General features: G+C 43.4%; 5 protein-coding genes across 10 annotated transcripts in view; 4 read left to right on the top strand and 1 right to left on the bottom strand.

Annotated features, from left to right (window-relative positions):
* The first annotated feature begins 221 nt into the window (after positions 1 to 221).
* Positions 222 to 1,755, top strand: LOC109883441 (L-selectin-like). Its single transcript, XM_020475486.2, has 3 exons — positions 222 to 239; positions 689 to 1,163; positions 1,256 to 1,755. The coding sequence occupies exons 1-3, from the start codon at positions 222 to 224 to the stop codon at positions 1,336 to 1,338; spliced, it is 576 nt and encodes a 191-aa protein (XP_020331075.2). The 3' UTR covers positions 1,339 to 1,755.
* Positions 1,756 to 5,384: 3,629 nt separating this feature from the next.
* Positions 5,385 to 31,442, top strand: LOC109879568 (P-selectin-like). Its single transcript, XM_031838023.1, has 24 exons — positions 5,385 to 5,506; positions 5,631 to 5,700; positions 5,803 to 6,294; positions 6,413 to 6,601; positions 6,851 to 7,042; positions 8,469 to 8,648; positions 8,907 to 9,020; positions 12,596 to 12,632; positions 12,868 to 12,907; positions 13,032 to 13,101; positions 13,204 to 13,695; positions 13,814 to 14,005; positions 14,255 to 14,446; positions 14,643 to 14,819; positions 16,311 to 16,490; positions 16,749 to 16,862; positions 17,032 to 17,111; positions 21,154 to 21,223; positions 21,326 to 21,817; positions 28,246 to 28,512; positions 28,927 to 29,103; positions 30,465 to 30,644; positions 30,918 to 31,031; positions 31,201 to 31,442. The coding sequence occupies exons 1-24, from the start codon at positions 5,504 to 5,506 to the stop codon at positions 31,317 to 31,319; spliced, it is 4,233 nt and encodes a 1,410-aa protein (XP_031693883.1). The 5' UTR covers positions 5,385 to 5,503; the 3' UTR covers positions 31,320 to 31,442.
* Positions 7,930 to 9,784, top strand: LOC109883443 (E-selectin-like). The gene is made up of 4 exons (XM_031785448.1): positions 7,930 to 8,300; positions 8,469 to 8,648; positions 8,907 to 9,020; positions 9,190 to 9,784. Exons 1-4 carry the CDS (start codon positions 8,018 to 8,020, stop codon positions 9,270 to 9,272), a joined length of 660 nt encoding a protein of 219 aa, XP_031641308.1. The 5' UTR covers positions 7,930 to 8,017; the 3' UTR covers positions 9,273 to 9,784.
* A 7,870-nt stretch (positions 31,443 to 39,312) lies between the features above and the next one.
* LOC109879563 (volume-regulated anion channel subunit LRRC8B) lies at positions 39,313 to 45,948 on the bottom strand. The gene is made up of 5 exons (XM_020471730.2): positions 45,693 to 45,948; positions 43,184 to 43,330; positions 41,095 to 43,041; positions 40,501 to 40,590; positions 39,313 to 40,025 (listed from the first exon to the last, which is right to left on the bottom strand). The coding sequence occupies exons 2-5, from the start codon at positions 43,319 to 43,321 to the stop codon at positions 39,735 to 39,737; spliced, it is 2,466 nt and encodes an 821-aa protein (XP_020327319.1). The 5' UTR covers positions 43,322 to 43,330; positions 45,693 to 45,948; the 3' UTR covers positions 39,313 to 39,734.
* A 4,268-nt stretch (positions 45,949 to 50,216) lies between these two features.
* The window catches only part of kyat3.2 (kynurenine aminotransferase 3, tandem duplicate 2), a 16,750-nt gene continuing 6,018 nt past the window's right edge, over positions 50,217 to 60,948 (top strand). For 2 of the 6 annotated variants that reach the window (XM_031785445.1, XM_031785443.1), the window contains exons 1-12: positions 50,217 to 50,332; positions 53,877 to 53,959; positions 54,059 to 54,123; positions 54,431 to 54,575; positions 54,950 to 55,099; positions 55,583 to 55,669; positions 55,793 to 55,921; positions 56,776 to 56,896; positions 57,061 to 57,137; positions 58,448 to 58,537; positions 58,768 to 58,954; positions 60,001 to 60,074. In XM_031785445.1, the coding sequence (XP_031641305.1) occupies positions 50,239 to 50,332; positions 53,877 to 53,959; positions 54,059 to 54,123; positions 54,431 to 54,575; positions 54,950 to 55,099; positions 55,583 to 55,669; positions 55,793 to 55,921; positions 56,776 to 56,896; positions 57,061 to 57,137; positions 58,448 to 58,537; positions 58,768 to 58,954; positions 60,001 to 60,074 (1,302 nt within the window). In that variant the 5' untranslated portion in view covers positions 50,217 to 50,238. The other 4 variants (XM_031785442.1, XM_031785441.1, XM_031785446.1 and 1 more) reach the window with 3 other exon arrangements.

The raw sequence follows: 60,948 nt of genomic DNA, 5'->3' as shown, positions 1-60,948 counted from the left end.
CCCGTTCTTCTCAATTTACATCAACAACATAGCTCAGGCAGTAGGAAGCTCTCTCATCCATTTATATGCAGATGATACAGTCTTATACTCAGCTGGCCCCTCCTGGGATTTTGTGTTAAATGCTCTACAACAAAGCTTTCTTTGTGTCCAATAAGCTTTCTCTGCCCTTAACCTTGTTCTGAACACCTCCAAAACAAAGGTCATGTGGTTTGGTAAGTAGAATGCCCCTCACCCCACAGGTGTGATTACTACCTATGAGGGTTTAGAGATTGAGGTAGTCAACTCATACAAGTACGTGGAAGTATGGCTAGAAGGTAAGTACCCTGTCCTTCTCTCAGCACATATCAAAGCTGCAGGCTAAAGTTAAATATAGACTTGGTTTCCACTATTGTAATCGCTCCTTTCACCCAAGCTGCCAAACTAACCCTGATTCAGATGACCATCCTACCCATGCTAGATTACGGGGACATAATTTATAGATTGGAAGGTAAGGGTGCTCTCGAGCGGCTAGATGTTCTTTACCATTTGGCCATCAGATTTCAAATCAATTCAAACTGTATTTGTCACATGCGTCGAATACAACAACTGTAGACATTACCGTGAAAGGCTTTATTGCCACCAATGCTCCTTATAGGACACATCACTGCACTCTTCTGTACACTGGACATCACTGTATACCTGTCGCAAGACCCACTCGTTGTTGATAATTTATAAAAACCCTCTTAGGCCTCACTCCCCCCGATCTGAGATATCTACTGCAGCCCTCATCCTCCACATACAACACCCGATCTGCCAGTCACCTTCTGTTAACAACATCCTGCCCAGGCAGACCAGCTATTACTGGATAGGGATCCGTAAGGTGGACGACGTGTGGACCTGGGTGGGGACCAATAAGACCCTGACTAAAGAGGCAGAGAACTGGGCAGACGGGGAACCCAACAACGGGGGGAACAACGAGGACTGTGTGGAGATGTACATCAAGAGAGAGGCGGACACAAGGAAGTGGAACGACGAGTCGTGTATGAAGAATAAGAAGAAGACGGCTCTGTGCTTCACAGTCTCGTGTCAGAGCGACTCATGTTACCATGGAGAGTGTGTGGAGACCATCAACAGCCACAGCTGTAAATGCTCTGAGGGCTTCTACGGAGAGCAGTGTGAACACGGTAAGCAAGCCCAGGATGATATAGTCCAATTGTCTAATACAGGCAGTATGAAACAAACTGAAATCAATATGCTCTTCATTGCCTCCTTCCAGCTAACAAGTTTGATCTGACCAGCACCTCAGACCTTAAGCAACATTTACAGACCTACAGGAACAGCAACAACACTCTCATATAGAGACCAACAACAATAAAAGCAGGAACAACTGCAGGAACAACTGCAGGAACAACTGCAGGAACAACTGCAGGAACAACTGCAGGAACAACTGCAGGAACAACTGCAGGAACAACTGCAGGAACAGGCTGGCTTTCTTTTCAAAGAAGATCTGCTGGTCACACCTGGATCACAGTTCCTCAGTATTGTAATGTAGTAGGTTAGATAGCCTTGAATCGTCTGACTGGGAGAGAGGTGCTACGTTGAGTATACAGAATCATCTGTTCTCATGATGGTCCTACAGAAAATGTATTTTTTCTCCCTAAGGGAGTTTTGTATTGAACAAATTGTTCACCACTGGCTGGTATATGACCACAAGTGGACACATTTCTTATGATACTGATTTTGACAGCTATTTTATACAAACTACAGAAAGTTATATATTGTCTTCCCCTGTATAATTATTTGTATTATCATAAATATATTTTTTATGATTTTACAAAACTGTGAAAACAATGCCTTTCAGTATTTAAGTTATATTTATTTTGAAACCACAGTCTGTGTGTTACAGAATGTCTTTTTAAATATAATAAATGTTTCAAACATTGTCAATAATGTTCTTATTTTTTCCATTATTTTCTGTCCAATGCTTTTTATAATAGCTGTAAATAAATAGTCCGTGGCTATCTGAGTTCAAATGTACCAACAGAGAGCAACATTACTTCAAATACACCAGTAGAATAAGAATAGGTAGAGTGGTACGAAAGGGTTCAAGAGGGCTTCGCTAAGCCCCACCCCCCTTGGTTACTTTAGCAACGTCTGACATTTTCACAGGAAGCCCAAATCCCCTTTCAACCACTGGCAAAATCCCCTCAGAATGATCCCAATATGTGTTTCTAATGAACAATAAACACAGACTACCCCTTAAAAATCAGGAAACTCTTGGGTATGTTGTGTCAGACTTCGCTAAGCGCCACGCCCCACTGGGTTACTATAGCAACCTCTGACATTTTCCCACTTGTTTTGTAATGTTTATGTCCAATGGCCGATGAGCACCGATACACATTTAATCTATAATTTCTCTTTCTCTTGACAAGGATTAAAAAGGATTTGTCAGTAGATTGTCGGGTTGATTCATGATGATAACTGCTAACTTGCTAGCTAAGATTTTGAAAGTATAATGTTGACATGATCAGTCCAATCAAAGCGACTGTAGATATAACGTGATTTGACGTCATTTTATCTGTGGCTAATGACCTTGAGCCTTCTTGGATGGGCACTTCTAATGTAAGTCTATGGCAGCACCCAAAAGTGCTAGACATTTCAAGGTTTTGTCTTAGACTTTGGGGTGACATAGTGTCCACATGAGTGACAGAACACTGAGCCAATCACGGCACAATGCTCCATATTTTCTGCTGGCTTGCCCCACCACCACAGAGAGCACTGAGCTAGGCTGAAACACCTGCATTTTTCTGCCTTACTCAAAAAAACAAAAAAGAGCCCATGTTTGTATGCAGCTTTTTAAAAACTCAAATAAATATAAATATACTTTTTTATATTGTTGGCAAACTGATATGTGACACGTATTAATGCCAAAATAACATGCAAAACAGGCAAGCCACACCCTCCCACCAAAACATTTTCATAACATCTTTTTCCCAAAAATGTGGGGCTCAAAACATGAATGACGGGTCACTACTGGTCACACCAGACACTGACTGGTTGTCTGATCCATGGCCCGGCATTCTTTTTAAGGTATCTGTGACCACCAGATGCATATCTGTAGTCCAAAGATTAAGGCCTCAATTGACTGATTTCCTTGTATGAACTGTATAATCTTTGAAATTGTTGCATGTCGTGTTCATATTTTCTTCAGTGTAGATGATACAGTATCTGTCACCTCATCAGTCACACCTGGACTTCATTACTACCTTGATTACTTACCATTTCAATCTAAGCTTGCAGGGTAGCCTAGTGGTTAGAGCGTTGGCTTAGTAATTGAAAGGTTGAAAGTTCAAATCCACATGCTGGCAAGTAAAAATCTGTTCTTCTTCCCCTGAACAGGCATCTAACCCACTGTTATTGAAAATAAGACTTTGTTCTTACCTGACCTGCCTAGTTAAATAAAAAAATTCTAGCCTGAAAGCTAACCCTCATTCTGGCTTTCACCAGCCGTCTTTCATCCTAGCCTGAGAGCAAACCCTCATACAGGCCGTCTTTCATCCTAGCCTGAGAGCAAACCCTCATACAGGCCGTCTTTCATCCTAGCCTGAGAGCAAACCCTCATACAGGCCGTCTTTCATCCTAGCCTGAGAGCAAACCCTCATACAGTCTTTCATCCTAGCCTGAAAGCTAACCCTCATACAGGCTTTAACCAGCCGTCTTTCACCCTAGCCTGAGAGCTAACCCTCATACAGGCTTTCTTCTTTCATAATAACAACCATATTTGAAGCCTAAACTAGATTTTTTTGGTATGGTTAAGTCCATGCTTCCACATCTCCCTTTTCTGGTTAAACATCTACAGGGCTTCTAAATTAAATAGCTTTGAAGATATCAACATCCTGCCCTTTTCCTCTGCATTTACAGTGTACGCCAACCTTTACAACAACCGTCATGACTACTAAAAATGTCACTGAAGTTACCAAGCAACACTGTTTATGATTACATTATTGAGTGGTTATACTCAAACATATGATAAACTGTTGGAAAGTGATTATTTATCCTCCTGTTATTGCTCATAACTGAGTCATACTAATTAGAATCCATTAGGGATATCAAACCTTTATCAGATGCCATGTTGAGATCTCTGTTTCCTCACCGGCAGCATTGACGTCTTGGCCTAAGGAATGGGGGAACTTCTAGGAGTTAAATAACCAGTTCTGCTGACGTAGATGTTCAGAGTGTAAGTGAGTCCATTCAGGAAGGATGTGAGCCATAGTAGTCAGTGCAGGCAGCCAACAGGAGTCTATAGTGTTGTTTCCCATCACACAGTCAAGGTTGTCTGTCTCCCTGTATCCTCATGACAACTTGTCTGTCTCCCTGTATCCTCAAGACAACCTGTCTGTCTCCCTGTATCCTCAAGACAACCTGTCTGTCTCCCTGTATCCTCATGACAAGTTGTCTTTCTCCCTGTATCCTCAAGACAACTTGTCTGTCTCCCTGTATCCTCATGATAACCTGTCTGTCTCCCTGTATCCTCATGACAACCTGTCTGTCTTCCTGTATCCTCATGACAAGTTGTCTTTCTCCCTGTATCCTCATGACAACCTGTCTGTCTCCCTGTATCCTCATGACAACCTGTCTGTCTCCCTGTGTCCTCATGACAACCTGTCTGTCTCCCTGTATCCTCATGACAACCTGTCTGTCTCACTGTATTCTCAAGACAACCTGTCTGTCTCACTGTATCCTCATGACAACCTGTCTGTCTCCCTGTATCCTCATGACAACCTGTCTGTCTCCCTGTATCCTCATGACAACCTGTCTGTCTGCCTGTATCATCATGACAACCTGTCTGTCTCCCTGTATCCTCTCAAGCTGTGCATATCCTTTAATAAAAATGCAGAAACACAGTAGTGGGTTAGTCAAATTCTACACACTGTTATAACAAAACCTAACTCAATGAAATGCACTTGAAATAGAGGTTGACTTGACATAGTACATTTGTCTACTGTTAGCTTACAATATTCAACAGATTATACACCCCACTCTTCATGACAACAAATGCTTGATGTGGTGTTAGCCAGACATTTCAAAGGAGTGAAAGAAACATTTCAACACCAGCTCAGTATCTGTGAGTCTCTGCCCAGGCCAGAGGCTGTTGTTGATGACTGCTTCCTGCTACCTCATGTTTTGTTTCCTGTTGCAGACTGGGCTCTGGGCTCTGGCACCTGCTCAGAGAAAACGTTATCTGTCTGACCGACACAATAGGATAGAGTCCAGATATCTAAAAGAGGGAGGGAGAAAGAGGGAGAAAGTTTGCAAGTTGGAAAATCCAGAGTAGCTGATTCACGCCCAGGCAGTGTCATAACGATGAATTCCGGTCTTTGGCCGTTGTTGAAGTGTGGGTTGGTGTATATATATATGTATGCACAGAGTACCAGAGAGCAGTATCATTTCATCCACTGGATCAGACTAGAAACATATCCTTTGGAGATTTACCTGCAAAAGAGCATCACATTTTAAACTTACAATGGTAAGTACTGTTGAGAGAATTGGTTTATGCCTTAAAATTAAGATGCACCAGTTAGTTTATATACATTTCAGACAGCCAATGCATTTCTCAGTCTGTAAAGTATGGCTTGATGTTGTCTCCACAGGACTTCTGCTCTGCATCACAGCAAACCAGAAGCCCCAGCTCATGGATCACCCTCTTCCTCCTGTACTCAAGTAAGAAACACATTTCAATAGATCTATGCATTTCTAAAATCCCACTCATGTAACGTCATTCATCTACTGTATTTCAATATTGACCTTTTTGTCATTCCTCAGTTGTCACCATGTGCACTAGAGTAGAGGGCTGGTCCTACCATCACTCCAACAAAACTATGAACTGGGACACTGCTAGAAAGTGGTGCACGGAGCACTACACTGACATGGTGGCCATCCAGAACCGTGGAGAGATCTCCCACCTTAACAGCATCCTGCCCAGGCAGACCAACTATTACTGGATGGGGATCCGTAAGGTGGACGACGTGTGGACCTGGGTGGGGACCAATAAGACCCTGACTAAAGAGGCAGAGAACTGGGCAGACGGGGAACCCAACAACAGAGGGAACAACGAGGACTGTGTGGAGATGTACATCAAGAGACAGGCGGACACAGGGAAGTGGAACGACGAGTCTTGTATGAAGAAGAAGACGGCTCTGTGCTTCACAGCCTCGTGTCAGAGCGACTCATGTTACCATGGAGAGTGTGTAGAGACCATCAACAGCCACCGCTGTAAATGCTCTGAGGGCTTCTACGGAGAGCAGTGTGAACACGGTAAGCAAGCCCAGGATGATATAGTCCAAATATCTAATACAGGCAGTATGAAGCCAACTGTTATCACACTCAATGTTCTCTTCATTGTAACTCTTTGCCTGTTTTCCTTTGTTGCCAGTTGTTGAATGTAAGATGGAGGTCACGGTCCCTGCTAAAGCCAGTGTCAGTTGCTCTCACCCCAATGGGAATTTCTCCTTTGACTCGACGTGTCAGTATTCCTGTGAAGAGGGGTACCGGCTGAGCAGCTCCGGGCCTGTGAGATGCACAGCCTCAGAATCATGGTCAGAACAGCCTCCCACCTGTGAATGTAAGTATATCCTCTTATAAACCTTATAAATAAGGTGTTCTGGACAGACTAACAACAGAATAAAATAAGCTACAATTTGTCATAAACTTTTGATTTGTACTGTCTTTGAATTACTTCAGTGTCTTGCTATCGGTCTTTATACCAGTATGACAGCTTAGACCTCCTGTATTTCAGTTGTTGTGTATCTTGAGGAATGTCTTCATCGTGGCACATTTAGTCAGTTATTACGATCTGCCCTCTCCTCCCCAGTGGTCTTATGCAGTGAGCTGTATGAACCTGGGAAGGGTTCCATGGCCTGCTCCCATCCCCTGGGCTCCTTCAGCTACCTGTCCACCTGTACCTTTACCTGTGAGGAGGGCTATGAGAGGCTGGCCTCCAGCTCTGCTACCCTGCAGTGTGGTGCCTCGGGACAGTGGAACGACTCACAGCCGCAGTGTATTGGTGTGTACAGGTTCTGGATATCTGTAAACGTAGCCCACATAACATGTTACATCAACTGTAGTTGCTATAAGTTTTTATAAGTTTTTAAACTCTTAATTAACAAGACCACTCTAACAATGGAAAAACATGTCCAATATTAAGTCATTTTTCTCAAAGTTGCTGAAATGCCACGTGCGTCCACTCATATCAGTGCATTCGTAAAACAACATGTATTTATTTAGGAACAATTTCTTTTTTACAATGACGGCCTACCCCAGACAACGATGGGCCAATTGTGTGCCGCCCAATGGGATTCCCAATTACAGCCGGATGAGATGCAGCCTGGATACAAACCAGGGACTGCAGTGATGCCTCTTCCAATGAGATGCAGTGCATTAGACCGCTGCCCCACTCGGGAGCCCCAAACTACCAGGGCCATGAACATAACCATTACGAAACTTCTATTCAATCAAATAAGCCTCACGTAGCAAGTTAGCAATGACATTTTGTTGTTGACCAAATCCATCTCATTGACCTTCATACTAAAATTCCTCACTTCATGGGCTTATTTTCATGGACAGATTTTGGGCTGAGTAAAACCTCTCACTTCGCCTCTTCCTCTCTGTTTAAACTCAGTCAATTTACACATTTACACACGATACTAAAACAGTATAGACTGAGTTTAAATGGAGAGAAAGAGGTGAAGTGAGAGGTTTTACTCAGCCCGAGTGTACAAAATCTTTAGAGCACCTGCTCTTTCCATGACAAAGACTGACCAGGTGAATCCAGGTGAAAGCTATGATCACTTATTGATGTCACTTGTTAAATCAACTTCAATCAGTGTAGACGAAGGGGAGGAGACAGGTTAAATAAGGATTTTTAAGCCTTAAGACAATTGGATTGTATCTGTGTGCTATTCAGAGGGTTAATGCAGGACAAAATATTTAAGTGCCTATGAATGGGGTATGGTAGTATGTGCCAGGCGCACCGGTTTGAATGTGTCAAGAACTGCAACGCTGCTGGGTATTTCACGCTCAACAGTTTCCCGTGTATCAAGAATGGTCCACCACCCAAAGGACATCTAGACAACTTGAAACAACTGTGGGAAGCATTGGAGTCAACATGAGCCAGCATCCCTGTGGAATGCTTTCGACACCTTGTAGAATCACTGTCCGACGAATTGAGGCTGTTCTGAGTGCACCTCCGTGGGAGGGGGGGGGGGGGTGTATCTCAATATTATATGTATATATACACCTTTTAACAGATGCTTTAATACAAAGTGAGTTGCAGTCATGCGGGCATCCATTTGACCTATTGGTCTTATCTCCTTATGGATGTCTGCCACACACATGAGCTCTCCAACGACAATCATTTTCATTATTTCATCCACAATTGTTTGTTACCTTTGTGGTTTTTTAATATACTAACCAATGTGTCCTTCTCTCAGCTGTCCAGTGCCCCTCTCCTGTGGTTCCTCTGGGGGGTCAGGTCAGCTGTGAGGCCCCCTCACATCCCTGGGGCTCTGTCTGCAACTTCAGCTGTGATGAGGGTTACGATCACCAGGGGGCCCCAAACATGCAGTGTTCACGGTCAGGGGAGTGGAGCGCTGAAACACCTACCTGCACAGGTATGTTATAACCTCTGTTACTCTCTCTGTGAGACACATTCAAACTGAATATTCTGTGAGACACAACCAAATTGAAATTCTGAGACGACCAACTTGGATTTTTGGTGATCATCAGGACAATGTATGTTTGTAGAGGTTATAAAGGCTTTATGAATGCATCATGAATGCATATCCTACATAAATGGGCTCAGTGATGTAAACAATCAGTTGATTCAGATTGTTTGACTGTTTTCCTCTGTTGTTTCTTGTTTCCTCCAGCCACACCTGAGCCTCCATTGAACCCCACTATCCTAGGCCTGGCAGCAGGGGGCGCTGTGTCATTATCTGGCCTGTCTCTGGCTGCATGGCTCCTCAAACGAATCAGACAGAAAGGTAAACACAGAAGAAGTCCCTTATCTTCTACACTCACAGTCATTGGCTAGGAATAAGAAAGTTATAAGGAATTCAAAGATATCTCTGTTTCTTAACACAGATTTGATTCAGAATGGCTTTTTCTTACTTGACAATACTCATCAATATGCTCATCATTGCTTCCTTCCAGCTAACAAGATTGATCTGAACAGCACCTCAGACATTGAGGAACCTTTACAGACCTACAGGAACAGCATCGACAGCCTGATATAGAGACCAACAACAATAACAGCAGGAACAACAGCAGGAACAGGCTGGCTCTGTTTTCAAAGAAGATCTGCTGGTCACACCTGGATCACAGTTCCTTCAGTATTGTAATGTAGTAGGTTAGATAGCCTTGAATCGTCTGACTGGGAGAGAGGTGCTACGTTGAGTATACAGAATCATCTGTTCTCATGATGGTCCTACAGAAAATGTATTTCTTCTCCCAAAGGGAGTTTTGTATTGAACAAATTGTTCACCACTGGCTGGTATATGACCACAAGTGGACACATTTCTTATGAAACTGATTTTGACAGCTATTTTATACAAACTACAGAAAGTTATATATTGTCTTCCCCTGTATAATTATTTGTATTATCATAAATATATTTTTATGATTTTACAAAACTGTGAAAACAATGCCTTTCAGTATTTAAGATATATTTATTTTGAAACCACAGTCTGTGTGTTACAGAATGTCTTTTTAAATATAATAAATGTTTCAAACATTGTCAATAATGTTCTTATTTTTTCCATTATTTTCTGTCCAATGCTTTTTATAATAGCTGTAAATAAATAGTCCGTGGCTATCTGAGTTCAAATGTACCAACAGAGAGCAACATTACTTCAAATACACCAGTAGAATAAGAATAGGTAGAGTGGTACGAAAGGGTTCAAGAGGGCTTCGCTAAGCCCCACCCCCCTTGGTTACTTTAGCAACGTCTGACATTTTCCCAGGAAGCCCAAATCCCCTTTCAACCACTGGCAAAATCCCCTCAGAATGATCCCAATATGTGTTTCTAATGAACAATAAACACAGACTACCCCTTAAAAATCAGGAAACTCTTGGGTATGTTGTGTCAGACTTCGCTAAGCGCCACGCCCCACTGGGTTACTATAGCAACCTCTGACATTTTCCCACTTGTTTTGTAATGTTTATGTCCAATGGCCGATGAGCACCGATACACATTTAATCTATAATTTCTCTTTCTCTTGACAAGGATTAAAAAGGATTTGTCAGTAGATTGTCGGGTTGATTCATGATGATAACTGCTAACTTGCTAGCTAAGATTTTGAAAGTATAATGTTGACATGATCAGTCCAATCAAAGCGACTGTAGATATAACGTGATTTGACGTCATTTTATCTGTGGCTAATGACCTTGAGCCTTCTTGGATGGGCACTTCTAATGTAAGTCTATGGCAGCACCCAAAAGTGCTAGACATTTCAAGGTTTTGTCTTAGACTTTGGGGTGACATAGTGTCCACATGAATGACGGGTCACTGCTGGTCACACCAGACACTGACTGGTTGTCTGATCCATGGCCCGGCATTCTTTTTAAGGTATCTGTGACCACCAGACGCATATCTGTAGTCCAAAGATTAAGGCCTCAATTGACTGATTTCCTTGTATGAACTGTATAATCTTTGAAATTGTTGCATGTCGTGTTCATATTTTCTTCAGTGTAGATGATACAGTATCTGTCACCTCATCAGTCACACCTGGACTTCATTACTACCTTGATTACTTACCCTAACCCTTTCAATCTAGGCCTGCAGGGTAGCCTAGTGGTTAGAGCATTGGACTAGTAACTGAAAGGTTGAAAGTTGAAATCCACATGCTGGCAAGGTAAAAATCTGTTGTTCTTCCCCTGAACAGGCAGTTAACCCACTGTTATTGAAAATAAGACTTTGTTCTTACCTGACCTGATAAAATAATTCTAGCCTGAAAGCTAACCCTCATTCTGGCTTTCACCAGCCGTCTTTCATCCTAGCCTGAGAGCAAACCCTCATACAGGCCGTTTTTCATCCTAGCCTGAAAGCTAACCCTCATACAGGCTTTAACCAGCCGTCTTTCACCCTAGCCTGAGAGCTAACCCTCATACAGGCTTTCTTCTTTCATAATAACAACCATATTTGAAGCCTAAACTAGATTTTTTTGGGATGGTTAAGTCCATGCTTCCACATCTCCCTTTTCTGTTAAACATCTACAGGGCTTCTAAATTAAATAGCTTTGAAGATATCAACATCCTGCCCTTTTCCTCTGCATTTACAGTGTACACCAACCTTTACAATAACCGTTATGACTACTAAAAATGTCACTGAAGTTACCAAGCAACACTGTGTATGATTACATTATTAAGTGGATTTATACTCAAACAAATGATAAACTGTTGGAAAGTGATTATTTATCCTCCTGTTATTGCTCATAACTGAGTCATACTAATTAGAATCCATTAGGGATATCAAACCTTTATCAGACGCCATCTTGAAATATCTGTTTCCTCACCGGCAGCATTGACGTCTTGGCCTAAGGAATGGGGGAACTTCTAGGAGTTAAATAACCAGTTCTGCTGACGTAGATGTTCAGAGTGTAAGTGAGTCCATTCAGGAAGGATGTGAGCCATAGTAGTCAGTGCAGGCAGCCAACAGGAGTCTATAGTGTTGTTCCCATCACACAGTCAAGGTTGTCTGTCTCCCTGTATCCTCATGACAACTTGTCTGTCTCCCTGTATCCTCAAGACAACCTGTCTGTCTCCCTGTATCCTCAAGACAACCTGTCTGTCTCCCTGTATCCTCATGACAAGTTGTCTTTCTCCCTGTATCCTCAAGACAACTTGTCTGTCTCCCTGTATCCTCATGATAACCTGTCTGTCTCCCTGTATCCTCATGACAACCTGTCTGTCTTCCTGTATCCTCATGACAAGTTGTCTTTCTCCCTGTATCCTCATGACAACCTGTCTGTCTCCCTGTATCCTCATGACAACCTGTCTGTCTCCCTGTGTCCTCATGACAACCTGTCTGTCTCCCTGTATCCTCATGACAACCTGTCTGTCTCACTGTATTCTCAAGACAACCTGTCTGTCTCACTGTATCCTCATGACAACCTGTCTGTCTCCCTGTATCCTCATGACAACCTGTCTGTCTCCCTGTATCCTCATGACAACCTGTCTGTCTGCCTGTATCATCATGACAACCTGTCTGTCTCCCTGTATCCTCTCAAGCTGTGCATATCCTTTAATAAAAATGCAGAAACACAGTAGTGGGTTAGTCAAATTCTACACACTGTTATAACAAAACCTAACTCAATGAAATGCACTTGAAATAGAGGTTGACTTGACATAGTACATTTGTCTACTGTTAGCTTACAATATTCAACAGATTATACACCCCACTCTTCATGACAACAAATGCTTGATGTGGTGTTAGCCAGACATTTCAAAGGAGTGAAAGAAACATTTCAACACCAGCTCAGTATCTGTGAGTCTCTGCCCAGGCCAGAGGCTGTTGTTGATGACTGCTTCCTGCTACCTCATGTTTTGTTTCCTGTTGCAGACTGGGCTCTGGGCTCTGGCACCTGCTCAGAGAAAACGTTATCTGTCTGACCGACACAATAGGATAGAGTCCAGATATCTAAAAGAGGGAGGGAGAAAGAGGGAGAAAGTTTCAGAGTAGCTGATTCACGCCCAGGCAGTGTCATAACGATGAATTCCGGTCTTTGGCCGTTGTTGAAGTGTGGGTTGGTGTATATATATATGTATGCACAGAGTACCAGAGAGCAGTATCATTTCATCCACTGGATCAGACTAGAAACATATCCTTTGGAGATTTACCTGCAAAAGAGCATCACATTTTAAACTTACAATGGTAAGTACTGTTGAGAGAATTGGTTTATGCCTTAAAATTAAGATGCACCAGTTAGTTTATATACATTTCAGACAGCCAATGCATTTCTCAGTCTGTAAGGTATGGCTTGATGTTGTCTCCACAGGACTTCTGCTCTGCATCACAGCAAACCAGAAGCCTCAGCTCATGGATCACCCTCTTCCTCCTGTACTCAAGTAAGAAACACATTTCAATAGATCTATGCATTTCTAAAATCCCACTCATGTAAAGTCATTCATGTACTGTATTTCAATATTGACCTTTTTGTCATTCCTCAGTTGTCACCATGTGCACTAGAGTAGAGGGCTGGTCCTACCATCACTCCAACAAAACTATGAACTGGGACACTGCTAGAAAGTGGTGCACGGAGCACTACACTGACATGGTGGCCATCCAGAACCGTGGAGAGATCTCCCACCTTAACAGCATCCTGCCCAGGCAGACCAACTATTACTGGATAGGGATCCGTAAGGTGGACGACGTGTGGATCTGGGTGGGGACCAATAAGACCCTGACTAAAGAGGCAGAGAACTGGGCAGACGGGGAACCCAACAACAGAGGGAACAACGAGGACTGTGTGGAGATGTACATCAAGAGACAGGCGGACACAGGGAAGTGGAACGACGAGTCTTGTATGAAGAAGAAGACGGCTCTGTGCTTCACAGCCTCGTGTCAGAGCGACTCATGTTACCATGGAGAGTGTGTAGAGACCATCAACAGCCACCGCTGTAAATGCTCTGAGGGCTTCTACGGAGAGCAGTGTGAACACGGTAAGCAAGCCCAGGATGATATAGTCCAAATATCTAATACAGGCAGTATGAAGCCAACTGTTATCACACTCAATGTTCTCTTCATTGTACCTCTTTGCCTGTTTTCCTTTGTTGCCAGTTGTTGAATGTAAGATGGAGGGGGTCACGGTCCCTGCTAAAGCCAGTGTCAGTTGCTCTCACCCCAATGGGAATTTCTCCTTTGACTCGACGTGTCAGTATTCCTGTGAAGAGGGGTACCGGCTGAGCAGCTCCGGGCCTGTGAGATGCACAGCCTCAGAATCATGGTCAGAACAGCCTCCCACCTGTGAATGTAAGTATATCCTCTTATAAACCTTATAAATAAGGTGTTCTGGAAAGACTAACAACAGAATAAAATAAGCTACAATTTGTCATAAACTTTTGATTTGTACTGTCTTTGAATTACTTCAGTGTCTTGCTATCGGTCTTTATACCAGTATGACAGCTTAGACCTCCTGTATTTCAGTTGTTGTGTATCTTGAGGAATGTCTTCATCGTGGCACATTTAGTCAGTTATTACGATCTGCCCTCTCCTCCCCAGTGGTCTTATGCAGTGAGCTGTATGAACCTGGGAAGGGTTCCATGGCCTGCTCCCATCCCCTGGGCTCCTTCAGCTACCTGTCCACCTGTACCTTTACCTGTGAGGAGGGCTATGAGAGGCTGGCCTCCAGCTCTGCTACCCTGCAGTGTGGAGCCTCGGGACAGTGGAACGACTCACAGTCGCAGTGTATTGGTGTGTACAGGTTCTGGATATCTGTAAACGTAGCCCACATAACATGTTACATCAACTGTAGTTGCTATAAATATATGAATGACACAGGACATTTTCCATTCAGAAATATCTAGGAGGGCAAATAGAGTTTTGTAATTGTGTGACAGTAGAATTGTCTCTGGACCCAGACTGACCACTGCACCACTCTGTCTTGCAGCTGTAAGCTGCCCTACCCTCCAGCAGCCACAGGATGGCGCTATCAGCTGTGGAGAAGACTTCACCTATGGAAGCAGCTGTAACTTTAGCTGCTCTGAGGGTTATCTCCTCAAGGGGGCGATCACGCTGACCTGCACATCAGCTGCTGAGTGGAGTGAGGAGATACCACACTGTGAAGGTAAGGACAAACTTTTTTGCATTTTTAAATAGATCTGATTTTAACCATTTTCTATATGGACAAGAGTTTTTAAATCAATTTCCACCATTGTATATATTGAGAAGAGTTTTTAAATCAATTTAAACCATTGTCTATATTGACAAGAGTTTTTAAACTCTTAATTAACAAGACCACTCTAACAATGGAAAAACATGTCCAATATTAAGTCATTTTTCTCAAAGTTGCTGAAATGCCACGTGCGTCCACTCATATCAGTGCATTCGTAAAACAACATGTATTTATTTAGGAACAATTTCTTTTTTACAATGACGGCCTACCCCAGACAACGATGGGCCAATTGTGTGCCGCCCAATGGGATTCCCAATTACAGCCGGATGAGATGCAGCCTGGATACAAACCAGGGACTGCAGTGATGCCTCTTCCAATGAGATGCAGTGCATTAGACCGCTGCCCCACTCGGGAGCCCCAAACTACCAGGGCCATGAACATAACCATTACGAAACTTCTATTCAATCAAATAAGCCTCACGTAGCAAGTTAGCAATGACATTTTGTTGTTGACCAAATCCATCTCATTGACCTTCATACTAAAATTCCTCACTTCATGGGCTTATTTTCATGGACAGATTTTGGGCTGAGTAAAACCTCTCACTTCGCCTCTTCCTCTCTGTTTAAACTCAGTCAATTTACACATTTACACACGATACTAAAACAGTATAGACTGAGTTTAAATGGAGAGAAAGAGGTGAAGTGAGAGGTTTTACTCAGCCCGAGTGTACAAAATCTTTAGAGCACCTGCTCTTTCCATGACAAAGACTGACCAGGTGAATCCAGGTGAAAGCTATGATCACTTATTGATGTCACTTGTTAAATCAACTTCAATCAGTGTAGACGAAGGGGAGGAGACAGGTTAAATAAGGATTTTTAAGCCTTAAGACAATTGGATTGTATCTGTGTGTTATTCAGAGGGTTAATGCAGGACAAAATATTTAAGTGCCTATGAATGGGGTATGGTAGTATGTGCCAGGCGCACCGGTTTGAATGTGTCAAGAACTGCAACGCTGCTGGGTATTTCACGCTCAACAGTTTCCCGTGTATCAAGAATGGTCCACCACCCAAAGGACATCTAGACAACTTGAAACAACTGTGGGAAGCATTGGAGTCAACATGAGCCAGCATCCCTGTGGAATGCTTTCGACACCTTGTAGAATCACTGTCCGACGAATTGAGGCTGTTCTGAGTGCACCTCCGTGGGAGGGGGGGGGGGGGTGTATCTCAATATTATATGTATATATACACCTTTTAACAGATGCTTTAATACAAAGTGAGTTGCAGTCATGCGGGCATCCATTTGACCTATTGGTCTTATCTCCTTATGGATGTCTGCCACACACATGAGCTCTCCAACGACAATCATTTTCATTATTTCATCCACAATTGTTTGTTACCTTTGTGGTTTTTTAATATACTAACCAATGTGTCCTTCTCTCAGCTGTCCAGTGCCCCTCTCCTGTGGTTCCTCTGGGGGGTCAGGTCAGCTGTGAGGCCCCCTCACATCCCTGGGGCTCTGTCTGCAACTTCAGCTGTGATGAGGGTTACGATCACCAGGGGGCCCCAAACATGCAGTGTTCACGGTCAGGGGAGTGGAGCGCTGAAACACCTACCTGCACAGGTATGTTATAACCTCTGTTACTCTCTCTGTGAGACACATTCAAACTGAATATTCTGTGAGACACAACCAAATTGAAATTCTGAGACGACCAACTTGGATTTTTGGTGATCATCAGGACAATGTATGTTTGTAGAGGTTATAAAGGCTTTATGAATGCATCATGAATGCATATCCTACATAAATGGGCTCAGTGATGTAAACAATCAGTTGATTCAGATTGTTTGACTGTTTTCCTCTGTTGTTTCTTGTTTCCTCCAGCCACACCTGAGCCTCCATTGAACCCCACTATCCTAGGCCTGGCAGCAGGGGGCGCTGTGTCATTATCTGGCCTGTCTCTGGCTGCATGGCTCCTCAAACGAATCAGACAGAAAGGTAAACACAGAAGAAGTCCCTTATCTTCTACACTCACAGTCATTGGCTAGGAATAAGAAAGTTATAAGGAATTCAAAGATATCTCTGTTTCTTAACACAGATTTGATTCAGAATGGCTTTTTCTTACTTGACAATACTCATCAATATGCTCATCATTGCTTCCTTCCAGCTAACAAGATTGATCTGAACAGCACCTCAGACATTGAGGAACCTTTACAGACCTACAGGAACAGCATCGACAGCCTGATATAGAGACCAACAACAATAACAGCAGGAACAACAGCAGGAACAGGCTGGCTCTGTTTTCAAAGAAGATCTGCTGGTCACACCTGGATCACAGTTCCTTCAGTATTGTAATGTAGTAGGTTAGATAGCCTTGAATCGTCTGACTGGGAGAGAGGTGCTACGTTGAGTATACAGAATCATCTGTTCTCATGATGGTCCTACAGAAAATGTATTTCTTCTCCCAAAGGGAGTTTTGTATTGAACAAATTGTTCACCACTGGCTGGTATATGACCACAAGTGGACACATTTCTTATGAAACTGATTTTGACAGCTATTTTATACAAACTACAGAAAGTTATATATTGTCTTCCCCTGTATAATTATTTGTATTATCATAAATATATTTTTATGATTTTACAAAACTGTGAAAACAATGCCTTTCAGTATTTAAGATATATTTATTTTGAAACCACAGTCTGTGTGTTACAGAATGTCTTTTTAAATATAATAAATGTTTCAAACATTGTCAATAATGTTCTTATTTTTTCCATTATTTTCTGTCCAATGCTTTTTATAATAGCTGTAAATAAATAGTCCGTGGCTATCTGAGTTCAAATGTACCAACAGAGAGCAACATTACTTCAAATACACCAGTAGAATAAGAATAGGTAGAGTGGTACAAGGACCCCAAGAGGGCTTCGCTAAGCCCCACCCCCCTTGGTTACTTTAGCAACGTCTGACATTTTCCCAGGAAGCCCAAATCCCCTTTCAACCACTGGCAAAATCCCCTCAGAATGATCCCAATCTGTGTTTCTAATGAACAATAAACACAGACTACCCCTTAAAAATCAGGAAACTCTTGGGTATGTTGTGTCAGACTTCGCTAAGCGCCACGCCCCACTGGGTTACTATAGCAACCTCTGACATTTTCCCACTTGTTTTGTAATGTTTATGTCCAATGGCCGATGAGCACCGATACACATTTAATCTATAATTTCTCTTTCTCTTGACAAGGATTAAAAAGGATTTGTCAGTAGATTGTCGGGTTGATTCATGATGATAACTGCTAACTTGCTAGCTAAGATTTTGAAAGTATAATGTTGACAAGATCAGTCCAATCAAAGCGACTGTAGATATAACGTGATTTGACGTCATTTTATCTGTGGCTAATGACCTTGAGCCTTCTTGGATGGGCACTTCTAATGTAAGTCTATGGCAGCACCCAAAAGTGCTAGACATTTCAAGGTTTTGTCTTAGACTTTGGGGTGACATAGTGTCCACATGAGTGACAGAACACTGAGCCAATCACGGCACAATGCTCCATATTTTCTGCTGGCTTGCCCCACCACCACAGAGAGCACTGAGCTAGGCTGAAACACCTGCATTTTTCTGCCTTACTCAAGAAAACAAAAAAGAGCCCATGTTTGTATGCAGCTTTTTAAAAACTCAAATAAATATAAATATACTTTTTTATATTGTTGGCAAACTGATATGTGACACGTATTAATGCCCAAATAACATGCAAAACAGGCAAGCCACACCCTCCCACCAAAACATTTTCATAACATCTTTTTCCCAAAAATGTGGGGCTCAAAACATGAATGACGGGTCACTACTGGTCACACCAGACACTGACTGGTTGTCTGATCCATGGCCCGGCATTCTTTTTAAGGTATCTGTGACCAACAGACGCATATCTGTAGTCCAAAGATTAAGGCCTCAATTGACTGATTTCCTTGTATGAACTGTATAATCTTTGAAATTGTTGCATGTCGTGTTCATATTTTCTTCAGTGTAGATGATACAGTATCTGTCACCTCATCAGTCACACCTGGACTTCATTACTACCTTGATTACTTACCATTTCAATCTAAGCTTGCAGGGTAGCCTAGTGGTTAGAGCGTTGGCTTAGTAATTGAAAGGTTGAAAGTTCAAATCCACATGCTGGCAAGTAAAAATCTGTTCTTCTTCCCCTGAACAGGCATCTAACCCACTGTTATTGAAAATAAGACTTTGTTCTTACCTGACCTGCCTAGTTAAATAAAAAAATTCTAGCCTGAAAGCTAACCCTCATTCTGGCTTTCACCAGCCGTCTTTCATCCTAGCCTGAGAGCAAACCCTCATACAGGCCGTCTTTCATCCTAGCCTGAGAGCAAACCCTCATACAGTCTTTCATCCTAGCCTGAAAGCTAACCCTCATACAGGCTTTAACCAGCCGTCTTTCACCCTAGCCTGAGAGCTAACCCTCATACAGGCTTTCTTCTTTCATAATAACAACCATATTTGAAGCCTAAACTAGATTTTTTTGGGATGGTTAAGTCCATGCTTCCACATCTCCCTTTTCTGTTAAACATCTACAGGGCTTCTAAATTAAATAGCTTTGAAGATATCAACATCCTGCCCTTTTCCTCTGCATTTACAGTGTACACCAACCTTTACAACAACCGTTATGACTACTAAAAATGTCACTGAAGTTACCAAGCAACACTGTGTATGATTACATTATTAAGTGGATTTATACTCAAACATATGATAAACTGTTGGAAAGTGATTATTTATCCTCCTGTTATTGCTCATAACTGAGTCATCCTAATTAGAATCCATTAGGGATATCAAACCTTTATCAGACGCCATCTTGAAATCTCTGTTTCCTCACCGGCAGTATTTATGTTTGGACCTCAGGAATGGGGGAATTTCTAGGGGTCAACAAAAGAGTTCTGCTGTGGATGATGTTCAGAGTGTAAGTGAGTCCAGTCAGGAAGGATGTGAGCCATAGTAGTCAGTGCAGGCAGCCAACAGGAGTCTATAGTCTTGTTTCCCATCACACAGTCAAGGTTGTCTGTCTCCCTGTATCCTCATGACAACTTGTCTGTCTCCCTGTATCCTCAAGACAACCTGTCTGTCTCCCTGTATCCTCAAGACAACCTGTCTGTCTCCCTGTATCCTCATGACAAGTTGTCTTTCTCCCTGTATCCTCAAGACAACTTGTCTGTCTCCCTGTATCCTCATGATAACCTGTCTGTCTCCCTGTATCCTCATGACAACCTGTCTGTCTTCCTGTATTCTCATGACAAGTTGTCTTTCTCCCTGTATCCTCATGACAACCTGTCTGTCTCCCTGTGTCCTCATGACAACCTGTCTGTCTCCCTGTATCCTCATGACAACCTGTCTGTCTCACTGTATCCTCATGACAACCTGTCTGTCTCCCTGTATCCTCATGACAACCTGTCTGTCTCCCTGTATCCTCACGACAACCTGTCTGTCTCCCTGTATCCTCTCAAGCTGTGCATATCCTTTAATAAAAATGCAGAAACACAGTAGTGGGTTAGTCAAATTCTACACACTGTTATAACAAAACCTAACTCAATGAAATGCACTTGAAATAGAGGTTGACTTGACATAGTACATTTGTCTACTGTTAGCTTACAATATTCAACAGATTATACACCCCACTCTTCATGACAACAAATGCTTGATGTGGTGTTAGCCAGACATTTCAAAGGAGTGAAAGAAACATTTCAACACCAGCTCAGTATCTGTGAGTCTCTGCCCAGGCCAGAGGCTGTTGTTGATGACTGCTTCCTGCTACCTCATGTTTTGTTTCCTGTTGCAGACTGGGCTCTGGGCTCTGGCACCTGCTCAGAGAAAACGTTATCTGTCTGACCGACACAATAGGATAGAGTCCAGATATCTAAAAGAGGGAGGGAGAAAGAGGGAGAAAGTTTGCAAGTTGGAAATTCCAGAGTAGCTGATTCACGCCCAGGCAGTGTCATAACGATGAATTCCGGTCTTTGGCCGTTGTTGAAGTGTGGGTTGGTGTATATATATATGTATGCACAGAGTACCAGAGAGCAGTATCATTTCATCCACTGGATAAGACATAGAAACATATCCTTTGGAGATTTCCCTGCAAAAGAGCATCACATTTTAATCTTACAATGGTAAGTACTGTTGAGAGAATTGGTTTATACCTTAAAATTAAGATGCACCAGTTAGTTTATATACATTTCAGACAGCCAATGCATTTCTCAGTCTGTAAAGTATGGCTTGATGTTGTCTCCATAGGACTTCTGCTCTGCATCACAGCAAACCAGAAGCCTCAGCTCATGGATCACCCTCTTCCTCCTGTACTCAAGTAAGGAACACATTTCAAAAGATCTATGCATTTCTAAAATCCCACTCATGTAAACTCATTAATGTACTGTATGTCAATATTGACCTTTTTGTCATTCCTCAGTTGTCACCATGTGCACTAGAGTAGAGGGCTGGTCCTACCATCACTCCAACAAAACTATGAACTGGGACACTGCTAGAAAGTGGTGCACGGAGCACTACACTGACATGGTGGCCATCCAGAACCGTGGAGAGATCTCCCACCTTAACAGCATCCTGCCCAGGCAGACCAACTATTACTGGATAGGGATCCGTAAGGTGGACGACGTGTGGACCTGGGTGGGGACCAATAAGACCCTGACTAAAGAGGCAGAGAACTGGGCAGACGGGGAACCCAACACCGTGGGGAACAACGAGGACTGTGTGGAGATGTACATCAAGAGAGAGGCGGACACAGGGAAGTGGAACGACGAGTCGTGTATGAAGAAGAAGACGGCTCTGTGCTTCACAGCCTCATGTCAGAGCGACTCATGTTACCATGGAGAGTGTGTGGAGACCATCAACAGCCACCGCTGTAAATGCTCTGAGGGCTTCTACGGAGAGCAGTGTGAACACGGTAAGCAAGCCCAGGATGATTTTTTTTATTTATTTCACCTTTATTTAACCAGGTAGGCAAATTGAGAACAAGTTCTCATTTACAATTGCAACCTGGCCAAGATAAAGCAAAGCAGTTCGACACATATGACGACACAGAGTTACACATGTAGTAAATGGAGCAAAATAAATAAATAAAATAAAATAAATACAGTTGGGAAAGAGGTAGTTGTTTGGGCTAAATTATAGGTGGGCTGTGTACAGGTCTAGTAATATGTGAGCTGCTCTGACAGCTCGTGCTTAAAGCTAGTGAGGGAGATAAGTGTTTCCAGTTTCAGAGATTTTTGTAGTTCGTTCCAGTCATTGGCAGCAGAGAACTGGAAGGAGAGGCGGCCAAAGAAAGAATTGGTTTTGGGGGTGACCAGAGAGATATACTTGCTGGAGCGCGTGCTACAGGTGGGTGATGCTATGGTGACCAGCGAGCTGGGTACTTTACCTAGCAGGGTCTTGTAGATGACATGGAGCCAGTGGGTTTGGCGACGAGTATGAAGCGAGGGCCAGCCAACGAGAGCGTACAGGTTGCTGTTCCAGTTTCAACTGACCTGAGCCCTAGGACCATGCCCCAGGACTACCTGACATGATGACTCCTTGCTGTCCCCAGTCCACCTGGCCATGCTGCTGCTCCAGTTTCAACTTCCACCTGACTGTGCTGCTGCTCCAGTTTCAACTGTTCTGCCTTATTATTATTCGACCATGCTGGTCATTTATGAACATTTGAACATCTTGGCCATGTTCTGTTATAATCTCCACCCGGCACAGCCAGAAGAGGACTGGCCACCCCACATAGCCTGGTTCCTCTCTAGGTTTCTTCCTAGGTTTTGGCCTTTCTAGGGAGTTTTTCCTAGCCACCGTGCTTCTACACCTGCATTGCTTGCTGTTTGGGGTTTTAGGCTGGGTTTCTGTACAGCACTTTGAGATATCAGCTGATTTACGAAGGGCTATATAAATAAATTTGATTTGATTTGATTTGCAATGGTGGGTAGTATATGGGGCTTTGGTGACAAAACGGATGGCACTGTGATAGACTGCATCCAATTTGTTGAGTAGGGTATTGGAGGCTATTTTGTAAATGACATCACCGAAGTTGAGGATTGGTAGGATGGTCAGTTTTACAAGGGTATGTTTGGCAGCATGAGTGAAGGATGCTTTGTTGCGAAATAGGAAGCCAATTCTAGATTTAACTTTGGATTGGAGATGTTTGATGTGGGTCTGGAATGAGAGTTTACAGTCTAACCAGACACCTAGGTATTTGTAATTGTCCACGTATTCTAAGTCAGAGCAGTCCAGAGTAGTGATGTTGGACAGGCGGGCAGGTGCAGGCAGCGATCGGTTGAAGAGCATGCATTCTGTTTTACTTGTATTTAAGAGCAATTGAAGGCCACGGAAGGAGAGTTGTATGGCATTGAAGCTTGCCTGGAGGGTTGTTAACACAGTGTCCAAAGAAGGGCCAGAAGTATACAGAATGGTGTCGTCTGCGTAGAGGTGGATCAGAGACTCACCAGCAGCAAGAGCAACATCATTGATGTATACAGAGAAGAGAGTCGGTCCAAGAATTGAACCCTGTGGCACCCCCATAAAGACTGCCAGAGGTCCGGACAGCAGACCTTCCGATTTGACACACTGAACTCTATCAGAGAAGTAGTTGGTGAACCAGGCGGGTCAAGAGTGTCCCCCCCATTTGAAGAGGGGGATGACCGCAGCTGCTTTCCAATCTTTGGGAATCTCAGACGACACGAAAGAGAGGTTGAACAGGCTAGTAATTTTGCAGCTCTTTCAGAGCATCAGCTGACTGGATTTGGGAGAAGGAGAAATGGGGAAGGCTTGGGCGAGTTGCTGTGGGGGGTGCAGTGCTGTTGACCGGGGTAGGGGTAGCCAGGTGGAAAGCATGGCCAGCCGTAGAAAAATGCTTATTGAAATTCTCAATTCTAGTGGATTTATCAGTGGTGACAGTGTTTCCTATCTTCAGTGCAGTGGGCGGCTGGGAGGAGGTGTTCTTATTCTCCTTGGACTTTACAGTGTCCCAGAACTTTTTTGAGTTAGTGTTGCAGGAAGCAAATTTCTGCTTGAAAAAGCTAGCCAAGGGCTATATCTGTTCCTGGTTCTAAATTTCTTGAATGGGGCATGCATATTTAAGATGGTTAGGAAGGCATTTAAAAAAAATAACCAGGCATCCTCTACTGACAGGATGAGATTAATATCCTTCCAGGATACCCCGGCCAGGTTGATTAGAAAGGCCTGCTCGCTGAAGTGTTTCAGGGAGCGTTTGACAGTGATAAGTGGAGGTCGTTTGACCGCTGACCCATTACGGATGCAGGCAATGAGGCAGTGATCGCTGAGATCTTGGTTGAAGACAGCAGAAGTGTATTTAGAGGCTAAGTTGGTTAGGATGATATCTATGAGGTTGCCCGTGTTTACGGCTTTGGGGAGGTACCTGGTAGGTTCATTGATAATTTGTGTAAGATTGAGGGCATCAATCTTAGATTGTAGGATGGCTGGGGTATTAAGCATGTTCCAGTTTAGGTCGCCTAGCAGCACGAGCTCTGAAGATAGATGGGGGGCAATCAGTTCACATATGGTGTCCAGAGCACAGCTGGGGGCAGAGGGTGGTCTATAGCAGGCGACAATGTGAGAGACTTGTTTTTAGAGAGGTGGATTTTTAAAAGTAGAAGTTTAAATTGTTTGGGTACAGACCTGGATAGTAGGACAGAACTCTGCAGGCTATCTTTGCAGTAGATTGCAACACCGCCCCCTTTGGCAGTTCTATCTTGTCTGAAAATGTTGTAGTTTGGGATGAAAATTTCAGAATTTTTTGTGGTCTTCCTAAACCAGGATTCAGACACGGCTAAGACATCCGGGTTGGCAGAGTGTGCTAAAGCAGTGAATAAAACAAACTTAGGGAGGAGGCTTCTAATGTTAACATGCATGAAACCAAGGCTATTACGGTTACAGAAGTCATCAAAAGAGAGCGCCTGGGGGAATAGGAGTGGAGCAAGGCACTGCAGGACTACGATATAGTCCTATAATCTAAAACAGGCCGTATGAAACCAACTGCATTGTTCTATTCTAAACGGTTCTGCACCGGTACCTTTCTGCGTTGTGTTCTGGTAAGGTGTAGGTGGAAGATAAGGCTCTGGACACAATTCAGACGGTTGTCTCTCTTTTAATGGCTGCATGGAATGGATACAGATACAGGGCAAACGTTACTGCTGCCGTCTGGACTCCCATACAAGTATATGTGCCTCTCCTCATCACGCTCTGAGCAAACTCAGTAGTAAGAGTATCAACAAAAAATACATTGTACAAAATGTGACATGTTCATGTTTTCAAAAGACTCATTACATTTTATAAATGTTGTACACCAATACACTAATAATTTGCTAATAAGTGCAAAATATTTCTTAGAGAGTGTACTATTGTACCATTATTAGCTGAAGCAAACTAATGGAGCAACAATGCCATTTTTTGACATGCCTGGGCAAGTAACAAAATGAGTGACAACAACGAACACATTAAACATGAAATACAAAATGGTCACATTTCACACCTGGAATGGACTCCATTAAAGTACATTTGCCTGATAGAAGACAGTGTAGAAAACACACAAGAAAATCATTTTAAAAACTCACGATGTCTGTACCTGAAAGAGATCCTCTGCCGCCACAAAGCTAACGACAGTTGAGCTAGCCTTGCAAAGTTGCACTCTAACATTATCCCCATTCAAATGAATATATATTCCTATAAACAGTACTGCAACACTAAATCGGTGACGATATAATTTTTGCTTGACTTTTCTTGTGAATTTGTGAACATGTGCATTCCAAAGACCGTAACACCTACCTCTCCTCATCACGCTCTGAGCGAACTGAGGAGAAAGAGCCTGGCTCCCGTTGACGACATCACAGCATTAACACAATTTAGAAATACAATAAAATTATTCATTCTTGAAAGAAATGTAATATATCTTAAAATAACACATTAAAACACACTCAGGAATGGGATGCCATCTTGAAATCTCACAATCTTTCCTCACCGGCAGTATTAACTTCTTGGCCTAAGGAATGGGGGAACTTCTAGGAGTTAAATAACCAGTTCTGCTGACGTAGATGTTCAGAGTGTAAGTGAGTCCAGTCAGGAAGGATGTGAGCGATGGTAGTCAGTGGAGGCAGCCAACAGGAGTCTATAGTGTTGTTTCCCATCACACAGACAAGGTTGTCTGTCTCCCTGTATCCTCATGACAACTTGTCTGTCTCCCTGTATCCTCAAGACAACCTGTCTGTCTCCCTGTATCCTCATGACAAGTTGTCTTTCTCCCTGTATCCTCAAGACAACCTGTCTGTCTCCCTGTATCCTCATGATAACCTGTCTGTCTCCCTGTATCCTCATGACAACCTGTCCGTCTCCCTGTATCTTCATGACAACTTGTCTGTCTCATTGTAGCCTCATGACAACCTGTCTGTCTCCCTGTATCTTCATGACAACTTCTCTGTCTCCCTGTATCCTCATGATAACCTGTCTGTCTCCCTGTATCCTCATGACAACCTGTCCGTCTCCCTGTATCTTCATGACAACTTGTCTGTCTCATTGTAGCCTCATGACAACCTGTCTGTCTCCCTGTATCTTCATGACAACTTCTCTGTCTCCCTGTATCCTCATGACAACCTGTCTGTCTCCCTGTATCCTCAAGACAACCTGTCTGTCCCCCTGTATCCTCATGACAACCTGTCTGTCTCCCTGTATCCGCATGACAACCTGTCTTTCTCCCTGTATCCTCAAGATAACCTGTCTGACTCCCTGTATCTTCATGACAACTTGTCTGTCTCATTGTATCCTCATGACAACCTGTCTGTCTCCCTGTATCTTCATGACAACTTCTCTGTCTCCCTGTATCCTCATGACAACCTGTCTGTCTCCCTGTATCCTCAAGACAACCTGTCTGTCTACCTGTATCCTCATGAAAACTTGTCTGTCTCCCTGTATCCTCATGACAACTTGTCTGTCTCCCTGTATCCTCAAGACAACCTGTCTGTCTCCCTGTATCCTCATGACAAGTTGTCTTTCTCCCTGTATCCTCAAGACAACCTGTCTGTCTCCCTGTATCCTCATGATAACCTGTCTGTCTCCCTGTATCCTCATGACAAACTGTCTGTCTTCCTGTATCCTCATGACAACCTGTCTGTCTCACTGTATCCTCATGACAACCTGTCTGTCTCCCTGTATCCTCATGACAACCTGTCCGTCTCCCTGTATCCTCATGACAACCTGTCTGTCTCCCTGTATCCTCATGACAACCTGTCTGTCTTCCTGTATCCTCATAACAACCTGTCTGTCTCACCGTATCCTCATGACAACCTGTCTGTCTCCCTGTATCCTCATGACAACCTGTCCTTCTCCCTGTATCCTCATGACAACCTGTCTGTCTCCCTGTATCCTCATGACAACCTGTCTGTCTCCCTGTATCCTCAAGATAACCTGTCTGACTCCCTGTATCTTCATGACAACTTGTCTGTCTCATTGTATCCTCATGACAACCTGTCTGTCTCCCTGTATCTTCATGACAACTTCTCTGTCTCCCTGTATCCTCATGACAACCTGTCTGTCTCCCTGTATCCTCAAGACAACCTGTCTGTCTACCTGTATCCTCATGAAAACTTGTCTGTCTCCCTGTATCCTTTTTCAACTTGTCTGTACCTGTATACTCATGACAACCTGTCTGTCTCCCTGTATCCTCAAGACAACTTGTCTGTCTCCCTGTATCCTCAAGACAACCTGTCTGTCTCCCTGTATCCTCATGACAACTTGAATGTCTCCCTGTATATTCATGACAACTTGTCTGTCTCCCTGTATCCTCATGACAAACTGTCTGTCTCCCTGTATCCTCAAGACAACCTGTCTGTCTCCCTGTATCCTCAAGACAACCTGTCTGTCTCCCTGTATCCTCATGACAAACTGTCTGTCTTCCTGTATCATCATGACAAACTGTCTGTCTCCCTGTATCCTTTTTCAACTTGTCTGACCCTGTATACTCATGACAACCTGTCTGTCTCCCTGTCACGGTCCCTGCTAAAGCCAGTGTCAGTTGCTCTCACCCCAATGGGAATTTCTCCTTTGACTCGACGTGTCAGTATTCCTGTGAAGAGGGGTACCGGCTGAGCAGCTCCGGGCCTGTGAGATGCACAGCCTCAGAATCATGGTCAGAACAGCCTCCCCCCTGTGAATGTAAGTATATCCTCTTATAAACCTTATAAATAAGGTGTTTTGGAAAGACTAACAACAGAATAAAATAAGCTACAATTTGTCATAAACTTTTGATTTGTACTGTCTTTGAATTACTTCAGTGTCTTGCTATCGGTCTTTATACCAGTATGACAGCTTAGACCTCCTGTATTTCAGTTGTTGTGTATCTTGAGGAATGTCTTCATCGTGGCACATTTAGTCAGTTATTACAATCTGCCCTCTCCTCCCCCGTGGTCTTATGCAGTGAGCTGTATGAACCTGGGAAGGGTTCCATGGCCTGCTCCCATCCCCTGGGCTCCTTCAGCTACCTGTCCACCTGTACTTTTACCTGTGAGGAGGGCTATGAGAGGCTGGCCTCCAGCTCTGCTACCCTGCAGTGTGGAGCCTCGGGACAGTGGAACGACTCACAGTCGCAGTGTATTGGTGTGTACAGGTTCTGGATATCTGTAAACGTAGCCCCCATAATTTTTTTATTTTTATTTTTAATTTTACCTTTATTTAACCAGGCAAGTCAGTTAAGAACAAATTCTTATTTTCAATGACGGCCTAGGAACAGTGGGTTAACTGCCTGTTCAGGGGCAGAACGACAGATTTGTACCTTGTCAGCTCGGGGATTTGAACTTGCAACCTTTCGGTTACTAGTCCAACGCTCTAACCACTAGGCTACCCTGCCGCCCCAATAACATGTTACATCAACTGTAGATGCTATAAATATAAGAATGACACAGGACATTTTCCATTCAGAAATATCTAGGAGGGCAAATAGAGTTTTGTAAATGTATGACAGTAGAATTGTCTCTGGACCCAGACTGACCACTGCACCACTCTGTCTTGCAGCTGTAAGCTGCCCTACCCTCCAGCAGCCACAGGATGGCGCTATCAGCTGTGGAGAAGACTTCACCTATGGAAGCAGCTGTAACTTTAGCTGCTCTGAGGGTTATCTCCTCAAGGGGGCGATCACGCTGACCTGCACATCAGCTGCTGAGTGGAGTGAGGAGATACCACACTGTGAAGGTGAGGACAAACTTTTTTGCATCTTTAAAATAGACCTGATTTAAACCATTGTCTATGATAGGAGTTGACAAGAGTTTTTAAACCAATGTATTTATTGACAAGATAGACACATGACCACTCTAACAATGGAAAAACATGTCCAATATTAAGTAATTTTTCTCAAAGTTGCTGAAATGCTACGTGCGTCCACTCATATTGGTGCATTCGTAAAATAACATGTATTTATTTAACTTGGCAAGTCAGTTAAGAACAATTTGTTATTTACAATGAGATGCAGTGCCTTACACCGCTGCACCACTTGGGAGCTCCAAACTACCAGGGCCATAAACATAACATTACGAAACCTCTCTTCAATCAAATAAGCCTCACATAGCAAATTAGCAATGACATTTTTTGTTGACCAAATTCGACACCATCTCATTGACCTTCATACAAAATTTCCTCACTTCAGGGACTTATTTTCATAGACATATTTTGGGCAGAGTAAAACCTCTCACTTAAAATCTTCCTCTCTGTTTAAACTCAGTCAATTTACACACAATACTAAAACAGTATAGACTGAGTTTAAATGGAGAGAAAGAGGTGAAGAGGTTTTACTCAGCCCGAGAGTACAAAATATTAAGAACACCTGCTCTTTCCATGACAAAGACTGACCAGGTGAATCTAGGTGAAAGCTATGATCACTTATTGATGTCACTTGTTAAATCAACTTCAATCAGTGTAGATGAAGGGGAGGAGACAGGTTAAAGAAGGATTTTTAAGCCTGAAGACAATTGGATTGTATCTGTGTGCTATTCAGAGGGTTAATGTGCAGGACAAAATATTTAAGTGCCTATGAATGGGGTATGGTAGTATGTGCCAGGCGCACCGGTTTGAATGTGTCAAGAACTGCAACGCTGCTGGGTATTTCACGCTCAACAGTTTCCCGTGTATCAAGAATGGTCCACCACCCAAAGGACATCTAGACAACTTGAAACAACTGTGGGAAGCATTGGAGTCAACATGAGCCAGCATCCCTGTGGAATGCTTTCGACACCTTGTAGAGTCCATGTCTGACGAATTGAGGCTGTTCTGAGGGCAACTCCGTGGGGGGGGGGGTGTAACTCAATATTATATGTATATATACACCTTTGGGGGGAGTAACTCAATGTATATATATTAATATACCTTTTAACAGATGCTTTAATCCAAAGTGAGTTGCAGTCATGCGGTCATCCATTTGACCTATAGGTCTTATCTCCTTATGGATGTCTGCCACACACATGAGCTCTCCAACGACAATCATTTTCATTATTTCATCCACAATTGTTTGTTACCTTTTGTGGTATTTTAATATACTAACCACTGTGTCCTTCTCTCAGCTGTCCAGTGCCCCTCTCCTGTGGTTCCTCTGGGGGGTCAGGTCAGCTGTGAGGCCCCCTCACATCCCTGGGGCTCTGTCTGCAACTTCAGCTGTGATGAGGGTTACGATCACCAGGGGGCCCCAAACATGCAGTGTTCACGGTCAGGGGAGTGGAGCGCTGAAACACCTACCTGCACAGGTATGTTATAACCTCTGTTACTCTCTCTGTGAGCCACAATCAAACTGAATATTCTGTGAGACACAACCAAACTGGATATTCGCTGGTCATCAGGACAAAGTATGTCTTATGTAGTGGTTATAAAGGCTTCATGAATGCATCATGAATGCATATCCTACATAAGGGGGCTACCAAAATTCGACCATTCTTGAGAGGGTTGTAATCAGTGATGTGACCAATCAGTTGATTCAGATTGTTTGACTGTTTTCCTCTGTTGTTTCTTGTTTCCTCCAGCCACACCTGAGCCTCCATTGAACTGCACTATCCTATGCCTGGCAGCAGGAGGCGCTGTGTCAATATTTGTCCTGTTTCTGGCCGCGTGGCTCCGCAAACGAATGAGAGAGAAAGGTAAACACAGAAGAAGTCCCTTATCTTCTACACTCACAGTCATTGGCTAGGAATAAGAAAGTTATAAGGAATTCAAAGATATCTCTGTTTCTTAACACAGATTTGATTCAGAATGGCTTTTTCTTACTTGACAATACTCATCAATATGCTCTCCATTGCCTCCTTCCAGCTAGATCTGAACAGCAACTACCATTGAGAAACCTTTATAGACCTACAGGAACAGCATCGACAGCCTCATATAGAGTCCAACAACAACAGCAGGAACAACAACTGCCTGTATTTTTATGACAACTTGTCTGTCTCCTTGTATCCTCACGACAACCTGTCTGTCTCCCTGTATCCTCATGACAACCTGTCTCTTTCCCTGTATCCTCATGACAGCTTGTCTGTCGCCCTGTATCCTCATGACAACCTGTCTGTCTCCCTGTATCCTCATGACAAATTGTCTGTCTCCCTGTATCCTCATGACAACTTGTCTGTCTCCCTGTATCCTCATGACAACTTGTCTGTCTCCCTGTATCCTCATGGCAACTTTTTTGTCTCCCTGTATCCTCATGACAGCTTGTCTGTCTCCCTGTATCCTCATGACAACCTGTCTGTCCCCCTGTATCCTCATGACAACCTGTCTGTTTCCCTGTATCTTCATGACAACCTGTCTGTCTCCCTGGATCCTCATGACAACCTGTCTGTCTCCCTGTATCCTCATGACAACCTGTCTGTCTTCCTGTATCTTCATGACAACCTGTCTGTCTCCCTGTATCCTCATGACAACCTGTCTGTCTCCCTGTATCCTCATGACAACCTGTCTGTCTTCCTGTATCTTCATGACAACCTGTCTGTCTCCCTGTATCCTCATGACAACCTGTCTGTCTCCCTGTATCTTCATGACAACCTGTCTGATTCCCTGTATCCTCATGACAACCTGTCTCCCTGTATCTTCATGACAACCTTTCTGTCTCCCTGTATCTTCATGACAACGTGTCTGTCTCCCTGTATCCTCTCAAGCTGTGCATATCCTTGAATAAAAATGCAAAAACACAGTAGTGGGTTAGTCAAATTCTACACTGTTATAACAAAACCTAACTCAATGAAATGCACTTGAAATAGAGGTTGACTTGACATAGTACATTTGTCAACTGTTAGCTTACAATATTATGACTAATTAATAGATTATGCACCCCACTATTCATGACAACAAATGCTTGATGTGGTGTTAGCCAGACATTTCAAAGGAGTGAAAGAAACATTTCAACACCAGCTCAGTATCTGTGAGTCTCTGCCCAGGCCAGAGGCTGTTGTTAATGACTGCTTCCTCAATCTTTGTTTCCTGTTGCAGACTGGGCTTTGGGCTCTGGCACCTGCTCAGAGACGCTCTTATCTGTCTGACCGACACAATAGGATAGAGTCCAGATATCTAAAAGAGGGAGAACGTTACCAAGTTGGAACTTCCAGAGTAGCCTGGAATGAATGATGAAAGGTTTCTTTGGCTGTTGTTGTAATGTGGCGTGTGTGTGTGTGTACATTATATACACTGCTCAAAAAAATAAAGGGAACACTAAAATAACACATCCTAGATCTGAATGAATTAAATATTGTTATTAAATACTTTTTTCTTTACATAGTTGAATGTGCTGACAACAAAATCACACAAAACGGATCAATGGAAATCAAATTTATCAACAAATGGAGGTCTGGATTTGGAGTCACACTCAAAATTAAAGTGGTAAACCACACTACAGGCTGATCCAACTTTGATGTAATGTCCTTAAAACAAGTCAAAATGAGGCTCAGTAGTGTGTGTGGCCTCCACGTGCCTGTATGACCTCCCTACAACGCCTGGGCATGCTCCTGATGAGGTGGCGGATGGTCTCCTGAGGGATCTCCTCCCAGACCTGGACTAAAGCATCCTCCAACTCCTGGACAGTCTGTGGTGCAACGTGGCGTTGGTGGATTGAGCGAGACATGATGTCCCAGATGTGCTCAATTGGATTCAGGTCTGGGGAATGGGCGGGCCAGTCCATAGCATCAATACCTTCCTCTTGCAGGAACTGCTGACACACTCCAGCCACATGAGGTCTAGCATTGTCTTGAATTAGGAGGAACCCAGGGTCAACCGCACCAGCATATAGTCTCACAAGGGGTCTGAGGATATCATCTCGGTACCTAATGGCAGTCAGGCTACCTCCTGCGAGCACATGGAGAGCTGTGCGGTCCCCAAAAGAAATGCCACCCCACACCATGACTGACCCACCGCCAAACCGGTCATGCTGGAGGATGTTGCAGGCAGCGGAACGTTCTCCACGGTGTCCCCAGACTTTGTCACGTCTGTCATGTGCTCAGTGTGAACCTGCTTTCATCTGTGAAGAGCACAGGGCGCCAGTGGCAAATTTGCCAATCTTGGTGTTCTCTGGCAAATGCCAAAGGTCCTGCATGGTGTTTGGCTGTAAGCACAACCCCCACCTGTGGACGTCGGGCCCTCATACCACCCTCATGGAGTCTGTTTCTGACCGTTTGAGCAGACACATGCACATTTGTGGCCTGCTGGAGGTCATTTTGCAGGGCTCTGGCAGTGCTCATCCTGCTCCTCCTTGCACAAAGGCGGAGGTAGCGGTCCTGCTGCTGGGTTGTTGCCCTCCTACGGCCTCCTCCACGTCTCCTGATGTACTGGCCTGTCTCCTGGTAGCGCCTCCATGCTCTGGACACTGCGCTGACAAACACAGCAAACCTTCCAAAAAACGACTCCGAAAAAGAGGGAAACGAGGCGGTCTTCTGGTCAGACTCCGGAGACGGGCACACCGTGCACCACTCCCTAGCATTCTTCTTGCCAATGTCCAGTCTCTTGACAACAAGGTTGATGAAATCCGAGCAAGGGTAGCATTCCAGAGGGACATCAGAGACTGCAACGTTCTTTGCTTCACGGAAACATGGCTCACTGGAGAGACGCTATCCGAGGCGGTGCAGCCAACGGGTTTCTCCACGCATCACGCCGACAGAAACAAACATCTCTCTGGTAAGAAGAGGGGCGGGGGCGTATGCCTTATGGCTAACGTGACATGGTGTGATGAAAGAAACATACAGGAACTCAAATCCTTCTGTTCACCTGATTTAGAATTCCTCACAATCAAATGTAGACCGCATTATCTACCAAGAGAATTCTCTTCGATTATAATCACAGCCGTATATATCCCCCCCCAAGCAGACACATCGATGGCTCTGAACGAACCTTATTTAACTCTCTGCAAACTGGAAACGATTTATCCGGAGGCTGCATTCATTGTAGCTGGGGATTTTAACAAGGCTAATCTGAAAACAAGACTCCCTAAATTTTATCAGCATATCGATTGCGCAACCAGGGGTGGAAAGACCTTGGATCATTGTTACTCTAACTTCTGCGACGCATATAAGGCCCTGCCCCGCCCCCCTTTCGGAAAAGCTGACCACGACTCCATTTTGTTGATCCCTGCCTACAGACAGAAACTAAAACAAGAGGCTCCCACGCTGATGTCTGTCCAACGCTGGTCCGACCAAGCTGACTCCACACTCCAAGACTGCTTCCATCACGTGGACTGGGACATGTTTCGTATTGCGTCAGATAACAATATTGACGAATACGCTGATTCGGTGTGCGAGTTCATTAGAACGTGCGTTGAAGATGTCGTTCCCATAGCAACGATTAAAACATTCCCCAACCAGAAACCGTGGATTGATGGCAGCATTCGTGTGGAACTGAACAAGAGGACAAGAGGAATACCTATGTGAGAATGCTGTTCATCGACTACAGCTCGGCATTCAACACCATAGTACCCTCCAAGCTCGTCATCAAGCTCGAGACCCTGGGTCTCGACCCCGCCCTGTGCAACTGGGTACTGGACTTCCTGACGGGCCCCCCCAGGTGGTGAGGGTAGGCAACAACATCTCCTCCCCGCTGATCCTCAACACTGGGGCCCCACAAGGGTGCGTTCTGAGCCCTCTCCTGTACTCCCTGTTCACCCACGACTGCGTGGCCACGCACGCCTCCAACTCAATCATCAAGTTTGCGGACGACACAACAGTGGTAGGCTTGATTACCAACAACGACGAGACGGCCTACAGGGAGGAGGTGAGGGCCCTCGGAGTGTGGTGTCAGGAAAATAACCTCACACTCAACGTCAACAAAACTAAGGAGATGATTGTGGACTTCAGGAAACAGCAGAGGGAACACCCCCCTATCCACATCGATGGAACAGTAGTGGAGAGGGTAGCAAGTTTTAAGTTCCTCGGCATACACATCACAGACAAACTGAATTGGTCCACTCACACAGACAGCATCGTGAAGAAGGCGCAGCAGCGCCTCTTCAACCTCAGGAGGCTGAAGAAATTCGGCTTGTCACCAAAAGCACTCACAAACTTCTACAGATGCACAATCGAGAGCATCCTGTCGGGCTGTATCACCGCCTGGTATGGCAACTGCTCCGCCCTCAACCGTAAGGCTCTCCAGAGGGTAGTGAGGTCTGCACAACGCATCACCGGGGGCAAACTACCTGCCCTCCAGGACACCTACACCACCCGATGTTACAGGAAGGCCATAAAGATCATCAAGGACATCAACCACCCGAGCCACTGCCTGTTCACCCCGCTATCATCCAGAAGGCGAGGTCAGTACAGGTGCATCAAAGCTGGGACCGAGAGACTGAAAAACAGCTTCTATCTCAAGGCCATCAGACTGTTAAACAGCCACCACTAACATTGAGTGGCTGCTGCCAACATACTGACAATGACACTGACTCAACTCCAGCCACTTTAATAATGGGAAATGATGTAAATATATCACTAGCCACTTTAAACAATGCGACCTTATATAATGTTACTTACCCTACATTATTCATCTCATATGCATACGTATATACTGTACTCTATATCATCGACTGCATCCTTATGTAATACATGTATCACTAGCCACTTTAACTATGCCACTTTGTTTACATACTCATCTCATATGTATATACTGTACTCGATATCATCTACTGTATCTTGCCTATGCTGCTCTGTACCATCACTCATTCATATATCCTTATGTACATATTCTTTATCCCCTTACACTGTGTATAAGACAGTAGTTTTGGAATTGTTAGTTAGATTACTTGTTGGTTATTACTGCATTGTCGGAACTAGAAGCACAAGCATTTCGCTACACTCGCATTAACATCTGCTAACCATGTGTATGTGACAAATAAAATTTGATTTGATTTGCCACAGCTCGCATTGATGTGCCATCCTGGATGAGCTCATTACCTGAGCCACTTGTGTGGGTTGTAGACTCCGTCTCATGCTACCACTAGAGTGAAAGCACCGCCAGCATTCAAAAGTGACCAAAACATCAGCCAGGAAGCAGAGGAACTGAGAGGTGGTCTGTGGTCACCACCTGCAGAACCACTCCTTTATTGGGGGTGTCTTGCTAATTGCCTATAATTTCCACCTGTTGTCTATTCCATTTCCACAACACCATGTGACATTTATTATCAATCAGTGTTGCTTCCTAAGTGGACAGTTTTGATTTCACAGAAGTGTGATTGACTTGGAGTAACATTGTGTTGTTTAAGTGTTCCCTTTATTTTTTTGAGCAGTGTATAAATATATATATACACTGCTCAAAAAAATAAAGGGAACACTTAAACAACACAATGTTACTCCAAGTCAATCACACTTCTGTGAAATCAAACTGTGATGATTAGATTTTTAAACATACAATGGTAAGTACTGTTGAGAGAATTGGTTTATGCCTTAAAATGAAGATGCACCAGTTAGTTTATATACATTTCAGACAGCCAATGCATTTCTCAGTCTGTAAAGTATGGCTTGATGTTGTCTCCACAGGACTTCTGCTCTGCATCACAGCAAACCAGAAGCCTCAGCTCATGGATCACCCTCATCCTCCTGTACTCAAGTAAGAAACACATTTCAATAGATCTATGCATTTCTAAAATCCCACTCATGTAAAGTCATTCATGTACTGTATGTCAATATTGACCTTTTTGTCATTCCTCAGTTGTCACCATGTGCACTAGAGTAGAGGGCTGGTCCTACCATCACTCCAACAAAACTATGAACTGGGACACTGCTAGAAAGTGGTGCACGGAGCACTACACTGACATGGTGGCCATCCAGAACCGTGGAGAGATCTCCCACCTTAAAGGTCCCCAAAGCACACACATTCATGGGTCGTTCGTGTTTTCAGTTCGCTGCAGCTAGCGACAGGAACGAGCTGCAACAAACACTCAAACTGGACAGTTTTATCTCAATCTCTTCATTCAATGACTCAAGTCATGGACATACTTACTGACAGTTGTGGCTGCTTTGCGTGATGTATTGTTGTCTCTACCTTCTTGCCCTTTGTGCTGTTGTCTCTACCTTCTTGCCCTTTGTGCTGTTGTCTCTACCTTCTTGCCCTTTGTGCTGTTGTCTCTACCTTCTTGCCCTTTGTGCTGTTGTCTCTACCTTCTTGCCCTTTGTGCTGTTGTCTCTACTTTCTTGCCCTTTGTGCTGTTGTCTCTACCTTCTTGCCCTTTGTGCTGTTGTCTCTACCTTCTTGCCCTTTGTGCTGTTGTCTCTACCTTCTTGCCCTTTGTGCTGTTGTCTCTACCTTCTTGCCCTTTGTGCAGTTGTCTCTACCTTCTTGCCCTTTGTGCAGTTGTCTCTACCTTCTTGCCCTTTGTGCTGTTGTCTCTACCTTCTTGCCCTTTGTGCAGTTGTCTCTACCTTCTTGCCCTTTGTGCTGTTGTCTCTACCTTCTTGCCCTTTGTGCAGTTGTCTCTACCTTCTTGCCCTTTGTGCTGTTGTCTCTACCTTCTGGCCCTTTGTGCTGTTGTCTCTACCTTCTTGCCCTTTGTGCTGTTGTCTCTACCTTCTTGCCCTTTGTGCTGTTGTCTCTACCTTCTTGCCCTTTGTGCAGTTGTCTCTACCTTCTTGCCCTTTGTGCTGTTGTCTCTACCTTCTTGCCCTTTGTGCTGTTGTCTCTACCTTCTTGCCCTTTGTGCTGTTGTCTCTACCTTCTTGCCCTTTGTGCTGTTGTCTCTACCTTCTTGCCCTTTGTGCTGTTGTCTCTACCTTCTTGCCCTTTGTGCTGTTGTCTCTACCTTCTTGCCCTTTGTGCTGTTGTCTCTACCTTCTTGCCCTTTGTGCTGTTGTCTCTACCTTCTTGCCCTTTGTGCTGTTGTCTCTACCTTCTTGCCCTTTGTGCTGTTGTCTCTACCTTCTTGCCCTTTGTGCTGTTGTCTCTACCTTCTTGCCCTTTGTGCAGTTGTCTCTACCTTCTTGCCCTTTGTGCTGTTGTCTCTACCTTCTTGCCCTTTGTGCAGTTGTCTCTACCTTCTTGCCCTTTGTGCTGTTGTCTGTGCCCAATGTTTGTATCATGTTTAATCCTGCTACCATGCCGTGTTGTCATGTTGTGTTGCTACCATGCCGTGTTGTCATGTTTAGTCCTGCTACCATGCCGTGTTGTCATGTTTAGTCCTGCTACCATGCCGTGTTGTCATGTTTAGTCCTGCTACCATGCCGTGTTGTCATGTGTTGCTGCCTTGCTGTGTTGTTCTCTTATGTCTCTCATTATGTATGTAGTGTTGTGGTGTCTCTCTTGTCGTGATGTGTAATTTGTCCTATATTTATATATATTTTTTTATTTTTAATCACAGCCCCCGTCCCCGCAGGCCTTTTGGTAGGCTGTCATTGTACATAAGAATTTGTTCTTAACTGACTTGTGGATATGGGCTGATAGACTTGCCCAGTCTTTCAAAAACAGTGTCATGGCTTTTATTTGTATGTGACACGAGTAACACTAAGTGACCACAGTTATGTGACTAGTCTGAACACACAGGCTAAACCACGGTAATCATCATTATAAAAACAAATGGTCATGTTATATGAAATGCCCAAACAGGAGCTCAGTTTTTTTTTTTTTTATCAAACAGAACTTGTCAGTGGTCCACTGTCAACAATGACTGTTATGTTGTACTTGGCAGCAACAGAGTGGATTGGAACATGGGAGTGTTCATTTGGAACCGTCATATTACATTACTGTTATAAAAGTAAGTATTTTCCCGTTTACTAGTACTTAACCTAGTCGATTCGTCCTTTGCTCTTATGAGCCTTCAAACGTATAGACAGTTTTCGTACTCATCACTGCATGGACTTTGATGTCAAGTAGATTGATACATTGCTAGGTTTTCGTTTATAAAGCCCTTTTACAAAAACAATCACTGTACCTAACATCATTACTAACCTTTAGACTTATGAGCTACCACCCCCCCCCCCCCCCCCCTCTCAGGGATGATTAACTCTGGAAATTCCTTTGGTTTCTACTGAGTTAGGTAAATCAGCTTTTAGTTTTCTCGCACCTTTTTTGTTGAGCAATCTTCAAAATGTGATGTTTCGGTGCTTCTAAGGTAACTCAGAAAATTGATTGAGGACCTCACTACTGATGAATGTGTTTGTTTTTTGACCGTTGTTCTTTCTGATTGCACTTTGTATTTATATTTTAATGTGTGTATTTTCTGTTATTTTTGTAATTCAGGGCTCATCTGTAAAAGAGACCTTAGTCTCAGTATGACTCCCAGATCAAATAAAGGTTAAATAAGTGTCCCCTGTGGCTAGGCCAGGTAAACCACATAGGCCTACTAATACACCAGGTTTAAAGCCACTGAGCTAAGATGTTCATTTGGAATAGCCCCATCACATGGAGTATATCACGCTGCAGGCCGTATCTCCATGTCCTGCTGTATTACAGATAATGGGGTTACAGGTGAGAGCATTCCCCACTCCTTCAGCCTCTATTTTCCCCAGGTACTCCTTATCAGGCCTCTGGAAGCCCTCCTTGACACTGGGGGGCAGAGAGTTGAGCAGCCCCTCCTCTACCAGCAGTCCACTAGGCATCAGGCTGTGGCACTCCGCCAGCTCGGCAGGAAGGCTCTCCAGCTGGTTCCCCCTCAGGTCCAACACCACCAGGTTGGTCAGCTCACCCACCTGCACGGTTGAGATCAATTCCATTTCACTTCAGAAGCCTTTCCCAGAATTATTTGTGTTATCAAGTCAACTCCTTTTCACTGGAATGAGTGACAAGGTGTTGGCATGATAGCACAAACAGACTTGCACTAAGGCTATTCAATTCAGGAACAATACAATACGATATACTTTATTGTCCCTGTATATGGAAATTCATTTAGTGAAATCAGCAGGTTAACTGCCTGTTAAGGGGCAGAACGACAGATTTTGTACCTTGTCAGCTCGGGGATTTGAACTTGCAACCTTTCGGTTACTAGTCCAATGATCTAACCACTAGGCTACCCTGCCGCATACATAATTATTCACAGTCCCTGCCACCTACTGTCCAACCATGTATTGGGCCTAAATCTGTCCTATAGAAAACCATGGAAGAAAATCTGAATTTCAGTTGACTTCCTGAATTGAAATAGAATTGACCCCAACTCTGCTCACTTACCTGGTGGGGGACCACTGACAGGTTGTTGTGACCTAGCAGTAGGGACTGGAGGGTCTTACACTGGAACATACCTTCTGGGAGATGGTCAATCTGAGGTATAAGAGATAAAAACAAATAGATTCTGATTATAAAGTTGTAATTCAGCCTGTCGTTCTGATGTCTCTCAACAAAAAAAAAATCGTACCTATATTTTAATTTTACTAGGCAAGTCAGTTAAGAACAAATTCTTATTTTCAATGACAACCTAAGAACAGTGGGTTAACTGCCTGTTCAGGGGCAGAACGACAGATTTGTACCTCCTCAGCTCAGAGATTCGAACTTGCAACCTTTCGGTTACTAGTCCAACGCTCTAACCACTAGGCTACCCTGCCGTCCCATATATTACCTTTCTCTCAATACAATGATTTAACACTAGGTTTTTACACTTGCTTTATAAATCTTTTAGGGTTGTGGGTTAAGTTAACACAATCAAATAGCCTACACAACTACAATGATGTCCACGCGTCAGTATAAAAAGAAAGTTCCCCCCCAAAAAACTTGATTAATGAATGAACACATGAAATGCGTAATCTTAATCATATATCATATTCATACATTATTGTTAGACACATTGAGGAGCTGCAGTCTCTTCAGTTCCTGTATTTCAATAGGAATGGCAGACAGCTTGTTGTGACTGAGGTCTAGCAGATAGAGTCTGCTGCACAGGAACAGCTGCGGTGGCGTGCAACTGATGAGGTTATGACCCAGATGAAGCTGCTCCAGGTTGCCCAGCACGCCGACGTGGACAGGGATGTAAGTGATACTGTTGTACTTCAGCTTCAGGACAGAGAGCTTGGGAAGGTGCTGGAAACTGATGATCTCCTCGATGGTTTTGAGGTTGTTCCCTTTGAGGTCTATTTCTTGCAGGTTCTTCAGGCTGAAGATAGGACTCGGTATCCGCTGGAGATCACAGTTCGGTAGCTCCAAGCAGGTGAGCTGTGACATCATTTTCAGACTCTGCAGGACAGAGAGTTGGGTGCCTTCGTTGTCGACGGAAAGCTTCTGTATCGAGGGTATTGAGTTGGTAATGACTTTCGGCATGGCGGTGATGGTGCACTTGATGAATAACACCTTCAGATTCTTGAGCTTGGGTAGGCTGTTGACGAACGTCGTGTTGTCCTGATTGAACATATTTCCATACAGATAGAGCTCAGTCAGGTTACGCAAACTGAACACCCACCAGGGAGCCTGTTCCACCTCTGTGAACTTCATCCTCAGGATCCTCAGGTTCTCAGAGAGAAACCCCAGAGCCATGAGGTCTACGGTGGCAGGAGAATGATCCAGCCAGATCTCTCTCAGGTTCCCAAGCTGCGTAAGCTTCTGCGTGAGCCTAGGATCCGGTATCAGCTGCAGCTTGAGCACCTCTAGCTCCCTGATATCGAACACGGCCTCTGGGATGCCGCTGAGGAGCATGAGATGGAGCTCTATCTGGTCCTGAGCGTTACGCATCACCTTCTGGGTCAGCTTCTCCAAAGGCCACATGTAGTTCAGGTTGAGCTGCCTCAGTTTCTTCTCACTGACCTCTGAGAGGAAGACTGCAAAGCGTTTAGAGAACAGAGGGTTATACTGGTCCAGGAGGTGGAGGATGAAGGCGAAGTCATTCTTGACATCGGGGATGTCGCTAAAGCTGCTCTCCTCCCTCACTGAGTCAAAGGAGTACTCCCTGAGAGAGTTTCTCATCATCCACCAGAAGCTGTAGAAGCAAGTCACGCTGTAAATGACCATCAGTACTGTGTAAACCAAGGAGAGGAGCCAGAAAATGGTGGCCAGTGAGTGAACACAGTGAAAGGGCTGAAACGGCATCAGCGCTTGGGAATCTACCACACAGTCAACGTCAAACAGGATATGTGAGGCTGCGTAAGGGATATAGGCCAAGGTGAACAGCAGAAACACAATCTTGGTGACTATCTGCCTCATATACAAGTGATAAATGATGTCTTTGTCCTCCACGTGTACTTTCAATTTCTTCACCTTCTCAAAGATAGCTTTGGCCTGCTCACCTTCCTTTTTGTCTAAAACGCTAAGAAACTCTGTCCCCATCGGCCTTCTGCTGCTACAGTCTGATGTTGAAGAGGCCTGGAGAGCAGGACTACACATGCTCATTGAGGGCTGGGCCCCACCCTGCTCTGCCACTGTCTCAGACAAGGCCCGGGTGGTCCAGGGAGAGTCACAGCATTTGTGTAGAATGGAGACAAAGTGCATGAGTCTGGAGCTGGTGCTAGGGTACTTGAACCACAAGTTGCTTATAATCACAAGAGCCAGAGTCTCTAGCATCACGACGTAAGGGAAGAACTTGGCGAACCAGTGGAGTTGTTTTTCGTAGCACACGGCGTCAACGTAAGCATACTGCTGAAGATCTAGCTTGTAAAGGCCCTTGGGGAGGAGAGGGAAGCTGGCTTCAGTAGTGGCATTCCTTAATGTGGTGCCTCTATGGTTAAAAACCACACAGAAGTCATCTGATGTCATCTGACAGGGGACGCAGACGATCTTGCGGAGGGTGACCTGCAAGGCATTTAAACATAAGGAAGCATCAGAAACGTCATAATAACCTGGAACTAAAGCCTTATACACTGGGAGACAGATGGAATTACATTGAAAATCGCATTAAAACACAAATGAAAAATGTTCTGTTAAAATTCCTTGCCTGCAGAGTTCCTCCGAGGGTTCCGATTGAGAACATCACGATGGATAGGTAGTGGCTGAAGACATCCCACCAGGGCTGGAGAACACGGTACAGGGACTGGCCCTGGGCAAAGTCCTTCAGCTCACCTTCTGAGAGCATCTCAGCTGCCTACATGGGAAAAGACTCATACATAAAGGAAGGGATAATAACAGTGTATTAAAAGCCCCAAAAACAATAAGGAAACATGAAGACCACAAGGCCTAACCTCCCCTATGCTCTACCAGGGTTTTGTGCAAATAAAACTAATATGAGTCAATTGGTTACAACAATGAGTTTGAAAACCAGTTTTGAGTTTAAACTCTGAAGAAAGTGTAGGGCAGGAGAGGCTGCCTGTAAAGTTAAGAATACTTGTTTGATTTTCATTAAAAAGTGAGAGCCGATGTACTGTACTTTTGTGTGTTTACTAATCAATAATTGTGTTATTAGCATTTTACCAGTAATGTTGTATTATCAAAATATGTGTAGAAGCTAGCTACAGTAGCTGCCTTAATTAATATGGCCCTCATCTAACGTTACATGACAGCTAGCTAACGTCAGCTAGTTAGCTTAAGTGTAGCTAGCTAGCTAATGATGTTAACCTAAACAATACCTGTGACTAGCTAAATAGTAACAAAAAAAACATTGATAAAAACCGTAGCTACTTCTATTGGTATTTTCTTTGAAGAACAATACGAAACTTTGTGTGAATCTGCTGGCACACTGTTGGTTAGCTAATAACATCACAGATATAACGAGAACATGTTTGATAATATTGTAACGACCCTGGGTTTATAAGCGCGGAAATCGACTCTGCCGTTCGAGCATGTTTTTGTGGCACGTTCGATAGCGCGCCCGACCTCGTGCTAGAAGGTAGACGGTTCGAGACCTGCTCCCTGCTGTTTCATTACAATACCTAACTATCCAACAAGCTGGAAGAGAGTAGAACAAAAAAAATATGAACTGCCGATGGGTATTATTGACTAAGTCACAGCCCGCTGCAAATTCTATAAAGTCTATAAACTGGTAGCGAGTATTTTGACAACATCTATTTAGGAATATTAAGACACTTCCTGATTTTTTTCTTTTTTCTCCCTATCATCAGATCCGACTATAAACGGGTCAATTACGAATAAGAGTATGGCCAGGTCGGCATACACCTGGCCAGCCACCTCGACCTTGATGACAGCCTGGACACAAAGGGGTAGACATAATATAGTACATGTAAATCCGACACACTCTTGATGTTATGTTTCGTATGATATGTATTCATTTGTGGATGGTAATCATCCATTGCGTATGATATGTTACGAATTGCAATTCGTACAATGTTACGAATTTGCAAAACATATTGTTACGAATTTCAATTTGTTGTGGCTAACACTAGCTAGGTGTCTAACATTTGCTAGGCTAGGGGTCAGGGGTAGGGTTAAATTTAGGGGTAGGAGTTAGGTTAAATACTTATTAAAAGTCCATGCTTGATCTGTCAATGTGGTCGAAGGCTCCATATGGAGGGTGTGACACAATTGCGGAGCCTCCGGAGGGACGCAGAGGCCAAATTTAGCTCTGTACCGCATCGCCGTGAGCCTCCCAAATTGTGTAACAATGCAGAGAACTCTGTATATTCCCCGTTGACATAACTGATGGACGGTAGATGGGGACGGGAGGTCCAGTATAAACACAAACTCACTTCCTTGACAACGTCCTTCACAACATCTCTGCTCAACAGCTCTGTGCTGCTCCGCGAAGCCCAATAAGTATGAATGCCTTGACTTCTGCAGATGCCGTATCACTGACATCAGATTGACAGCATATTTTAGCTAACATCCCAAGTAGTTACAAAGTAGCTAAAAAAGTAGTAAGTAGTTGCAAAGTTGCCTAAATGCTAAAGTTGTCCATGATGAGATTTGAACAAGGGTCTAGCCAATGAGACCCAGCTGCGACCTAAAAGGCCTTCAGACCTGTAACCCATCCATTTCAACACCATACCTAAACGTTTTATGACAACTAAAGAGAAGACGTGAGTTGTGTAGTTAATGGACTCTCACATGCTGTTTATATCTTGTAGCGTTGTGCTTCTAGCGAACATGTAAGCTAAAATACAATTTATGCTTGATCGGCGAATGCGGTCGGAGGCTTCATTTGGAGGATGTGACTCAATCGCGGAGCCTCTGGAGGCATGCAGAGGCCAAATCATCTCCGTACCGCATCGCCATGCGCCCCTCAAATTGTTTAACAATGGGGCTCCATATAACTCCACATTGACATGAATAGTTGAAAGTAGGTGGGGGCGGTACGTCCTGTATTCACAAACTCACTTTCTTGACAGTTTCCTTCACAATAGCTCTGCTCTGCTAAGAGCAAGAACCAACCCTGAGATCGGCAGAAGCTGCATGCAGTAAATGCTGTACAGCCACTTCAGATTACGGATGACCATATGCAGAGCCTTTAAATATGGGGGAAAAAAGGCATATTAGTGTGTGCAATGTCTGACCTTTGCAGGATTAATGTAGGCAGCATGGTCAAAACCGATGGCCCTGCAGCATTTACAGTGCGCATGGCGGAGCAACACGGGCCTGTTGAGCAGTTGTTTTGAAGGTGGTTGTCAAGGAAGTGAGTTTGTGTTTATACAGGACCTCCAGCAAAAAACAAAAAAAGTGTTTAAAAACACCGAAACGCATGCACAGGCATTTATAATATTAAAGGTTGCATTGACAACCAATCATGTCAATGCGGAGCTATACGGTGCCCTCCACATTCTTATAACATTTGGGAGGCGCAATCGGTGGAACTTAATTTGGCCTCTGGATGCCTATGGAGGCACCGAAATTGCGTCACATCCTCTGACCACATTTTCTGATCAATTATACATTGGCTTTGGGACCTATTTGTTAGGTTTGGGAGTTTGATTTGTTATTATTAGCTTGTAACTAACACATATACTTAATACAGTCTTCTGTATTGCTATTTTTAGCCTATGCATTGCTACATGTGCATTTATTGAGTGTTACCATTGATTGTTATTTAAGCAGTATTTATCACTGATTAAATGATTTATATAGCATTACATGCACATAGATCCTATTCAATTCAATCATACAGTTGAAGTCAGAAGTTTACATACACTTAGGTTGGAGTCATTAAACCTCATTTTTCAACCACTCCATACATTTCTTGTTAACAAACTATAATTTTGGCAAGTCGGTTAGGACATCTACTTTGTGCATAACACAAGTAATTTTTCCAACAATTGTTTACTGTCAGATTATTTAACCTATAATTCACTGTATCACAATTCCAGTGGGTCAGAAGTTTACATACACTAAGTTGACTGTGCCTTTAAACAGCTTGGAAAATTATGTCATGGCTTTAGAAGCTTCTGATAGGCTAACGGACATAATTTGAGTGAGTGAGTCAATTGGAGGTGTACCTGTGTATGTATTTGAAGGCCTACCTTCAAACTCAGTGCCTCTTTGCTTGACATCATGGGAAAATCAAAAGAAATCAGCAAGACTTCAGAAGAAAAAAATTGCAGCTCTCCACAAGTCTGGTTCATCCTTGGGAGCAATTTCCAAATGCATGAAGGTACCACGTTCATCTTTACAAACAATAGTAAGCAAGTATAAACACCATAGGACCACGCAGCCGTCATACCGCTCAGGAAGGAGACGCGTTCTGTCTCCTAGAGATGAACGTGCTTTGGTGCGAAAAGTGCAAATCAATCCCAGAACAACAGCAAAGGACCTTGTGAAGATGCTGGAGGAAACAGGTACCAAAGTATCTATTTTCACAGTAAAACGAGTCCTATATCGATGTAACCTGAAAGGCCGCTCAGCAAGGAAGAAGCCACTGCTCCAAAACGGCCATAAAAAAGCCAGACTACGGTTTGCAACTGCACATGGGGACAAAGATCATACTTTTTGGAGAAATATCCTCTGGTCTGATGAAACAAAAATAGAACTGTTTGGCCATAATGACCATTGTTATGATTGGAGGAAAAAATGATGTGGATATATTGAAGCAACATCTCAAGACATCAGTCTTGAAGTTAAAGCTTGGTCACAAATGGGTCTTCGAAATGGACAATGACCCCAAGCATACTTCCAAAGTTGTGGCAAAATGGCTTAAGGACAAGAAAGTCAAGGTATTGGAGTGGCCATCTCAAAGCCCTGACTTCAATCCCAAAGACAATTTGTGGGCAGAACTGAAAAAGCGTGTGCGAGCACGCTTTTTACACCAGCTCTGTCAGGAGGAATGGGCCAAAATTCACCCAACTTATTGTGGGAAGTTTGTGGAAGGCTACCTGAAATGTTTGACCCAAGTTAAACAATTTAAAGGCAATCCTACTAAATTCTAATTGAGTGTATGTAAACTTCTGACCCACTGGGAATGTGATGAAAGAAATAAAAGCTGAAATAAATCATTCTCTCTACTATTATTCTGAAATTTCACATTCTTAAAATAAAGTGGTGATCCTACCTCACCTAAGAAAGGTAATTTTTACTAGGATTAAATGTCAGGAATTTGAAAAAACTAAGTTTAAATGTATTTGGCTAAGGTGTATGTGAACTTCCGACTTCAACTGTATGTGTAATTCTATGGTTACATCACTAGCTCTAGTGTATGCCAGTAGCCATGCCTTTAAATAAATAACACAGATTTTTGAGCAATATAATTTATAGGTGCCTAATGAATTAGAACAGGGGTTCCCAAAATGATTTGCATCATAGACCTTTAAAAAAAAAAGAGAATATTATAGCAAATTTATCAGGGATCCCCTCATAATATCAGAAAACAACTCCTTCAGAGTGTGAAAACAATACTCAACAAACATTTTTACTATGACTTCTGCAGTGCTTGGCCAGACTAATCAGAACTTGGGCCCTGGAAAATAACATTTTATAGGCTCCACTCTTGGCATATCAGAGAGAAAAAAATACAGGTTTAAAGCTAATTTCTTACAAATGTACACATTTTGCCATGGGACAGAGAGAAGATGTTGAAGTTTTAAAGCAAAATTCTTGCAATTCTACACATTTTGCAAAGGGGCAGAGTGTGCCATTTGCAATTTTTTAAATTACAGTGCATGTACAGTTGTGGCCAAAGGTTTTGAGAATGACACAAATATTAAGTTTCACAAAGTCTGCTTCTCAGTTTGTATGATGGCAATTTGCATAAACTCCAGAATGTTATGAAGAGTGATCAGATGAATTGCAATTAATTGCAAAGTCCCTCTTTGCCATGCAAATGAACTGCATCTGCAAAAAACATTTCCACTGCATTTCAGCCCTGCCACAAAAGGACCAGCTGACATCATGTCAGTGATTCTCTCTTTAACACAGGTGTGCGTGTTGACGAGGAAAAGTCTGGAGATCACTCTGTCATGCTGATTGAGTTCGAATAACAGACTGGAAGCTTCAAAAGGAGAGTGGTGCTTGGAATCATTGTTCTTCCTCTGTCATCCATTGGTACGTGAAAGGAAACACCGCATTGCTTTGCACAAAAAGGGATTCACAGGCAAGGATATTGCTGCCAGTAAGATTGCACCTAAATCAACCATTTATCGGATCATCAAGAACTTCAAGAAGAGCGGTTCAATTGTTGTGAAGAAGGCTTCAGGGCGCCCAAGAAAGTCCAGCAAGCGCCAGGACCGTCTCCTAAAGTTGATTCAGCTGTGGGATCGGGGCACCACCAGTACAGAGCTTGCTCAGGAATGGCAGCAGGCAGGTGTAAGTGCATCTGCATGCACAGTGAGGCGAAGACTTTTGGAGAATGGCCTGGTGTCAAGAAGGGCAACAAAGAAGCCACTTCTCTCTTGGAAAAACATCAGGGACAGACTGATATTCTGCAAAAGGTACAGGGATCGGACTGCTGAGGACTGGGGTAAAGTCATTTTCTCTGATGAATCCCCTTTCCGATTGTTTGGGGCATCGGAAAAAAGCTTGTCCGGAGAAGACAAGGTGAGCGCAACCATTAGTCCTGTGTCATGCCAACAGTAAAGCATCCTGAGACCATTCATGTGTGGGGTTGCTTCTCAGCCAAGGGAGTGGGCTCACTCACAATTTTGACTAAAACACAGCCATGAATAAAGAATGGTAGCAACACATCCTCAGAGAGCAACTTCTCCCAACCATCCAGGAACAGTTTGTTGACGAACAATGCCTTTTCCAGCATGATGGAGCACCTTGCCATAAGGCAAAAGTGATAACTAAGTGGCTCGGGGAACAAAACATTGATATTTTGGGTCCATGGCCAGGAAACTCCCCAGAACTTAATCCAATTGAGAACTTGTGGTCAATCCTCAAGAGGCGCGAGGACAAACAAAAAAAACAAACAAATTCTGACAAACTCCAAGCATTGATTATGCAAGAATGGGCTGCCATCAGTCAGGATGTGGTCCAGAAGTTAATTGACAGCATGCCAGGGTGGATTGCAGAGGTCTTGAAAAAGAAGGGTCAACACTGCAAATATTGACTCTTTGCATCAACTTAATGTAATTGTCAATAAAAGCCTTTGACACTTATGAAATGCTTGTAATTATACACCAGTATTCCATAGTAACATCTGACAAAAATATCTAAAGACACTGAAGCAGCAAACTTTGTGGAAATTAATATTTGTGTCATTCTCAAAACTTTTCACCACCACTGTATGTTCATAATAACATTTGGGGGGATTGAGTTGAAAAAATGTATCATTGATGGATTACTGTGGATACCAATATCCCTGTGAGCCTCCCAGGCCCATGTTGTGCATCTAAAAGTTAAGAACATACATTGTGGATGAACAATATTACATTGTATTGTATTGAACACTCTAAACTTTTTCCACAGAATTATTGTCCAAAATTCTTTTAGTCTGTTGTTGCTAGCAATATTAAAAAACTGAATTGTAAAAAATTTAATAGAAATCGTCAGCAAGACCCCACTTTGGGAACCCCTATACAGTGCAAGTTACATTTCTTTAGTCCTATCCCTTTATATGTAACCGAGTGGTAGGTCTGAATTGGTCTGAAACACAATTTGCTGCATGTACCTTTAATGTGGCTGGAGCTGGAGAGAAGTCGACACACTCATTTTCCCCTTGGAATCCACATTTTCCTCCAGTTAAATATCGTAGGTCTATTTTTCAATTGTAAGTATGCTTGCAATGTCCTAAAGTCAGTTTCAAGTTCATGTGTCATTCTATTTAGCTTTGCTCGCTTTTGTTCAGAAATAATTTCAATGACGTGCAGTGAAGTTTCATGACAAAATTCATGAAATATATAACGTTACTGCTATTTGCTGCGGATATTTTGATACATTTGGCTTCCTAATACATATGGGATTCTTATTAATGTTGTACGTTTCGTAATTGAATACTTTGCGATTTAAAACTATTACGTTTTATAACTTTATAAACGTTTTAATTTTAAACATGTATATCAGACTCTCTGAATCACGAAAGTGGCAATCATTAATGGTGTTCAGTTGTATAACTACGAACCATTCTATTCACTGATTCGATTGGTCAGAGTTGGGGGTGGGGATAATTTGACGTGTAGAATCTTACGACGCAAAACATGAACTAGTTTTGCTTAACGCGTCTCCTCTCGCTATTTGCAAGTAAGTGAACTAGAATTTTCAGCTGCATATTTTATGATCCGTGCTATCCGGAATACTTGGAACGTCCCGTTGTATTGGGTTTGGAGCTCTGCAACCAGAGCCCGACGGGCCCCGACATTATACATTGCTTTAGGGCCGGGTAAGGCCTTTTTTTAAACATGATCAATTACTAGGGTACCGGCATGGTTTGGGTATCACTAAATTGATCACTAATATTTTGAAGCTGAGCCGTTTCCATGTGCTCTACTGCACAGTTCAGTCATATGACTAAGATCATAACATGGTGTCAGAAGTGCTTTAACCTTGCCAAATATAAATCAGGAAAAAAGCTAAAAAATAAGGAATTTTTCCGCCTCATTTACATTTGTAAATATAATATTTGACCAAGAGAATAATAATGTTAATAAATAGTTATGTTATAGTTATGTTATTATACCCTGATGAAGACAGCTTGGCTGTCGAAGCGTTGGTATTACATTTTTTGCATCTGAGCTCTTAGAGTGTGCGGCTCTCTTTTATTTTCAAGTTTCTACTCCGCTAGCCAGCACCTCGTCTTAATAGGTGTTCTACTCCGCTAGCCAGCACCTCGTCTTAATAGGTGTTCTACTCCGCTAGCCAGCACCTCGTCTTAATAGGTGTTCTACTCCGCTAGCCAGCACCTCGTCTTAATAGGTGTTCTACTCCGCTAGCCAGCACCTCGTCTTAATAGGTGTTCTACTCCGCTAGCCAGCACCTCGTCTTAATAGGTGTTCTACTCCGCTAGCCAGCACCTCGTCTTAATAGGTGTTCTACTCCGCTAGCCAGCACCTCGTCTTAATAGGTGTTCTACTCTGCTAGCCAGCACCTCGTAGGTGTGCGTTTCTTTTTCTTCTAATAAATAGTTATGATCAGAATTACAAGGATAGGCATAATTCCATTTAATATCATCAAAGGTTAACATAGGTAATTCTTGAGATTTTATACACAACCATTCATGAATTTCAATCCATAGTTTACTAGAATGGCAGGATGAAGAAAATAAATGCTCTATAGATTCTGATTCAAAGGACCAAAAAACTCAAGGCATTTTGTCAAAATTGAGTCTTTTGTGCAATAAATCATTAACAGGGTAGAAGGAAGAAAATATTTTAAAATTAGTTTCTTTAACTTTTGGGATAACTAGACAAGGTAAAAGGTAGTCTCTTTTGACCACAGCATGGGCTGGTCACTTCCATAGCAATATATTGAATTATAATCACCAAAAATGGCTTCATTAACTGTCAATCGTATCCACTTATTGTTGCATTTTTTATCGAAAAAGATTCAAGTCATTCATTTGTTAACTTGGAAAACAGAAAACAGGGAACAACTTCATAATATAACAAAGTGTTCTTAGTACATCCAAGGAAAGGAAGTGGAATTGCTTTGCAAACCTTCATATATTCTCTCTGAGTAATATTAACCTGAAATTTACCAATGAACTCATCAAACGTCAAAAACTCAGTGTTGTCGACCAAATCACATACAATATTAATACCCTTGTCAAACCAAAGGCCTTTGAAAATCGATTTCCTATTCATTTTAATAACTCTATTATTCCAAATCAATGTATTGTGGGGGTAAAAATTGTGTTTGTATATCATTTTCCAGAAGAAAAAATAGCTGGGGAAACTTAGACAATTTCACAGTTAATTTTGGTCAAAATCACATTTCATTATGAATTCAAACATCTTCCATTATCTCACTGTAATCTAAAATATCTAAAAAAACAATTGTATATGGTTATGGAAACTCCTTCCTTTAATGGGGCGGCAGGGTAGCCTAGTGGTTAGAGTGTTGGACTCCCGAGCTGGCTAGTCTGTCGTTCTGCCCCTGAACAGGCAATTAACCCACTGTTCCTAGGCCGTATTTGAAAATAAGAATTTGTTCTTAACTGACTTGCCTATTTAAATAAAGGTAAAGTAAAATGAAGCCTGATTGAGTTTCACTGATTATATCATCAAGGCCTTTTCTCAGCCTATTGGCATAGACATGGGCTAGTAACTTATAGTCAGTTGTCAACAACATTGTCAACAATGTCCAGGTAAAGAGAGTCCTTCTTTGGTTTGGGTATAAGAACTATTAGTTCCCGTCTCAAAGAAGGAGGTAAGATAGCATTAGCAATACCCTCTTTGTAGACCGAAAGCAATAACTCTAATATCAGACCCAAAAATGTCGCTAGAATTCAGGAGTCAGGCCATCCGGTCCAAGTGATTTACCTATAGGCATTTGTTTAATGGCTTGGTCCAGCTCAGTAATATCTATTTCAGAATCACAGCGTTTCTTAAACCTTTCTTCTATAGGCTTAACAGAGTTATGAACTGAATCAAAAAAGGAATCCAACTCGCCTTCTGAAATATGAGATTGATATAATGAACTGTAGAAAGAGTGTATTTTCTTATTAATCACTTCGAGATCATCAGATATAGTTTAATTATACATAAAGGGATGTAATACTATTCCAAGTCTGCCTACTCTTCTCCAAATTAAAGAAATAAGATGTTTGTTTTCTGCTTCACCGTTTCCAATCCATTTGGCCATTGAATGGATGAAGGCACCCTGCGCCTTATCGTTATCTATCTCGTCTAGTTCACATTGGCATTTAGCTCAGCTTTTTCATCTTCATTTAAATCTAGTGTATTTGCTCAGCCTGTTAATATCAACAGTAATATCCATCTGCTCTGAGAATCTTTTCCGAGCTAGCATTTTACCAGCAGTGATGGCAAGACATCGAATTCTGAATTTAAATCATTTCCCATTTGTTAGTAGAAGAAAGAGCAGAATCGAGACAGGTCTCTGCTAATCAGAGTTACCATGTCCGGGAATTGGACTAGTTTGAAAACTATGTCGCAGGTGAAAATGGATTGGTCACACATTGCAGGTTTTTGGCCTATTTCTAAGTTGCACCACAGCTGCCATGCTGTGCAATCATCCAGTTCTAGTGATTGTCTTGTGTTTATGGCAGAAATATAGTTCACTTTTGGGATCATGAGTTTTTGTATTGCAGTGTTGGATCTGTCAAATTAAAAATGATTTTGATCTGCACTGTTTTGTAGATATGAACATTACACGTCGAACCCTCAGCTCTGTATGCCGCTTGATTAACATCAACTGTATCAGAAACATCTCCTACTCACAGGTGAGTGTTATGACGTGTTTATAACATTGTTATAGCCTAATATAATATTGTGTGTAGATGTTCTTGCTTATTCCTGGCATCTCTATTTCTTTGTCTCAGTGTGCTATGACATCATCAAGGCATACAAACTCCAAAAGGATTGAGGGACTGGACAAGAATGTTTGGTAAGTTCGTTGCCAGGTTACCAAGACCTGTACGTTGGTCCCACTAAAGAAAACCAGGGTAGCATCTGGCGGGAATGAGTCTCGAACTCTGCGAACCACTTTGCTTTGCGGTGTGCAAGTCAGCGGTTCATTGGATGGTGTATACCATGTGTATCCCGTACATACGACTAATACAACTTGCAAGGAACTTTAAACCCCAATAATGTCCCACTTTGGGGTGGGGGGGGGAGATCGTAACGTGCTTTAAAAACATTCTTTCATTTCATTAATTAAAGGCACAGTAACTAACTGTCTGTGTTGGTGTCAGGGTGGCCTTTACCTCGGTGGCTGCAGACCCCACCATAGTGAACCTGGGCCAGGGCTACCCTGACATTCCTCCCCCAGCCTACGTCAAGGAGGCCCTGGCTAACGCTGCTGCAGTGGACAAGCTCAACCAGTACACAAGAGGCTTTGTAAGTCTAATAACAGAGTATCTTATCTATTGAAATGGGATATTTTAGGCCTACATTTAGTGCATCAACCCATAGTCATTGGCACTGGCAGGCATATTGACTGTTTAATGATGTACCATACCAGCCTGCCAACCTGCCAGCCAACCTGCAATTGTATAGATTGACTTGTGTGTAAGTTCTAGATCATTCTGAGCTAAACTGGTTAACTGTGGTCATGTAGTGTGTAACAAGGTGGTTGTCACTTTACAGTACAGTACACAGCAAGCTCTGTTAGTTAAATAAAACATTGGTATTAGATTGCATCCAGTCATGTGTAAGTGTACGTGATCTCGTATTGCTTCTCTGACACTAGTACTTTGTTTGGTCTCTTACAGGGCCACCCGTCTCTGGTGAAGGCTCTTTCTCAGGTGTATGGGAAAGTGTATGGACACCAGATTGATCCTTTCAAGGAGATACTGGTCACAGTAGGTGGCTATGGATCCTTGTTCAGTACCATGCAGGCACTGGTGGAAGTGGGAGATGAGGTGAGGGGTTATTCTTTGTTTAAACCTACTGACTAATATTTAGCCTGGTACCAGAACTGTTTGTGTTGTATTGCCAACTCCTATGGTCGTAACAAACAGATTTGGGACCAGGCTAGGACATGATACCCTTTCTGAAACATTTTCACATTTTGATAATGTTTCATAAAAGTTACACCTGTATCTGTAACCTCTCCTCTCCTCTCCTCTCCTCTCCTCTCCTCTCCTCTCCTCTCCTCTCCTCTCCTCTCCTCTCCTCTCCTCTCCTCTCCTCTCCTCTCCTCTCCTCTCCTCTCCTCTCCTCTCCTCTCCTCTCCTCTCCTCTCCTCTCCTCTCCTCTCCTCTCCTCTCCTCTCCTCTCCTCTCCTCTCCTCTCCCCTCCCCTCCCCTCCCCTCCCCTCCCCTCCCCTCTCCTCTCCTCTCCTCTCCTCTCCTCTCCTCTCCTCTCCTCTCCTCTCCTCTCCTCTCCTCTCCTCTCCCCTCTAGGTTATAATCATCGAACCCTTCTTTGATTGCTATGTACCCATGGTTCGAATGGCAGGGGCAACACCTGTCTTGATACCATTACGACTTGTAAGTGTACTACTATTCAAACATATTATAGTCGGAGGTTTTGAGGAATTGTGGGAAACGTACATATTGCAGAATGACATGTAGTGTTTGACTTCTCTCTTGTCTTCCTCACGGACATCTCAGAGATCCAATAAGGAGACCAGTAGTGTTTCCAGTGCTGACTGGGTCCTGGATCCAGAGGAACTAGCCAGTAAATTCACCTCAAAGACCAAGGCCATCATTATTAACACTCCTAACAACCCCATTGGGAAGGTAAGTGTGGCAGCAGGTAAGCCTAGTGGTTAGAGCTTTGGGCCAGTAACTGAAAGGTTGCTGGATCGAATCCCCGAGCTGACAGGGTAAAAATCTGTCGTTCTGCCCCTGAGCAAGGCAGTTAACCCACTGTTCCCCGGGCGCCAAAGACGTAGATGTTGACTATGGCAGCCCCCCCCTCTGCACCTCTCTGATTCAGAGGGGTTGGGTTAAATGCAGAAGACACATTTCAGTTGAAGGTATTCAGTTGAACAACTGACAAATCCCCCTTTCCTCTGCGGCAATTCTCATGAAGTAGGCATAGTACAATTGAGTGATTACTGTCTGTGTAGCGTTTGTCGTTAGAATGAGACCAAGGTGCAGTGTGATAGGCCTACATTATTTTATTTAAATGTTCCACCAAGAAAAAAAAACTATACAACGAATGAAAAGCTTCGTTGTGCAAACTATATGCACTCAAACAAAGACAAGATCCCACACTGAAGGAAGGCAAAAGGGCTGCCTAATTATGATCCCCAATCAGAGACAACGAAAGACAGCTGCCTCTGATTGGGAACCATACCCGGCCAAACACAAAGAAATAGAGAACATAGAATGCCCACCCCAAATCACACCCTGACCTAACCAAATAGAGAAATAAAACGGCTCTCAGGGCGTGACAGTCCGAGAAACATTTTCCAATTTATTCCACCGTCTGAACTATGTCCTGTTGGCGAGGTCTCCCTTGTGAAGAAGTTATTCTGGCCTAAATGGTTCACCCTGGTTAAATAAAGAAAGACTTAAATACATCACTACCCTGTCCCTATCACACTGACTTGTGAGTTTCTGTGTTTAATCCATGTCCCATATTCCAGATATTCACCAAGAGTGAGCTTCAGACTATCTCCGACCTCTGCATCAAACACGATACTCTGTGCATCAGTGATGAGGTGTATGAATGGCTCATCTACAAGGGACACCAACACATCAAAATAGGTACTGTACTTACATCGTTTTTAGGCTGTGAACACAATTCCTCACATCATATAAAGGAAACAGATGTGTTTTATGTTTAGTGCATTGTAGTTTAGTTTCATTCTGTTTAGTTCACTTTAATAGTTTGTTTACCTAGGTTACAGCTTCCTCTTTTGTTTTGCTAGCCACTCTTCCTGGCATGTGGGACAGAACGATCACCATCAGCAGTGCAGGGAAGACCTTTAGTGTGACGGGCTGGAAGGTAAGAGCTGGGATTGTTTTTTACCATGGGAAGCCTCTGTCATGACTTTTAGAGATGAGGGATTTCTGTTACCATGGGAAGCCTCTGTCATGACTTTTAGAGATGAGGGATTTCTGTTACCATGGGAAGCCTCTGTCATGACTTTTAGAGATGAGGGATTTCTGTTACCATGGGAAGCCTCTGTCATGACTTTTAGAGATGAGGGGTTTCTGTTACCATGGGAAACCTCTGTCATGACTTTTAGAGATGAGGGATTTCTATTACCATGGGAAACCTCTGTCATGACTTTTAGAGATGAGGGGTTTCTGTTACCATGGGAAACCTCTGTCATGACTTTTAGAGATGAGGGGTTTCTGTTACCATGGGAAGCCTCTGTCATGACTTTTAGAGATGAGGGATTTCTGTTACAATGGGAAGCCTCTGTCATGACTTTTAGAGATGAGGGGTTTCTGTTACCATGGGAAACCTCTGTCATGACTTTTAGAGATGAGGGATTTCTGTTACCATGGGAAACCTCTGTCATGACTTTTAGAGATGAGGGATTTCTGTTACCATGGGAAGCCTCTGTCATGACTTTTAGAGATGAGGGATTTCTGTTACCATGGGAAGCCTCTGTCATGACTTTTAGAGATGAGGGGTTTCTGTTACCATGGGAAGCCTCTGTCATGACTTTTAGAGATGAGGGATTTCTGTTACCATGGGAAACCTCTGTCATGACTTTTAGAGATGAGGGGTTTCTGTTACCATGGGAAGCCTCTGTCATGACTTTTAGAGATGAGGGATTTCTGTTACCATGGGAAACCTCTGTCATGACTTTTAGAGATGAGGGATTTCTGTTACCATGGGAAACCTCTGTCATGACTTTTAGAGATGAGGGGTTTCTGTTACCATGGGAAGCCTCTGTCATGACTTTTAGAGATGAGGGGTTTCTGTTACCATGGGAAGCCTCTGTCATGACTTTTAGAGATGAGGGTTTTCTGTTACCATGGGAAGCCTCTGTCATGACTTTTAGAGATGAGGGATTTCTGTTACCATGGGAAACCTCTGTCATGACTTTTAGAGTATTATGTGTGTGTGTGTGTGTGTGTGTGTGTGTGTGTGTGTGTGTGTGTGTGTGTGTGTGTGTGTGTGTGTGTGTGTGTGTGTGTGTGTGTGTGTGTGTGTGTGTGTGTGTGTGTGTCTGTGTGTGTGTGTGTGTGTCTGTGTGTGTGTGTGTGTGTGTCTGTGTGTCCGTGTGTCCGTGTGTTTGATCATGTGAAGTTGAGTTGAAATGGTTGTGTATATTCTAACCAGTAGTCTTTGTTGTGCAGCTTGGCTGGTCTATAGGGCCAGAACACTTGATAAAGCACCTTCAGACTGTTATGCAGAACACCTTGTACACCTGTCCAACGCCGCTGCAGGTAAGCCCTGCAACACGTATTCTGTTAAAGTGTTAAGAAATCAAACGAGTGGGAATTCAAATACTGTTGTAAAATCCAAACCCCTCGTCAAAACAACGCATTTTGCCTTGTTGTGAAAGAATGGAAACCCGAAGAACATTTCTATTCCCTATATAATACACCACTTTTGACCAGGGCCCGTAGGGCTTTGAATAATGCGTCTGTATCAAGACTATGATCTGTTTCTGCAGGAGGCTGTGGCCCAGGGCCTGCTGAGGGACTATGAGCTGATGGGTCGACCTGAGTGTTACTTCTCCTCTCTGGCCGTGGAGCTGGAGGGGAAGAGGGACCGCATGGCTGCTATCCTACAGGACGTTGGCATGTCTCCTATCATACCCGAGGGAGGGTACTTCATGTGCGTTGACGTCACACCCCTTAGTAAGATACACTTTTATGAAAATAGTATGTTTTTACTTGGTTGTTGTGTAGATGTGATAATAACAGTGTGGTAAAGATGACATAAGCGCTTCCATTTGCTGTCATGTCCAAGGAAATTAGGAAATAAAGATAAATTGGGCCAGGCTAACTCTTAGCTGGGTCAGGCTAACTCTAAACTGGGCCAGGCTAATGCTAAGCTGGGTCAGGCTAACTCTTAGCTGGGTCAGGCTAACTCTAAACTGGGCCAGGCTAATGTTAAGCTGGGTCAGGCTAACGCTAAACTGGGCCAGGCTAACGCTAAGCTGGGTCAGGCTAACTCTAAACTGGGCCAGGCTAATGTTAAGCTGGGTCAGGCTAACGCTAAACTGGGCCAGGCTAACGCTAAGCTGGGTCAGGCTAACTCTAAACTGGGCCAGGCTAACGCTAAACTGGGCCAGGCTAATGCTAAGCTGGGTCAGGCTAACGCTAAACTGGGCCAGGCTAACGCTAAACTGGGCCAGGCTAACTCTAAACTGGGCCAGGCTAACGCTAAGCTGGGTCAGGCTAACTCTAAACTGGGCCAGGCTAACGCTAAACTGGGCCAGGCTAACGCTAAACTGGGCCAGGCTAATGCTAAGCTGGGTCAGGCTAACGCTAAACTGGGCCAGGCTAACTCTTAACTGGGCCAGGCTAACTCTTAACTGGGCCAGGCTAACTCTTAACTGGGCCAGGCTAACTCTAAGACGGGCCAGACTAGCGCAAAACTGAGCCAAGCTAACTCTAAACTGGGCCAGGCTACTCTAAACTGGGCCAGGCTAACTCTAAACTGGGCCAGGCTAACACTAAACTGGGCCAGGCTAACGCTAAACTGGACCAGGCTACCAAACAGGCTTGGGATGATCAGAAGTGGAGAGGTCCTGTCTCTGTTTTATTTAACAGTAGATAACAAAGAGGATGGACCAAACATAAAGAGTTTCTACCTGCAGACTGTTTGGCATAACAACTACAAGGTCCCTTCATTACTAACTGGCTATAGTTTGACCCTACTATATTTTTCATGGTTGTAGGTCAGGACTTGTCTCATATGGGAGATGATGAGCCTTACGACTACAAGTTTGTCAAGTGGATGATTAAGGAGAAGGTAAGAAAAAACCAACAGCTTGATGCCACATCTTATCTGCGTTTCAAATGGCACACTATTCCCTTTATTTATTTAACCTTTGTTTAACCTTTATTTAACTAGGCAAGTCAGTTAAGAACAAATTGTTATTTACAATGACGGCCTACCCCGGCCAAACCCGGACGACGCTGGGCCAATTGTGCGCTGCCCTATGGGACTCCCAATCACGGCCGGTTGTGATACAGCCTGAAATCGAACCAGGGTCTGTAGTGACTCCTCTATGCACTGAGATGCAGTGCCTTAGACCTCTGCTCCACTCGGGAGCCCGTATATTGCACTACCTTTGGCCAGTCGAAAGTAGTGCACTACAATAGGGAATAGGGTGCCATAGGGTCCTGGTCTAAAGTAGTGCACTACAATAGGGAATAGGGTGCCATAGGGTCCTGGTCTAAAGTAGTGCAATACAATAGGGAATAGGGTGCCATAGGGTCCTGGTCTAAAGTAGTGCAATACAATAGGGAATAGGGTGCCAATTTGGGACAGGTCTGTGGTAACAGTAGTTTTAGGGAACATTTTAACATGAAATATTAATATTACTATCACACGATGAATGCAGAGTAATGCTGTATAAAAGGCTTGTTGAATGAAGCCCTAGTTCACATGAGGAAAATTACTATCAACAAGTTGAACTCTTCAGAGTGTTGTTGTGTGTTGTTGAGCGTTGTTGAGCGTTGTTGAGCGTTGTTGAGCGTTGTTGTGCGTTGTTGAGCGTTGTTGTGTGTTGTTGAGCATTGTTGTGCGTTGTTGAGCATTGTTGTGTGTTGTTGAGCGTTGTTGAGCGTTGTTGTGTGTTGTTGAGAGTTGTTGTGTGTTGTTGAGCGTTGTTGTGTGTTGT

This window comes from Oncorhynchus kisutch, linkage group LG13 (genome assembly GCF_002021735.2).
Source record: "Oncorhynchus kisutch isolate 150728-3 linkage group LG13, Okis_V2, whole genome shotgun sequence".
Classification (NCBI taxonomy): Eukaryota; Metazoa; Chordata; class Actinopteri; order Salmoniformes; family Salmonidae; genus Oncorhynchus; species Oncorhynchus kisutch.
This window is presented reverse-complemented; position numbering and strand designations above follow the sequence as displayed.

Bases quoted from the DNA above. Each gene is read 5' to 3' on its own strand.
- LOC109883441 (XM_020475486.2), top strand. The intron at 1,164-1,255 runs GTAAGCAAGCCC...GCCTCCTTCCAG, and splicing joins CGGAGAGCAGTGTGAACACG to CTAACAAGTTTGATCTGACC.
- LOC109879568 (XM_031838023.1), top strand. The intron at 7,043-8,468 runs GTGTGTACAGGT...TCCTTCTCTCAG, and splicing joins CTCACAGCCGCAGTGTATTG to CTGTCCAGTGCCCCTCTCCT. The intron at 8,649-8,906 runs GTATGTTATAAC...TGTTTCCTCCAG, and splicing joins TGAAACACCTACCTGCACAG to CCACACCTGAGCCTCCATTG.
- LOC109883443 (XM_031785448.1), top strand. From the start codon at position 8,018: ATGTGTCAAGAACTGCAACGCTGCTGGGTATTTCACGCTCAACAGTTT. The intron at 8,301-8,468 runs GTGAGTTGCAGT...TCCTTCTCTCAG, and splicing joins AACAGATGCTTTAATACAAA to CTGTCCAGTGCCCCTCTCCT. The intron at 8,649-8,906 runs GTATGTTATAAC...TGTTTCCTCCAG, and splicing joins TGAAACACCTACCTGCACAG to CCACACCTGAGCCTCCATTG.
- LOC109879563 (XM_020471730.2), bottom strand. From the start codon at position 43,321: ATGCTCTCAGAAGGTGAGCTGAAGGACTTTGCCCAGGGCCAGTCCCTG. The intron at 43,042-43,183 runs GCAAGGAATTTT...AATGCCTTGCAG, and splicing joins CCCTCGGAGGAACTCTGCAG to GTCACCCTCCGCAAGATCGT. The intron at 40,026-40,500 runs GTAAGTGAGCAG...TCAACCGTGCAG, and splicing joins TGTCAGTGGTCCCCCACCAG to GTGGGTGAGCTGACCAACCT.